Source organism: Psittacula echo (assembly GCF_963264785.1).
Source record: "Psittacula echo genome assembly, chromosome: 12".
Classification (NCBI taxonomy): domain Eukaryota; kingdom Metazoa; phylum Chordata; class Aves; order Psittaciformes; family Psittacidae; genus Psittacula; species Psittacula echo.
In genome coordinates this window covers 14648250-14717821 of record NC_137747.1, presented here as the reverse complement: position 1 = coordinate 14717821, position 69572 = coordinate 14648250, and positions in this window count along the sequence as shown.

The window sequence follows — 69572 nt, the reverse complement described above, 5'->3', positions numbered from 1 at the left end:
GGAAATGGAGGAGCGACAGCAATGCGGATGGCACTGTTGCAAAGCTGACTTTCTGCAGAAGAGGCACAGCTCATGTTTTTTGCCCTGGCTCTTTGTCTGTGGGAGCAGAGGCCAACCGTTCGTGCTCTACTCCCTGGGATGCGGGGCAGCCGAGCACGGGTGCCAAAGATGTTCCATCGTAATGGACTTTGAGTTGGGAAATGGAGGAGCGACAGCAATGCGGATGGCACCGTTGCAAAGCTGACTTTGTGCAGAAGAGGCACAGCTCAAGTTTTTTGCCCTGGCTCTTTGGCTGTGGGAGCAGAGGCCAGCCGTTCGTGCTCTACTCACTGGGATTCTGGGCAGCCGAGCACGGGTGCCAAAGAGGTTCCATTGTAATGGACTTTGAGTTGGGAAATGGAGGAGCGACAGCAATGTGGATGGCACCGTTGCAAAGCTGACTTTCTGCAGAAGAGGCACAGCTCAAGTTTTTTGCCCTGGCTCTTCGGCTGTGGGAGCAGAGGCCAACCGTTCGTGCTCTACTCCCTGGGATGCTGGGCAGCCGAGAACGGGTGCCAAAGAGGTTCTATTGTAATGGACTTTGAGTTGGGAAATGGAGGAGCGACAGGAATGCGGATGGCACCGTTGCAAAGCTGACTTTCTGCAGAAGAGGCACAGCTCAAGTTTTTTGCCCTGGCTCTTCGGGTGTGGGAGCAGAGGCCAACCACTCGTGCTCTGCTCCCTGGGATGCTGGGCAGCCGAGCACGGGTGTCAAAAATATTCCATCGTAATGGACTTTGAGTTGGGAAATGGAGGAGCGACAGCAATGCGGATGGCACCGTTGCAAAGCTGACTTTCTGCAGAAGAGGCACAGCTCAAGATTTTTGCCCTGGCTCTTCGGCTGTGGGAGCAGAGGCCAACCGTTCGTGCTCTGCTCCCTGGGATGCTGGGTAGCTGAGCACAGGTGCCAAAAAGGTTCCATCGTAATGAACTTTGAGTTGGGAAATGGAGGAGCGACAGCAATGCGGATGGCACCGTTGCAAAGCTGACTTTCTGCAGAAGAGACACAGCTCAAGTTTTTTCCCTGGCTCTTCGGCTGTGGGAGCAGAGGCCAACCGTTGGTGCTCTACTCCCTGGGATGCTGGTCAGCCGAGCTCGCGTGCCAAAGATGTTCCATCGTAATGGACTTTGAGTTGGGAAATGGAGGAGCGACAGCAATGCGGATGGCACCGTTGCAAAGCTTACTTTCTGCAGAAGAGGCACAGCTCAAGTTTTTTGCCCTGGCTCTTTGGCTGTGGGAGCAGAGGCCAACCGCTGGTGCTCTGCTCCCTGGGATGCTGGGCAGCCGATCACTGGTGCCAAAGAGGTTCCATTGTAATGGACTTTGAGTTGGGAAATGGAGGAGCGACAGCAATGCGGATGGCACCGTTGCAAAGCTGACTTTCTGCAGAAGAGGCACAGCTCAGGTTTTTTGCCCTGGCTCTTCAGCTGTGGGAGCAGAGGCCAACCGTTCGTGCTCTACTCCCTGGGATGCTGGGCAGCCGAGCACGGGTGCCAAAGAGGTTCCATTGTAATGGACTTTGAGTTGGGAAATGGAGGAGCGAGAGCAATGCGGATGGCACCGTTGCAAAGCTGACTTTCTGCAGAAGAGGCACAGCTCAAGTTTTTTGCCCTGGATGTTCGGCTGTGGGAGCAGAGGCCAACCGTTCGTGCTCTACTCCCTGGGATACTGGGCAGCCGAGCACGGGTGCCAAAGAGGTTCCATTGTAATGGACTTTGAGTTGGGAAATGGAGGAGCGAGAGCAATGCGGATGGCACCGTTGCAAAGCTGACTTTCTGCAGAAGAGGCACAGCTCAGGTTTTTTGCCCTGGCTCTTCGGCTGTGGGAGCAGAGGCCAACCGTTCGTGCTCTACTCCCTGGGATGCTGGGCAGCCGAGAATGGGTGCCAAAGAGGTTCCATTGTAATGGACTTTGAGTTGGGAAATGGAGGATCGAGAGCAATGCGGATGGCACCGTTGCAAAGCTGACTTTCTGCAGAAGAGGCACAGCTCAAGTTTTTTGCCCTGGCTCTTCAGCTGTTGGAGCAGAGGCCAACCGTTCGTCCTCTACTCCCTGGGATGCTGGGCAGCCGAGCACAGGTGCCAAAGAGGTTCCATTGTAATGGACTTTGAGTTGGGAAATGGAGGAGCGAGAGCAATGCGGATGGCACCGTTGCAAAGCTGACTTTCTGCAGAAGAGGCACAGCTCAAGTTTTTTGCCCTGGCTCTTCGGCTGTGGGAGCAGAGGCCAACCGTTCGTGCTCTACTCGCTGGGATGCTGGGCAGCCGAGCACGGGTGCCAAAGAGGTTCCATTGTAATGGACTTTGAGTTGGGAAATGGAGGAGCGAGAGCAATGCGGATGGCACCGTTGCAAAGCTGACTTTCTGCAGAAGAGGCACAGCTCAAGTTTTTTGCCCTGGCTCTTTGGCTGTGGGAGCAGAGGCCAACCGTTCGTCCTCTACTCCCTGGGATGCTGGGCAGCCGAGCACGGGTGCCAAAGAGGTTCCATTGTAATGGACTTTGAGCTGGGAAATGGAGGAGCGACAGCAATGCGGATGGCACCATTGCAAAGCTGACTTTGTGCAGAAGAGGCACAGCTCAAGTTTTTTGCCCTGGCTCTTCGGCTGTGGGAGCAGAGGCCAACCGTTCGTGCTCTACTCCCTGGGATGCTGGGCAGCCGAGCACGGGTGCCAAAGAGGTTCCATTGTAATGGACTTTGAGTTGGGAAATGGAGGAGCGACAGCAATGCGGATGGCACTGTTGCAAAGCTGACTTTCTGCAGAAGAGGCACAGCTCATGTTTTTTGCCCTGGCTCTTTGTCTGTGGGAGCAGAGGCCAACCGTTCGTGCTCTACTCCCTGGGATGCGGGGCAGCCGAGCACGGGTGCCAAAGATGTTCCATCGTAATGGACTTTGAGTTGGGAAATGGAGGAGCGACAGCAATGCGGATGGCACCGTTGCAAAGCTGACTTTCTGCAGAAGAGGCACAGCTCAAGTTTTTTGCCCTGGCTCTTTGGCTGTTGGAGCAGAGGCCAGCCGTTCGTGCTCTACTCACTGGGATTCTGGGCAGCCGAGAACGGGTGCCAAAGAGGTTCCATTGTAATGGACTTTGAGTTGGGAAATGGAGGAGCGACAGCAATGTGGATGGCACCGTTGCAAAGCTGACTTTCTGCAGAAGAGGCACAGCTCAAGTTTTTTGCCCTGGCTCTTCGGCTGTGGGAGCAGAGGCCAACCGTTCGTGCTCTACTCCCTGGGATGCTGGGCAGCCGAGAACGGGTGCCAAAGAGGTTCTATTGTAATGGACTTTGAGTTGGGAAATGGAGGAGCGACAGGAATGCGGATGGCACCGTTGCAAAGCTGACTTTCTGCAGAAGAGGCACAGCTCAAGTTTTTTGCCCTGGCTCTTCGGGTGTGGGAGCAGAGGCCAACCACTCGTGCTCTGCTCCCTGGGATGCTGGGCAGCCGAGCACGGGTGTCAAAAATATTCCATCGTAATGGACTTTGAGTTGGGAAATGGAGGAGCGACAGCAATGCGGATGGCACCGTTGCAAAGCTGACTTTCTGCAGAAGAGGCACAGCTCAAGATTTTTGCCCTGGCTCTTCGGCTGTGGGAGCAGAGGCCAACCGTTCGTGCTCTGCTCCCTGGGATGCTGGGCAGCCGAGCACGGGTGCCAAAGAGGTTCCATTGTAATGGACTTTGAGTTGGGAAATGGAGGAGCAACAGCAATGCGGATGGCACCGTTGCAAAGCTGACTTTGTGCAGAAGAGGCACAGCTCAAGTTTTTTGCCCTGGCTCTTCAGCTGTTGGAGCAGAGGCCAAACGTTCGTGCTCTACTCCCTGGGATGCTGGGCAGGCGAGCACGGGTGCCAAAGAGGTTCCATTGTAATGGACTTTGAGTTGGGAAATGGAGGAGCGACAGCAATGCAGATGGCACCGTTGCAAAGCTGACTTTCTGCAGAAGAGGCACAGCTCATGTTTTTTGCCCTGGCTCTTTGGCTGTGGGAGCAGAGGCCAACCGTTCGTGCTCTACTCCCTGGGATGCTGGGCAGCCGAGCACGGGTGCCAAAGAGGTTCCATTGTAATGGACTTTGAGTTGGGAAATGGAAGAGCGACAGCAATGCGGATGGCAGCGTTGCAAAGCTGACTTTCTGCAGAAGAGGCACAGCTCAAGTTTTTTGCCCTGGCTCTTCGGCTATGTTAGCAGAGGCCAACCATTCGTGCTCCACTCCCTGGGATGCTGGGCAACCGAGCACGGGTGCCAAAGAGGTTCCATTGTAATGGACTTTGAGTTGGGAAATGGAGGAGCGACAGCAATGCGGATGGCACCGTTGCAAAGCTGACTTTCTGCAGAAGAGGCACAGCTCAAGTTTTTTGCCCTGGCTCTTCAGCTGTTGGAGCAGAGGGCAAACGTTCGTCCTCTACTCCCTGGGATGCTGGGCAGCTGAGCACGGGTGCCAAAGAAGTTCCATCGTAATGGACTTTGAGTTGGGAAATGGAGGAGCGACAGCAATGCGGATGGCACCGTTGCAAAGCTGACTTTCTGCAGAAGAGGCACAGCTCAAGTTTTTTGCCCTGGCTCTTTGGCTGTGGGAGCAGAGGCCAACCGTTTGTGCTCTACTCCCTGGGATGCTGGGCAGCCGAGCACGGGTGCCAAAGAGGTTCCATTGTAATGGACTTTGAGTTGGGAAATGGAGGAGCGAGAGCAATGCGGATGGCACCGTTGCAAAGCTGACTTTCTGCAGAAGAGGCACAGCTCAAGTTTTTTGCCCTGGCTCTTCGGCTGTGGGAGCAGAGGCCAACCGTTCGTGCTCTACTCGCTGGGATGCTGGGCAGCCGAGCACGGGTGCCAAAGAGGTTCCATTGTAATGGACTTTGAGTTGGGAAATGGAGGAGCGAGAGCAATGCGGATGGCACCGTTGCAAAGCTGACTTTCTGCAGAAGAGGCACAGCTCAAGTTTTTTGCCCTGGCTCTTTGGCTGTTGGAGCAGAGGCCAACCGTTCGTCCTCTACTCCCTGGGATGCTGGGCAGCCGAGCACGGGTGCCAAAGAGGTTCCATTGTAATGGACTTTGAGTTGGGAAATGGAGGAGCGAGAGCAATGCGGATGGCACCGTTGCAAAGCTGACTTTCTGCAGAAGAGGCACAGCTCAAGTTTTTTGCCCTGGCTCTTTGGCTGTGGGCGCAGAGGCCAACCGTTCGTGCTCTACTCCCTGGGATACTGGGCAGCCGAGCACGGGTGCCAAAGAGGTTCCATTGTAATGGACTTTGAGTTGGGAAATGGAGGAGCGAGAGCAATGCGGATGGCACCGTTGGAAAGCTGACTTTCTGCAGAAGAGGCACAGCTCAGGTTTTTTGCCCTGGCTCTTCAGCTGTGGGAGCAGAGGCCAACCGTTCGTGCTCTACTCCCTGGGATGCTGGGCAGCCGAGAATGCGTGCCAAAGAGGTTCCATTTTAATGGACTTTGAGTTGGGAAATGGAGGATCGAGAGCAATGCGGATGGCACCGTTGCAAAGCTGACTTTCTGCAGAAGAGGCACAGCTCAAGTTTTTTGCCCTGGCTCTTTGGCTGTGGGAGCAGAGGCCAACCGTTCGTGCTCTACTCCCTGGGATGCTGGGCAGCCTAGAACGGGTGCCAAAGAGGTTCCATTGTAATGGACTTTGAGTTGGAAAATCGAGGAGCGACAGCAATGCGGATGGCACCGTTGCAAAGCTGACTTTCTGCAGAAGAGGCACAACTGAAGATTTTTGCCCCGGCTCTTCGGCGGTGGGAGCAGAGGCCAACCGTTCGTGCTCTACTCCCTGGGATGCTGGGCAGCCGAGCACGGGTGCCAAAGAGGTTCCATTGTAATGGACTTTGAGTTGGGAAATGGAGGAGCGACAGCAATGCGGATGGCACCATTGCAAAGCTGACTTTGTGCAGAAGAGGCACAGCTCAAGTTTTTTGCCCTGGCTCTTCGGCTGTGGGAGCAGAGGCCAACCGTTCGTGCTCTACTCCCTGGGATGCTGGGCAGCCGAGCACGGGTGCCAAAGAGGTTCCATTGTAATGGACTTTGAGTTGGGAAATGGAGGAGCGACAGCAATGCGGATGGCACTGTTGCAAAGCTGACTTTCTGCAGAAGAGGCACAGCTCATGTTTTTTGCCCTGGCTCTTTGTCTGTGGGAGCAGAGGCCAACCGTTCGTGCTCTACTCCCTGGGATGCGGGGCAGCCGAGCACGGGTGCCAAAGATGTTCCATCGTAATGGACTTTGAGTTGGGAAATGGAGGAGCGACAGCAATGCGGATGGCACCGTTGCAAAGCTGACTTTGTGCAGAAGAGGCACAGCTCAAGTTTTTTGCCCTGGCTCTTTGGCTGTGGGAGCAGAGGCCAGCCGTTCGTGCTCTACTCACTGGGATTCTGGGCAGCCGAGCACGGGTGCCAAAGAGGTTCCATTGTAATGGACTTTGAGTTGGGAAATGGAGGAGCGACAGCAATGTGGATGGCACCGTTGCAAAGCTGACTTTCTGCAGAAGAGGCACAGCTCAAGTTTTTTGCCCTGGCTCTTCGGCTGTGGGAGCAGAGGCCAACCGTTCGTGCTCTACTCCCTGGGATGCTGGGCAGCCGAGAACGGGTGCCAAAGAGGTTCTATTGTAATGGACTTTGAGTTGGGAAATGGAGGAGCGACAGGAATGCGGATGGCACCGTTGCAAAGCTGACTTTCTGCAGAAGAGGCACAGCTCAAGTTTTTTGCCCTGGCTCTTCGGGTGTGGGAGCAGAGGCCAACCACTCGTGCTCTGCTCCCTGGGATGCTGGGCAGCCGAGCACGGGTGTCAAAAATATTCCATCGTAATGGACTTTGAGTTGGGAAATGGAGGAGCGACAGCAATGCGGATGGCACCGTTGCAAAGCTGACTTTCTGCAGAAGAGGCACAGCTCAAGATTTTTGCCCTGGCTCTTCGGCTGTGGGAGCAGAGGCCAACCGTTCGTGCTCTGCTCCCTGGGATGCTGGGCAGCCGAGCACGGGTGTCAAAAAGGTTCCATCGTAATGGACTTTGAGTTGGGAAATGGAGGAGCGACAGCAATGCGGATGGCACCGTTGCAAAGCTGACTTTCTGCAGAAGAGACACAGCTCAAGTTTTTTCCCTGGCTCTTCGGCTGTGGGAGCAGAGGCCAACCGTTGGTGCTCTACTCCCTGGGATGCTGGTCAGCCGAGCTCGCGTGCCAAAGATGTTCCATCGTAATGGACTTTGAGTTGGGAAATGGAGGAGCGACAGCAATGCGGATGGCACCGTTGCAAAGCTTACTTTCTGCAGAAGAGGCACAGCTCAAGTTTTTTGCCCCGGCTCTTTGGCTGTGGGAGCAGAGGCCAACCGCTGGTGCTCTGCTCCCTGGGATGCTGGGCAGCCGATCACTGGTGCCAAAGAGGTTCCATTGTAATGGACTTTGAGTTGGGAAATGGAGGAGCGACAGCAATGCGGATGGCACCGTTGCAAAGCTGACTTTCTGCAGAAGAGGCACAGCTCAGGTTTTTTGCCCTGGCTCTTCAGCTGTGGGAGCAGAGGCCAACCGTTCGTGCTCTACTCCCTGGGATGCTGGGCAGCCGAGCACGGGTGCCAAAGAGGTTCCATTGTAATGGACTTTGAGTTGGGAAATGGAAGAGCGACAGCAATGCGGATGGCACCGTTGCAAAGCTGACTTTCTGCAGAAGAGGCACAACTGAAGATTTTTGCCCCGGCTCTTCGGCTGTGGGAGCAGAGGCCAACCGTTGGTGCTCTACTCCCTGGGATGCTGGGCAGCCGAGAACGGGTGCCTAAGAGGTTCCATTGTAATGAACATTGAGGTGGGAAATGGAGGAGCGACAGCAATGCGGATGGCACCGTTGCAAAGCTGACTTTCTGCAGAAGAGGCACAGCTCAAGTTTTTTGCCCTGGCTCTTTGGCTGTGGGAGCAGAGGCCAACCGTTCGTGCTCTACTCCCTGGGATGCTGGGCAGCCGAGCACGGGTGCCAAAGAGGTTCCATTGTAATGGACTTTGAGTTGGGAAATGGAGGAGCGAGAGCAATGCGGATGGCACCGTTGCAAAGCTGACTTTCTGCAGAAGAGGCACAGCTCAAGTTTTTTGCCCTGGATGTTCGGCTGTGGGAGCAGAGGCCAACCGTTCGTGCTCTACTCCCTGGGATGCTGGGCAGCTGAGCACGGGTGCCAAAGAGGTTCCATTGTAATGGACTTTGAGTTGGGAAATGGAGGAGCGAGAGCAATGCGGATGACACTGTTGCAAAGCTGACTTTCTGCAGAAGAGGCACAGCTCAAGTTTTTTGCCCTGGCTCTTTGGCTGTGGGAGCAGAGGCCAACCGTTCGTGCTCTACTCCCTGGGATGCTGGGCAGCCGAGCACGGGTGCCAAAGAGGTTCCATTGTAATGGACTTTGAGTTGGGAAATGGAGGAGCGACAGCAATGCGGAGGGCACCGTTGCAAAGCTGACTTTGTGCAGAAGAGGCACAGCTCAAGTTTTTTGCCCTGGCTCTTCGGGTGTGGGAGCAGAGGCCAACCGTTGGTGCTCTACTCCCTGGGATGCTGGGCAGCCGAGCACGGGTGCCAAAGAGGTTCCATTGTAATGGACTTTGAGTTGGGAAATGGAGGAGCGACAGCAATGCGGATGGCACTGTTGCAAAGCTGACTTTCTGCAGAAGAGGCACAGCTCATGTTTTTTGCCCTGGCTCTTTGTCTGTGGGAGCAGAGGCCAACCGTTCGTGCTCTATTCCCTGGGATGCGGGGCAGCCGAGCACGGGTGCCAAACATGTTCCATCGTAATGGACTTTGAGTTGGGAAATGGAGGAGCGACAGTAATGCGGATGGCACCGTTGCAAAGCTGACTTTCTGCAGAAGAGGCACAGCTCAAGTTTTTTGCCCTGGCTCTTCGGCTGTGGGAGCAGAGGCCAACCGTTCGTGCTCTACTACCTGGGATGCTGGGCAGCCGAGAACGGGTGCCAAAGAGGTTCCATTGTAATGGACTTTGAGTTGGGAAATGGAGGAGCGACAGCAATGCGGATGGCACTGTTGCAAAGCTGACTTTGTGCAGAAGAGGCACAGCTCAAGTTTTTTGCCCTGGCTCTTCAGCTGTGGGAGCAGAGCCCAACCGTTTGTGCTCTACTCCCTGGGATGCTGGGCAGCCGAGCACGGGTGTCAAAGAGGTTCCATTGTAATGGACTTTGAGTTGGGAAATGGAGGAGCGAGAGCAATGCGGATGGCACCGTTGCAAAGCTGACTTTCTGCAGAAGAGGCACAGCTCAAGATTTTTGCCCTGGCTCTTCGGCGGTGGGAGCAGAGGCCAACCGTTGGTGCTCTACTCCCTGGGATGCTGGGCAGCCGAGCACGGGTGCCAAAGAGGTTCCATTGTAATGGACTTTGAGTTGGGAAATGGAGGAGCAACAGCAATGCGAATGGCACCGTTGGAAAGCTGACTTTCTGCAGAAGAGGCACAGCTCAGGTTTTTTGCCCTGGCTCTTCAGCTGTGGGAGCAGAGGCCAACCGTTCGTGCTCTACTCCCTGGGATGCTGGGCAGCCGAGAATGGGTGCCAAAGAGGTTCCATTGTAATGGACTTTGAGTTGGGAAATGGAGGATCGAGAGCAATGCGGATGGCACCGTTGCAAAGCTGACTTTCTGCAGAAGAGGCACAGCTCAAGTTTTTTGCCCTGGCTCTTTGGCTGTGGGAGCAGAGGCCAACCGTTGGTGCTCTACTCCCTGGGATGCTGGGCAGCCTAGAACGGGTGCCAAAGAGGTTCCATTGTAATGGACTTTGAGTTGGGAAATGGAGGAGCGACAGCAATGCGGATGGCACCGTTGCAAAGCTGACTTTCTGCAGAAGAGACACAACTGAAGATTTTTGCCCCGGCTCTTTGTCTGTGGGAGCAGAGGCCAACCGTTCGTGCTCTACTCCCTGGGATGCTGGGCAGCCGAGCACGGGTGCCAAAGAGGTTCCATTGTAATGGACTTTGAGTTGGGAAATGGAGGAGCGACAGCAATGCGGATGGCACTGTTGCAAAGCTGACTTTCTGCAGAAGAGGCACAGCTCATGTTTTTTGCCCTGGCTCTTTGTCTGTGGGAGCAGAGGCCAACCGTTCGTGCTCTACTCCCTGTGATGCGGGGCAGTCGAGCACGGGTGCCAAAGATGTTCCATCGTAATGGACTTTGAGTTGGGAAATGGAGGAGCGACAGTAATGCGGATGGCACCGTTGCAAAGCTGACTTTGTGCAGAAGAGGCACAGCTCAAGTTTTTTGCCCTGGATGTTCGGCGGTGGGAGCAGAGGCCAACCGTTCGTGCTCTACTCCCTGGGATGCTGGGCAGCTGAGCACGGGTGCCAAAGAGGTTCCATTGTAATGGACTTTGAGTTGGGAAATGGAGGAGCGAGAGCAATGCGGATGGCAGCGTTGCAAAGCTTACTTTCTGCAGAAGAGGCACAGCTCAAGTTTTTTGCCCTGGCTCTTTGGCTGTGGGAGCAGAGGCCAACCGTTCGTCCTCTACTCCCTGGGATGCTGGGCAGCCGAGCACGGGTGCCAAAGAGGTTCCATTGTAATGGACTTTGAGTTGGGAAATGGAGGAGCGAGAGCAATGCGGATGGCAGCGTTGCAAAGCTTACTTTCTGCAGAAGAGGCACAGGTCAAGTTTTTTGCCCTGGCTCTTTGGCTGTGGGAGCAGAGGCCAACCGTTCGTCCTCTACTCCCTGGGATGCTGGGCAGCCGAGCACGGGTGCCAAAGAGGTTCCATTGTAATGGACTTTGAGTTGGGAAATGGAGGAGCGACAGCAATGCGGATGGCAGCGTTGCAAAGCTTACTTTCTGCAGAAGAGGCACAGCTCCAGTTTTTTGCCCTGGCTCTTCGGCTGTGGGAGCAGAGGCCAACCGCTGGTGCTCTGCTCCCTGGGATGCTGGGCAGCCGATCACTGGTGCCAAAGAGGTTCCATTGTAATGGACTTTGAGTTGGGAAATGGAGGAGCGAGAGCAATGCGGATGGCACCGTTGCAAAGCTGACTTTCTGCAGAAGAGGCACAGCTCAGGTTTTTTGCCCTGGCTCTTCAGCTGTGGGAGCAGAGGCCAACCGTTCGTGCTCTACTCCCTGGGATGCTGGGCAACCGAGCACGGGTGCCAAAGAGGTTCCATTGTAATGGACTTTGAGTTGGGAAATGGAGGAGCGACAGCAATGCGGATGGCACCGTTGCAAAGCTGACTTTCTGCAGAAGAGGCACAACTGAAGATTTTTGCCCCGGCTCTTCGGCGGTGGGAGCAGAGGCCAACCGTTCGTGCTCTACTCCCTGGGATGCTGGGCAGCCGAGAACGGGTGCCAAAGAGGTTCCATTGTAATGAACATTGAGGTGGGAAATGGAGGAGCGACAGCAATGCGGATGGCACCGTTGCAAAGCTGACTTTGTGCAGAAGAGGCACAGCTCAAGTTTTTTGCCCTGGCTCTTTGGCTGTGGGAGCAGAGGCCAACCGTTCGTGCTCTACTCCCTGGGATGCTGGGCAGCCGAGCACGGGTGCCAAAGAGGTTCCATTGTAATGGACTTTGAGTTGGGAAATGGAGGAGCGAGAGCAATGCGGATGGCACCGTTGCAAAGCTGACTTTCTGCAGAAGAGGCACAGCTCAAGGTTTTTGCCCTGGATGTTCGGCTGTGGGAGCAGAGGCCAACCGTTGGTGCTCTACTCCCTGGGATGCTGGGCAGCTGAGCACGGGTGCCAAAGAGGTTCCATTGTAATGGACTTTGAGTTGGGAAATGGAGGAGCGAGAGCAATGCGGATGACACTGTTGCAAAGCTGACTTTCTGCAGAAGAGGCACAGCTCAAGTTTTTTGCCCTGGCTCTTTGGCTGTGGGAGCAGAGGCCAACCGTTCGTGCTCTACTCCCTGGGATGCTGGGCAGCCGAGCACGGATGCCAAAGAGGTTCCATTGTAATGGACTTTGAGTTGGGAAATGGAGGAGCGACAGCAATGCGGAGGGCACCGTTGCAAAGCTGACTTTCTGCAGAAGAGGCACAGCTCAAGTTTTTTGCCCTGGCTCTTTGGCTGTGGGAGCAGAGGCCAACCGTTGGTGCTCTACTCCCTGGGATGCTGGGCAGCCGAGCACGGGTGCCAAAGAGGTTCCATTATAATGGACTTTGAGTTGGGAAATGGAGGAGCGACAGCAATGCGGATGGCACCGTTGCAAAGCTGACTTTCTGCAGAAGAGGCACAGCTTAAGTTTTTTGCCCTGGCTCTTCAGCTGTGGGAGCAGAGGCCAACCGTTGGTGCTCTACTCCCTGGGATGCTGGGCAGCCGAGCACGGATGCCAAAGAGGTTCCATTGTAATGGACTTTGAGTTGGGAAATGGAGGAGCGACAGCAATGCGGATGGCACTGTTGCAAAGCTGACTTTCTGCAGAAGAGGCACAGCTCAAGTTTTTTGCCCTGGCTCTTCGGCTGTGGGAGCAGAGCCCAACCGTTTGTGCTCTACTCCCTGGGATGCTGGGCAGCCGAGCACGGGTGTCAAAGAGGTTCCATTGTAATGGACTTTGAGTTGGGAAATGGAGGAGCGAGAGCAATGCGGATGGCACCGTTGCAAAGCTGACTTTCTGCAGAAGAGGCACAGCTCAAGATTTTTGCCCTGGCTCTTCGGCGGTGGGAGCAGAGGCCAACCGTTCGTGCTCTACTCCCTGGGATGCTGGGCAGCCGATCACAGGTGCCAAAGAGGTTCCATTGTAATGGACTTTGAGTTGGGAAATGGAGGAGCAACAGCAATGCGAATGGCACCGTTGGAAAGCTGACTTTGTGCAGAAGAGGCACAGCTCAAGTTTTTTGCCCTGGCTCTTCGGCTGTGGGAGCAGAGGCCAACCGTTCGTGCTCTACTCCCTGGGATGCTGGGCAGCCGAGAATGGGTGCCAAAGAGGTTCCATTGTAATGGACTTTGAGTTGGGAAATGGAGGATCGAGAGCAATGCGGATGGCACCGTTGCAAAGCTGACTTTCTGCAGAAGAGGCACAGCTCAAGTTTTTTGCCCTGGCTCTTTGGCTGTGGGAGCAGAGGCCAACCGTTCGTGCTCTACTCCCTGGGATGCTGGGCAGCCTAGAACGGGTGCCAAAGAGGTTCCATTGTAATGGACTTTGAGTTGGAAAATCGAGGAGCGACAGCAATGCGGATGGCACCGTTGCAAAGCTGACTTTCTGCAGAAGAGGCACAACTGAAGATTTTTGCCCCGGCTCTTCGGCGGTGGGAGCAGAGGCCAACCGTTCGTGCTCTACTCCCTGGGATGCTGGGCAGCCGAGCACGGGTGCCAAAGATGTTCCATTGTAATGGACTTTGAGTTGGGAAATGGAGGAGCGACAGCAATGCGGATGGCAGCGTTGCAAAGCTTACTTTCTGCAGAAGAGGCACAGCTCAAGTTTTTTGCCCTGGCTCTTCGGCTGTGGGAGCAGAGGCCAACCGCTGGTGCTCTGCTCCCTGGGATGCTGGGCAGCCGATCACTGGTGCCAAAGAGGTTCCATTGTAATGGACTTTGAGTTGGGAAATGGAGGAGCGACAGCAATGCGGATGGCACTGTTGCAAAGCTGACTTTCTGCAGAAGAGGCACAGCTCATGTTTTTTGCCCTGGCTCTTTGTCTGTGGGAGCAGAGGCCAACCGTTTGTGCTCTACTCCCTGGGATGCAGGGCAGCCGAGCACGGGTGCCAAAGATGTTCCATCGTAATGGACTTTGAGTTGGGAAATGGAGGAGCGACAGTAATGCGGATGGCACCGTTGCAAAGCTGACTTTCTGCAGAAGAGGCACAGCTCAAGTTTTTTGCCCTGGCTCTTTGGCTGTGGGAGCAGAGGCCAGCCGTTCGTGCTCTACTCCCTGGGATGCTGGGCAGCCGAGAACGGGTGCCAAAGAGGTTCCATTGTAATGGACTTTGAGTTGGGAAATGGAGGAGCGACAGCAATGTGGATGGCACCGTTGCAAAGCTGACTTTCTGCAGAAGAGGCACAGCTGAAGATTTTTGCCCTGGCTCTTCGGCTGTGGGAGCAGAGGCCAACCGTTCGTCCTCTACTCCCTGGGATGCTGGGCAGCCGAGAACGGGTGCCAAAGAGGTTCTATTGTAATGGACTTTGAGTTGGGAAATGGAGGAGCGACAGGAATGCGGATGGCACCGTTGCAAAGCTGACTTTCTGCAGAAGAGGCACAGCTCAAGTTTTTTGCCCTGGCTCTTCGGCTGTGGGAGCAGAGGCCAACCACTCGTGCTCTGCTCCCTGGGATGCTGGGCAGCCGAGCACGGGTGTCAAAAATGTTCCATCGTAATGGACTTTGAGTTGGGAAATGGAGGAGCGACAGCAATGCGGATGGCACCGTTGCAAAGCTGACTTTCTGCAGAAGAGGCACAGCTCAAGATTTTTGCCCTGGCTCTTTGGCTGTGGGAGCAGAGGCCAACCGTTCGTGCTCTACTCCCTGGGATGCTGGGCAGCCGAGCACCGGTGCCAAAGAGGTTCCATTGTAATGGACTTTGAGTTGGGAAATGGAGGAGCGAGAGCAATGCGGATGGCAGCGTTGCAAAGCTTACTTTCTGCAGAAGAGGCACAGCTCAAGTTTTTTGCCCTGGCTCTTTGGCTGTGGGAGCAGAGGCCAACCGTTCGTGCTCTACTCCCTGGGATGCTGGGCAGCCGAGCACGGGTGCCAAAGAGGTTCCATTGTAATGGACTTTGAGTTGGGAAATGGAGGAGCGACAGCAATGCGGATGGCAGCGTTGCAAAGCTTACTTTCTGCAGAATAGGCACAGCTCCAGTTTTTTGCCCTGGCTCTTTGGCTGTGGGAGCAGAGGCCAACCGCTGGTGCTCTGCTCCCTGGGATGCTGGGCAGCCGATCACTGGTGCCAAAGAGGTTCCATTGTAATGGACTTTGAGTTGGGAAATGGAGGAGCGACAGCAATGCGGATGGCACCGTTGCAAAGCTGACTTTCTGCAGAAGAGGCACAGCTCAGGTTTTTTGCCCTGGCTCTTCAGCTGTGGGAGCAGAGGCCAACCGTTCGTGCTCTACTCCCTGGGATGCTGGGCAACCGAGCACGGGTGCCAAAGAGGTTCCATTGTAATGGACTTTGAGTTGGGAAATGGAGGAGCGAGAGCAATGCGGATGGCACCGTTGCAAAGCTGACTTTCTGCAGAAGAGGCACAACTGAAGATTTTTGCCCCGGCTCTTCGGCGGTGGGAGCAGAGGCCAACCGTTGGTGCTCTACTCCCTGGGATGCTGGGCAGCCGAGCACGGGTGCCAAAGAGGTTCCATTGTAATGGACTTTGAGTTGGGAAATGGAGGAGCGAGAGCAATGCGGATGGCACCGTTGCAAAGCTGACTTTCTGCAGAAGAGGCACAGCTCAAGTTTTTTGCCCTGGCTCTTCGGCTGTGGGAGCAGAGGCCAACCGTTCGTGCTCTACTCCCTGGGATGCTGGGCAGCCGAGCACGGGTGCCAAAGAGGTTCCATTGTAATGGACTTTGAGTTGGGAAATGGAGGAGCGACAGCAATGCGGATGGCACTGTTGCAAAGCTGACTTTCTGCAGAAGAGGCACAGCTCATGTTTTTTGCCCTGGCTCTTTGTCTGTGGGAGCAGAGGCCAACCGTTCGTGCTCTACTCCCTGGGATGCTGGGCAGCCGAGCACGGGTGCCAAAGATGTTCCATCATAATGGACTTTGAGTTGGGAAATGGAAGAGCGACAGTAATGCGGAGGGCACCGTTGCAAAGCTGACTTTCTGCAGAAGAGGCACAGCTTAATTTTTGCCCTGGCTCTTCGGCGGTGGGAGCAGAGGCCAACCGTTCGTCCTCTACTCCCTGGGATGCTGGGCAGCCGAGAACGGGTGCCAAAGAGGTTCCATTGTAATGGACTTTGAGTTGGGAAATGGAGGAGCGACAGGAATGCGGATGGCACCGTTGCAAAGCTGACTTTCTGCAGAAGAGGCACAGCTCAAGTTTTTTGCCCTGGCTCTTCGGCTGTGGGAGCAGAGGCCAACCGTTCGTGCTCTACTCCCTGGGATGCTGGGCAGCCGAGCACGGGTGCCAAAGAGGTTCCATTGTAATGGACATTGAGGTGGGAAATCGAGGAGCGACAGCAATGCGGATGGCACCGTTGCAAAGCTGACTTTGTGCAGAAGAGGCACAGCTCAAGTTTTTTGCCCTGGCTCTTTGGCTGTGGGAGCAGAGGCCAACCGTTCGTGCTCTACTCCCTGGGATGCTGGGCAGCCCAGCACGGGTGCCAAAGAGGTTCCATTGTAATGGACTTTGAGTTGGGAAATGGAGGAGCGACAGCAATGCGGATGGCACCGTTGCAAAGCTGACTTTGTGCAGAAGAGGCACAGCTCAAGTTTTTTGCCCTGGCTCTTCAGCTGTGGGAGCAGAGGCCAACCGTTCGTGCTCTACTCCCTGGGATTCTGGACAACCGAGCACGGGTGCCAAAGAGGTTCCATTGTAATGGACTTTGAGTTGGGAAATGGAGGAGCGAGAGCAATGCGGATGACACTGTTGCAAAACTGACTTTGTGCAGAAGAGGCACAGCTCAAGTTTTTTTCCCTGGCTCTTTGGCTGTGGGAGCAGAGGCCAACCGTTTGTGCTCTACTCCCTGGGATGCTGGGCAGCCGAGCACGGGTGCCAAAGAGGTTCCATTGTAATGGACTTTGAGTTGGGAAATGGAGGAGTGACAGCAATGCGGATGGCAGCGTTGCAAAGCTGACTTTCTGCAGAAGAGGCACAGCTCAAGTTTTCTTCCCTGGCTCTTTGGCTGTGGGAGCAGAGGCCAACCGCTGGTGCTCTGTTCCCTGGGATGCTGGGCAGCCGATCACGGGTGCCAAAGAGGTTCCATTGTAATGGACTTTGAGTTGGGAAATGGAGGAGCGACAGCAATGCGGATGGCACCGTTGCAAAGCTGACTTTCTGCAGAAGAGGCACAGCTCAGGTTTTTTGCCCTGGCTCTTCAGCTGTGGGATCAGAGGCCAACCGTTCGTGCTCTACTCCCTGGGATGCTGGGCAGCCGAGAATGGGTGCCAAAGAGGTTCCATTGTAATGGACTTTGAGTTGGGAAATGGAGGATCGAGAGCAATGCGGATGGCACCGTTGCAAAGGTGACTTTCTGCAGAAGAGGCACAGCTCAAGTTTTTTGCCCTGGCTCTTTGGCTGTGGGAGCAGAGGCCAGCCGTTCGTGCTCTACTCGCTGGGATTCTGGGCATCCGATCACGGGTGCCAAAGAGGTTCCATTGTAATGGACTTTGAGTTGGGAAATGGAGGAGCGACAGCAATGTGGAGGGCACCGTTGCAAAGCTGACTTTCTGCAGAAGAGGCACAGCTCAGGTTTTTTGCCCTGGCTCTTCAGCTGTGGGAGCAGAGGCCAACTGTTCGTGCTCTACTCCCTGGGATGCTGGGCAGCCGAGCACGGGTGCCAAAGATGTTCCATCGTAATGGACTTTGAGTTGGGAAATCTGTGAGCGACAGTAATGCGGATGGCACCGTTGCAAAGCTGACTTTCTGCAGAAGAGGCACAGCTCAAGTTTTTTGCCCTGGCTCTTCGGCTGTGGGAGCAGAGGCCAGCCGTTCGTGCTCTACTCGCTGGGATTCTGGGCAGCCGAGAACGGGTGCCAAAGAGGTTCCATTGTAATGGACTTTGAGTTGGGAAATGGAGGAGCGACAGCAATGCGGAGGGCACCGTTGCAAAGCTGACTTTCTGCAGAAGAGGCACAGCTTAATTTTTGCCCTGGCTCTTCGGCTGTGGGAGCAGAGGCCAACCGGTCGTGCTCTACTCCCTGGGATGCTGGGCAGCCGAGCACGGGTGTCAAAAAGGTTCCATCGTAATGGACTTTGAGTTGGGAAATGGAGGAGCGACAGCAATGCGGATGGCACCGTTGCAAAGCTGACTTTCTGCAGAAGAGGCACAGCTCAAGTTTTTTGCCCTGGCTCTTCGGCTGTGGGAGCAGAGGCCAACCGTTCGTGCTCTGCTCCCTGGGATGCTGGGCAGCTGAGCACGGGTGTCAAAAAGGTTCCATCGTAATGGACTTTGAGTTGGGAAATGGAGGAGCGACAGCAATGCGGATGGCACCGTTGCAAAGCTGACTTTCTGCAGAAGAGGCACAGCTCAAGTTTTTTGCCCTGGCTCTTCGGCTGTGGGAGCAGAGGCCAACCGTTCGTGCTCTACTCCCTGGGATGCTGGGCAGCCGAGCACGGGTGCCAAAGAGGTTGCATTGTAATGGACATTGAGGTGGGAAATCGAGGAGCGACAGCAATGCGGATGGCACCGTTGCAAAGCTGAGTTTCTGCAGAAGAGGCACAGCTCAAGTTTTTTTCCCTGGCTCTTTGGCTGTGGGAGCAGAGGCCAACCGTTCGTCCTCTACTCCCTGGGATGCTGGGCAGCCGAGCACGCGTGCCAAAGAGGTTCCATTGTAATGGACTTTGAGCTGGGAAATGGAGGAGCGAGAGCAATGCGGATGGCACCGTTGCAAAGCTGACTTTCTGCAGAAGAGGCACAGCTCAAGTTTTTTGCCCTGGCTCTTCGGCTGTGGGAGCAGAGGCCAACAGTTCGTGCTCTACTCCCTGGGATGCTGGGCAGCCGAGCACGGGTGCCAAAGAGGTTCCATTGTAATGGACTTTGAGTTGGGAAATCGAGGAGCGACAGCAATGCGGATGACACTGTTGCAAAGCTGACTTTGTGCAGAAGAGGCACAGCTCAAGTTTTTTGCCCTGGCTCTTTGGCTGTGGGAGCAGAGGCCAACCGTTCGTGCTCTACTCCCTGGGATGCTGGGCAGCCGAGCACGGGTGCCAAAGAGGTTCCATTGTAATGGACTTTGAGTTGGGAAATGGAGGAGCGACAGCAATGCGGATGGCACCGTTGCAAAGCTGACTTTCTGCAGAAGAGGCACAGCTCAAGTTTTCTTCCCTGGCTCTTTGGCTGTGGGAGCAGAGGCCAACCGCTGGTGCTCTGCTCCCTGGGATGCTGGGCAGCCGATCACGGGTGCCAAAGAGGTTCCATTGTAATGGACTTTGAGTTGGGAAATGGAGGAGCGACAGCAATGCGGATGGCACCGTTGCAAAGCTGACTTTCTGCAGAAGAGGCACAGCTCAAGTTTTTTGCCCTGGCTCTTCAGCTGGGGGAGCAGAGGCCAACCGTTCGTGCTCTACTCCCTGGGATGCTGGGCAGCCGAGAATGGGTGCCAAAGAGGTTCCATTGTAATGGACTTTGAGTTGGGAAATGGAGGAGCGACAGCAATGCGGATGGCACCGTTGCAAAGCTGACTTTCTGCAGAAGAGGCACAGCTCAAGTTTTTTGCCCTGGCTCTTTGGCTGTGGGAGCAGAGGCCAACCGTTCGTGCTCTACTCCCTGGGATGCTGGGCAGCCGAGCACGGGTGCCAAAGAGGTTCCATTGTAATGGACTTTGAGTTGGAAAATCGAGGAGCGACAGCAATGCGGATGGCACCGTTGCAAAGCTGACTTTCTGCAGAAGAGGCACAACTGAATATTTTTGCCCTGGCTCTTTGTCTGTGGGAGCAGAGGCCAACCGTTCGTGCTCTACTCCCTGGGATGCTGGGCAGCCGAGCACGGGTGCCAAAGAGGTTCCATTGTAATGGACTTTGAGTTGGGAAATGGAGGAGCGACAGCAATGCGGATGGCACCGTTGCAAAGCTGACTTTCTGCAGAAGAGGCACAGCTCAAGTTTTTTGCCCTGGCTCTTCGGCTGTGGGAGCAGAGGCCAACCGTTCGTCCTCTACTCCCTGGGATGCTGGGCAGCCGAGCACGGGTGCTGAGGAGTTTCCATTTTAATGGACTTTGAGTTGGGAAATGGAGGAGCGACAGCAATGCGGATGGCACCGTTGCAAAGCTGACTTTCTGCAGAAGAGGCACAGCTCAAGTTTTTTGCCCTGGCTCTTCGGCTGTGGGAGCAGAGGCTAACCGTTCGTGCTCTGCTCTCTGGGATGCTGGGCAGGCGAGCACGGGTGTCAAAAAGTTTCCATCGTAATGGACTTTGAGTTGGGAAATGGAGGAGCGAGAGCAATGCGGATGGCACCGTTGCAAAGCTGACTTTCTGCAGAAGAGACACAGCTCAAGTTTTTTCCCTGGCTCTTCGGCTGTGGGAGCAGAGGCCAAACGTTCGTGCTCTACTCCCTGGGATGCTGGGCAGCCGAGCTCGGGTGCCAAAGATGTTCCATCGTAATGGACTTTGAGTTGGGAAATGGAGGAGCGACAGCAATGCGGATGGCACCGTTGCAAAGATGACTTTCTGCAGAAGAGGCACAGCTCAAGTTTTTTGCCCTGGCTCTTCGGCTGTGGGAGCAGAGGCCAACCGTTGGTGCTCTACTCCCTGGGATGCTGGGCAGCCGAGCACGGGTGCCAAAGAGGTTCCATTGTAATGGACATTGAGGTGGGAAATCGAGGAGCGACAGCAATGCGGATGGCACCGTTGCAAAGCTGACTTTGTGCAGAAGAGGCACAGCTCAAGTTTTTTGCCCTGGCTCTTTGGCTGTGGGAGCAGAGGCCAACCGTTCGTCCTCTACTCCCTGAGATGCTGGGCAGCCGATCACTGGTGCCAAAGAGGTTCCATTGTAATGGACTTTGAGTTGGGAAATGGAGGAGCGAGAGCAATGCGGATGGCACCGTTGCAAAGCTGACTTTCTGCAGAAGAGGCACAGCTCAAGTTTTTTGCCCTGGCTCTTCGGCTGTGGGAGCAGAGGCCAACCGTTCGTGCTCTACTCCCTGGGATGCTGGGCAGCCGAGCACGGGTGCCAAAGAGGTTCCATTGTAATGGACTTTGAGTTGGAAAATCGAGGAGCGACAGCAATGCGGATGGCACCGTTGCAAAGCTGACTTTCTGCAGAAGAGGCACAACTGAATATTTTTGCCCCAGCTCTTCGGCGGTGGGAGCAGAGGCCAACCGTTCGTGCTCTACTCCCTGGGATGCTGGGCAGCCGAGCACGGGTGCCAAAGAGGTTCCATTGTAATGGACTTTGAGTTGGGAAATGGAGGAGCGACAGCAATGCGGATGGCACCGTTGCAAAGCTGACTTTGTGCAGAAGAGGCACAGCTCAAGTTTTTTGCCCTGGCTCTTCGGCTGTGGGAGCAGAGGCGAACCGTTCGTGCTCTACTCCCTGGGATGCTGGGCAGCCGAGCACGGGTGCCAAAGAGGTTCCATTGTAATGGACTTTGAGTTGGGAAATGGAGGAGCGACAGCAATGCGGATGGCACCGTTGCAAAGCTGACTTTGTGCAGAAGAGGCACAGCTCAAGTTTTTTGCCCTGGCTCTTCGGCTGTGGGAGCAGAGGCCAACCGTTCGTCCTCTACTCCCTGGGATGCTGGGCAGCCGAGCACGGGTTTCAAAAAGGTTCCATCGTAATGGACTTTGAGTTGGGAAATGGAGGAGCGACAGCAATGCGGATGGCACCGTTGCAAAGCTGACTTTCTGCAGAAGAGGCACAGCTCAAGTTTTTTGCCCTGGCTCTTCGGCTGTGGGAGCAGAGTCTAACCGTTCGTGCTCTGCTCTCTGGGATGCTGGGCAGCCGAGCACGGGTGTCAAAATGTTCCATCGTAATGGACTTTGAGTTGGGAAATGGAGGAGCGACAGCAATGCGGATGGCACCGTTGCAAAGCTGACTTTCTGCAGAAGAGACACAGCTCAAGTTTTTTCCCTGGCTCTTCGGCTGTGGGAGCAGAGGCCAACCGTTCGTGCTCTACTCCCTGGGATGCTGGGCAGCCGAGCTCGGGTGCCAAAGATGTTCCATCGTAATGGACTTTGAGTTGGGAAATGGAGGAGCGACAGCAATGCGGATGGCACCGTTGCAAAGCTGACTTTCTGCAGAAGAGGCACAGCTCAAGTTTTTTGCCCTGGCTCTTCGGCTGTGGGAGCAGAGGCCAACCGTTGGTGCTCTACTCCCTGGGATGCTGGGCAGCCGAGCACGGGTGCCAAAGAGGTTGCATTGTAATGGACATTGAGGTGGGAAATGGAGGAGCGAGAGCAATGCGGATGGCACCGTTGCAAAGCTGACTTTCTGCAGAAGAGGCACAGCTCAAGTTTTTTGCCCTGGCTCTTCGGCTGTGGGAGCAGAGGCCAACCGTTCGTGCTCTACTCCCTGGGATGCTGGGCAGCCGAGCACGGGTGCCAAAGAGGTTCCATTGTAATGGACTTTGAGTTGGGAAATGGAGGAGCGAGAGCAATGCGGATGACACTGTTGCAAAGCTGACTTTCTGCAGAAGAGGCACAGCTCAAGTTTTTTGCCCTGGCTCTTTGGCTGTGGGAGCAGGGGCCAACCGTTCGTGCTCTACTCCCTGGGATGCTGGGCAGCCCAGCACGGGTGCCAAAGAGGTTCCATTGTAATGGACTTTGAGTTGGGAAATGGAGGAGCGACAGCAATGCGGATGGCACCGTTGCAAAGCTGACTTTCTGCAGAAGAGGCACAGCTCAAGTTTTCTTCCCTGGCTCTTTGGCTGTGGGAGCAGAGGCCAACCGCTGGTGCTCTGCTCTCTGGGATGCTGGGCAGCCGATCACGGGTGCCAAAGAGGTTCCATTGTAATGGACTTTGAGTTGGGAAATGGAGGAGCGACAGCAATGCGAATGGCACCGTTGCAAAGCTGACTTTCTGCAGAAGAGGCACAGCTCAGGTTTTTTGCCCTGGCTCTTCAGCTGTGGGAGCAGAGGCCAACAGTTCGTGCTCTACTCCCTGGGATGCTGGGCATCCCACCACAGGTGCCAAAGAGGTTCCATTGTAATGGACTTTGAGTTGGGAAATGGAGGATCGAGAGCAATGCGGATGGCACCGTTGCAAAGATGACTTTCTGCAGAAGAGGCACAGCTCAAGTTTTTTGCCCTGGCTCTTCGGCTGTCGGAGCAGAGGCCAACCGTTCGTGCTCTACTCCCTGGGATGCTGGGCAGCCGAGCACGGGTGCCAAAGAGGTTCCATTGTAATGGACTTTGAGTTGGGAAATGGAGGAGCGACAGGAATGCGGATGGCACCGTTGCAAAGCTGACTTTGTGCAGAAGAGGCACAGCTCAAGTTTTTTGCCCTGGCTCTTCGGCTGTGGGAGCAGAGGCCAACCGTTCGTGCTCTACTCCCTGGGATGCTGGGCAGCCGAGCACGCGTGCCAAAGAGGTTCCATTGTAATGGACTTTGAGTTGGGAAATGGAGGAGCGACAGCAATGCGGATGGCACTGTTGCAAAGCTGACTTTCTGCAGAAGAGGCACAGCTCATGTATTTTGCCCTGGCTCTTTGTCTGTGGGAGCAGAGGCCAACCGTTCGTGCTCTACTCCCTGGGATGCGGGGCAGCCGAGCACGGGTGCCAAAGATGTTCTATCGTAATGGACTTTGAGTTGGGAAATGGAGGAGCGACAGTAATGCGGATGGCACCGTTGCAAAGCTGACTTTCTGCAGAAGAGGCACAGCTCAAGTTTTTTGCCCTGGCTCTTCGGGTGTGGGAGCAGAGGCCAACCGTTCGTGCTCTGCTCCCTGGGATGCTGGGCAGCTGAGCACGGGTTCCAAAGTGGTTCCATTGTAATGGACTTTGAGTTGGGAAATGGAGGAGCGACAGCAATGCGGATGGCACTGTTGCAAAGCTGACTTTCTGCAGAAGAGGCACAGCTCAAGTTTTTTGCCCTGGCTCTTTGGCTGTGGGAGCAGAGGCCAACCGTTTGTGCTCTACTACCTGGGATGCTGGGCATCTGAGCTCTGCTGCCAAAGATGTTCCATTGTAATGGACTTTGAGTTGGGAAATGGAGGAGCGACAGCAATGCGGATGGCACAGTTGCAAAGCTGACTTTCTGCAGAAGAGGCACAGCTCAAGTTTTTTGCCCTGGCTCTTCGGCTGTGGGGGCAGAGGCCAACCGTTCATACTCTCCTCCCTGGTATGCTGGGCAGCCGAGAACGGGTGCCAAAGAAGTTCCATTGTAATGGACTTTGAGTTGGGAAATGGAGGAGCGACGGCAATGCAGATGGCACAGTTGCAAAGCTGACTTTCTGCAGAAGAGGCACAGCTCAAGTTTTTTCCCTGGCTCTTCGGGTGTGGGAGCAGAGGCCAACCATTCGTGCTCTACGCCCTGGGATCCTCGGCAGCCGAGCACTGGTGCCAAAGATGTTCCATTGTAATGGACTTTGAGGTCGGAAATGGAGGAGCAACAGGAATGCGGCTGGCACCGTTGCAAAGCTGACTTTCTGCAGAAGAGGCACAGCTCAAGTTTTTTGCCCTGGCTCTTCGGCTGAGGAAGCAGAGGCCAACCGTTGGTGCTCTACTCCCTGGGTTGCTGATGAGCCGAGCACAGGTGCCAAAGAGGTTCCATTGTAATGGACTTTGAGTTGGGAAATGGAGGAGCGACAGCAATGCGGATGGCACCGTTGCAAAGCTGACTTTCTGCAGAAGAGGCACAGCTCAAGTTTTTTGCCCTGGCTCTTCGGCTGTGGGAGCAGAGGCCAACCGTTCGTGCTCTACTCCCTGGGATACGGGCCGCTGAACACAGGTGCCAAATATGTTCCATTGTAATGGACTTTGAGTTGGGAAATGGAGGAGCGACAGCAATGCGGATGGCACCGTTGCAAAGATGACTTTCTGCGGAAGAGGTACAGATCAATTTTTTTGCCCTGGCTCTTCGGCTGTGGGAGCAGAGGCCAACCGTTCGTGCTCTACTCCCTGGGATGCTGGGCAACCGAGCACGGGTGCCAAAGAGGTTCCATTGTAATGGACTTTGAGTTGGGAAATGGAGGAGCGACAACAATGCAGATGGCACCGTTGCAAAGATGACTTTCTGCAGAAGAGGGACAGATCAAGTTTTTTGCCCTGGCTCTTCGGCTGTGGGAGCAGAGGCCAACCGTTCGTCCTCTGCTCCCTGGGATGCTGGGCAGCTGAGCACGGGTGCCAAAGTGGTTCCATTGTAATGGACTTTGAGTTGGGAAATGGAGGAGCGACAGCAATGCGGATGGCACTGTTGCAAAGCTGACTTTCTGCAGAAGAGGCACAGCTCAAGTTTTTTGCTCTGGCTCTTTGGCTGTGGGAGCAGAGTCCAACCGTTTGTGCTCTACTCCCTGGGATGCTGGGCAGCTGAGCCCTGCTGCCAAAGATGTTCCATTTTAATGGACTTTGAGTTGGGAAATGGAGGAGCGACAGCAATGCGGATGGCACCGTTGCAAAGCTGACTTTCTGCAGAAGAGGCACAGCTCAAGTTTTTTGCCCTGGCTCTTCGGCTGTGGGGGCAGAGGCCAACCGTTCATGCTCTCCTCCCTGGTATGCTGGGCAGCCGAGAACGGGTGCCAAAGAATTTCCATTGTAATGGACTTTGAGTTGGGAAATGGAGGAGCGACGGCAACGCAGATGGCACCGTTGCAAAGCTGACTTTCTGCAGAAGAGGCACAGCTCAAGTTTTTTGCCCTGGCTCTTCGGCTGTGGGAGCAGAGGCCAACCGTTCGTGCTCTTCTCCCTGGGATGCTGGGCAGCCGAGAACGCGTGCCAAAGAGGTTCCATTGTAATGGACTTTGAGTTGGGAAATGGAGGAGCGACAGCAATGCGGATGGCACGGTTGCAAAGCTGACTTTCTGCAGAAGAGGCACAGCTCAAGTTTTTTGCTCTGGCTCTTTGGCTGTGGGAGCAGAGTCCAACCGTTTGTGCTCTACTCCCTGGGATGCTGGGCAGCTGAGCCCTGCTGCCAAAGATGTTCCATTTTAATGGACTTTGAGTTGGGAAATGGAGGAGCGACAGCAATGCGGATGGCACCGTTGCAAAGCTGACTTTCTGCAGAAGAGGCACAGCTCAAGTTTTTTGCCCTGGCTCTTCGGCTGTGGGGGCAGAGGCCAACCATTCATGCTCTCCTCCCTGGTATGCTGGGCAGCCGAGAACGGGTGCCAAAGAAGTTCCATTGTAATGGACTTTGAGTTGGGAAATGGAGGAGCGACGGCAATGCAGATGGCACCGTTGCAAAGCTGACTTTCTGCAGAAGAGGCACAGCTCAAGTTTTTTCCCTGGCTCTTCGGGTGTGGGAGCAGAGGCCAACCATTCGTGCTCTACGCCGTGGGATCCTCGGCAGCCGAGCACGGGTGCCAAAGATGTTCCATTGTAATGGACTTTGTGGTCGGAAATGGAGGAGCAACAGGAATGCGGCTGGCACCGTTGCAAAGCTGACTCTCTGCAGAAGAGGCACAGCTCAAGTTTTTTGCCCTGGCTCTTCGGCTGAGGAAGCAGAGGCCAACCGTTGGTGCTCTACTCCCTGGGTTGCTGATCAGCCGAGCACGGGTGCCAAGGAGGTTCCATTGTAATGGACTTTGAGTTGGGAAATGGAGGAGCGACAGCAATGCGGATGGCACCGTTGCAAAGCTGACTTTCTGCAGAAGAGGCACAGCTCAAGTTTTTTGCCCTGGCTCTTCGGCTGTGGGAGCAGAGGCCAACCGTTCGTGCTCTACTCCCTGGGATGCTGGGCAGCCGAGCACGGATGCCAAAGATGTTCCATTGTAATGGACTTTGAGTTGGGAAATGGAGGAGAGACAGCAATGCGGATGGCACCGTTGCAAAGCTGACTTTCTGCAGAAGAGGCACAGCTCAAGTTTTTTGCCCTGGCTCTTCGGGTGTGGGAGCAGAGGCCAAGCATTCGTGCTCTACTCCCTGGGATGCTGGGCAGCCGAGCACGGGTGCCAAAGAGTTTCCATTGTAATGGACTTTGAGGTCGGAAATGGAGGAGCAACAGGAATGCGGCTGGCACCGTTGCAAAGCTGACTTTCTGCAGAAGAGGCACAGCTCAAGTTTTTTGCCCTGGCTCTTCGGCTGTGGGCGCAGAGGCCAACCGTTGGTGCTCTACTCCCTGGGTTGCTGATCAGCCGAGCACAGGTGCCAAAGAGGTTCCATTGTAATGGACTTTGAGTTGGGAAATGGAGGAGCGACAGCAATGCGGATGGCACCGTTGCAAAGCTGACTTTCTGCAGAAGAGGCACAGCTCAAGTTTTTTGCCCTGGCTCTTCGGCTGTGGGAGCAGAGGCCAACCGTTCGTGCTCTACTCCCTGGGATGCTGGGCAGCCGAGCACGGGTGCCAAAGATGTTCCATTGTAATGGATTTTGAGTTGGGAAATGGAGGATCGACAGCAATGCGGATGGCACTGTTGCAAAGATGACTTTCTGCAGAAGAGGGACAGATCAAGTTTTTTGCCCTGGCTCTTCGGCTGTGTGAGCAGAGGCCAACCGTTCGTGCTCTACTCCCTGGGATGCTGGGCACCTGAACATGGGTGCCAAAGAGGTTCCATTGTAATGGACTTTGAGTTGGGAAATGGAGGAGCGACAGCAATGCGGATGGCACCGTTTCAAAGCTGACTTTCTGCAGAAGAGGCACAGCTCAAGTTTTTTGCCCTGGCTCTTCGGGTGTGGGAGCAGAGGCCAACCGTTCGTGCTCTACTCCCTGGGATGCTGGGCAGCCGAGCACGGGTGCCAAAGAGGTTCCATTGTAATTGATTTTGAGTTGGGAAATGGAGGAGCGACAGCAATGCGGATGGCACTGTTGCAAAGATGACTTTCTGCAGAAGAGGGACAGATCAAGTTTTTGCCCTGGCTCTTCGGCTGTGGGAGCAGAGGCCAACCGTTCGTGCTCTACTCCCTGGGATGCTGGGCAGCCGAGCACGGGTGCCAAAGAGGTTCCATTGTAATGGACTTTGAGTTGGGAAATGGAGGAGCGACAGCAATGCGGATGGCACCGTTGCAAAGCTGACTTTCTGCAGAAGAGGCACAGCTCAAGTTTTTTGCCCTGGCTCTTCGGGTGTGGGAGCAGAGGCCAATCGTTCGTGCTCTGCTCCCTGGGATGCTGGGCAGCTGAGCACAGGTGTCCAAGTGGTTCCATTGTAATGGACTTTGAGTTGGGAAATGGAGGAGCGACAGCAATGCGGATGGCACTGTTGCAAATCTGACTTTCTGCAGAAGAGGCACAGCTCAAGTTTTTTGCCCTGGCTCTTCGGCTGTGGGAGCAGAGGCCAACCGTTTGTGCTCTACTCCCTGGGATGCTGGGCAGCTGAGCCCTGCTTGCAAAGATGTTCCATTTTAATGGACTTTGAGTTGGGAAATGGAGGAGCGACAGCAATGCGGATGGCACAGTTGCAAAGCTGACTTTCTGCAGAAGAGGCACAGCTCAAGTTTTTTGCCCCGGCTCTTCGGCTGTGGGGGCAGAGGCCAACCGTTCATGCTCTCCTCCCTGGTATGCTGGGCAGCCGAGAACGGGTGCCAAAGAAGTTCCATTGTAATGGACTTTGAGTTGGGAAATGGAGGAGCGACGGCAATGCAGATGGCACCGTTGCAAAGCTGACTTTCTGCAGAAGAGGCACAGCTCAAGTTTTTTCCCTGGCTCTTCGGGTGTGGGAGCAGAGGCCAACCATTCGTGCTCTACGCCGTGGGATCCTCGGCAGCCGAGCACGGGTGCCAAAGATGTTCCATTGTAATGGACTTTGAGGTCGGAAATGGAGGAGCAACAGGAATGCGGCTGGCACCGTTGCAAAGCTGACTTTCTGCAGAAGAGGCACAGCTCAAGTTTTTTGCCCTGGCTCTTCGGCTGAGGAAGCAGAGGCCAACCGTTGGTGCTCTACTCCCTGGGTTGCTGATCAGCCGAGCACGGGTGCCAAAGAGGTTCCATTGTAATGGACTTTGAGTTGGGAAATGGAGGAGCGACAGCAATGCGGATGGCACTGTTGCAAAGATGACTTTCTGCGGAAGAGGTACAGATCAATTTTTTTGCCCTGGCTCTTCGGCTGTGGGAGCAGAGGCCAACCGTTGGTGCTCTACTCCCTGGGATGCTGGGCAGCCGAGCACGGGTGCCAAAGAGGTTCCATTGTAATGGACTTTGAGTTGGGAAATGGAGGAGCGACAGCAATGCGGATGGCACCGTTGCAAAGCTGACTTTCTGCAGAAGAGGCACTGCTCAAGTTTTTTGTCCTGGCTCTTTGGCTGTCGGAGCAGAGGCCAACCGTTCATGCTCTCCTCCCTGGGATGCTGGGCAGCCGAGCACGCGTGCCAAAGAGGTTCCATTGTAATGGACTTTGAGTTGGGAAATGGAGGAGCGACAGCAATGCGGATGGCACTGTTGCAAAGCTGTCTTTCTGCAGAAGAGGCACAGCTCAAGTTTTTTGCCCTGGCTCTTCGGCTGTGGGAGCAGAGGCCAAACGTTCGTGCTCTACTCCCTGGGATGCTGGGCAGCCGAGCACGGGTGCCAAAGAGGTTCCATTGTAATGGACTTTGAGTTGGGAAATGGAGGAGCGACAGCAATGCGGATGGCACCGTTGCAAAGCTGACTTTCTGCAGAAGAGGCACAGCTCAAGTTTTTTGTCCTGGCTCTTCGGCTGTGGGAGCAGAGGCCAACCCTTCGTGCTCTACTCCCTGGGACGCTGGGCAGCCGAGAACGGGTGCCAAGGAGGTTCCATTGTAATGGACTTTGAGTTGGGAAATGGAGGAGCGACAGCAATGCGGATGGCACCGTTGCAAAGCTGACTTTCTGCAGAAGAGGCACAGCTCAAGTTTTTTGCCCTGGCTCTTTGGCTGTGGGAGCAGAGGCCAACCGATCGTGCTCTACTCCCTGGGATGCTGGGCAGCCGAGCACGGATGCCAAAGATGTTCCATTGTAATGGACTTTGAGTTGGGAAATGGAGGAGAGACAGCAATGCGGATGGCACCGTTGCAAAGCTGACTTTCTGCAGAAGAGGCACAGCTCAAGTTTTTTGCCCTGGCTCTTCGGCTGTGGGAGCAGAGGCCAACAGTTGGTGCTCTACTCCCTGGGATGCTGGGCAGCCGAGCACGGGTGCCAAAGAGCTTCCATTGTAATGGACTTTGAGTTGGGAAATGGAGGAGCGACAGCAATGCGGATGGCACCGTTGCAAAGCTGACTTTCTGCAGAAGAGGCACAGCTCAAGTTTTTTGCCCTGGCTCTTCGGCTGTGGGAGCAGAGGCCAACCGTTGGTGCTCTACTCCCTGGGATGCTGGGCAGCTGAGAACGCGTGCCAAAGAGGTTCCATTGTAATGGACTTTGAGTTGGGAAATGGAGGAGCGACAGCAATGCGGATGGCACCGTTGCAAAGCTGACTTTCTGCAGAAGAGGCACAGCTCAAGTTTTTTGCCCTGGCTCTTTGGCTGTGGGAGCAGAGGCCAACCGTTCGTGCTCTACTCCCTGGGATGCTGGGCAGCCGAGCACGGATGCCAAAGAGGTTCCATTGTAATGGACTTTGAGTTGGGAAATGGAGGAGAGACAGCAATGCGGATGGCACCGTTGCAAAGCTGACTTTCTGCAGAAGAGGCACAGCTCAAGTTTTTTGCCCTGGCTCTTCGGGTGTGGGAGCAGAGGCCAACCGTTGGTGCTCTACTCCCTGGGATGCTGGGCAGCAGAGCACGGGTGCCAAAGAGGTTCCATTGTAATGGACTTTGAGTTGGGAAATGGAGGAGCGACAGCAATGCGGATGGCACCGTTGCAAAGCTGACTTTCTGCAGAAGAGGCACAGCTCAAGTTTTTTGCCCTGGCTCTTCGGCTGTGGGAGCAGAGGCCAACCGTTCGTGCTCTACTCCCTGGGATGCTGGGCAGCCGAGCACGGGTGCCAAAGAGGTTCCATTGTAATGGACTTTGTGTTGGGAAATGGAGGAGCGACAGCAATGCGGATGGCACCGTTGCAAAGCTGACTTTCTGCAGAAGAGGCACAGCTCAAGTTTTTTGCCCTGGCTCTTCGGCTGTGGGAGCAGAGGCCAACCGTTCGTGCTCTACTCCCTGGGATGCTGGGCAGCCGAGCACGGGTGCCCAAGATGTTCCATTGTAATGGACTTTGAGTTGGGAAATCTGTGAGCGACAGCAATGCGGATGGCACCGTTGCAAAGCTGACTTTCTGCAGAAGAGGCACAGCTCAAGTTTTTTGCCCTGGCTCTTCAGCTGGGGGAGCACAGGCCAACCGTTCGTGCTCTACTCCCTGGGATGCTGGGCAGCCGAGCACGGGTGCCAAAGAGGTTCCATTGTAATGGACTTTGAGTTGGGAAATGGAGGAGCGACAGCAATGTGGATGGCACCGTTGCAAAGCTGACTTTCTGCAGAAGAGGCACAGCTCAAGTTTTTTGCCCTGGCTCTTCGGCTGTGGGAGCAGAGGCCAACCGTTGGTGCTCTACTCCCTGGGATGCTGGGCAGCAGAGCACGGGTGCCAAAGAGGTTCCATTGTAATGGACTTTGGGTTGGGAAATGGAGGAGCGACAGCAATGCGGATGGCACCGTTGCAAAACTGACTTTCTGCAGAAGAGGCACAGCTCAAGTTTTTTGCCCTGGCTCTTCGGCTGTGGGAGCAGAGGCCAACCGTTTGTGCTCTACTCCCTGGGATGCTGGGCAGCCGAGCACGGGTGCCAAAGAGGTTCCATTGTAATGGACTTTGTGTTGGGAAATGGAGGAGCGACAGCAATGCGGATGGCACCGTTGCAAAGCTGACTTTCTGCAGAAGAGGCACAGCTCAAGTTTTTTGCCCTGGCTCTTCGGCTGTGGGAGCAGAGGCCAACCGTTCGTGCTCTACTCCCTGGGATGCTGGGGAGCCGAGCAAGGGTGCCAAAGATTTTCCATTGTAATGGACTTTGAGTTGGGAAATGGAGGAGCGACGGCAATGAGGATGGCACCGTTGCAAAACTGACTTTCTGCAGAAGAGGCACAGCTCAAGTTTTTTGCCCTGGCTCTTCGGCTGTGTGAGCAGAGGCCAACCGTTCGTGCTCTACTCCCTGGGATGCTGGGCAGCCGAGCACGGGTGCCAAAGAGGTTCCATTGTAATGGACTTTGAGTTGGGAAATGGAGGAGCGACAGCAATGCGGATGGCACCGTTGCAAAGCTGACTTTCTGCAGAAGAGGCACAGCTCAAGTTTTTTGCCCTGGCTCTTCGGCTGTGGGACCAGATGTCAACCGTTTGTGCTCTACTCCCTGGGATGCTGGGCAGCCGAGCACGGGTGCCAAAGAGGTTCCATTGTAATGGACTTTGAGTTGGGAAATCTGTGAGCGAGAACAATGCGGATGGCACCGTTGCAAAGCTGACTTTGTGCAGAAGAGGCACAGCTCAAGTTTTTTGCCCTGGCTCTTTGTCTGTGGGAGCAGAGGCCAACCGTTCGTACTCTACTCCCTGGGATGCTGGGCAGCCGAGCACGGGTGCCAAAGAGGTCCCATTGTAATGGACTTTGTGTTGGGAAATGGAGGAGCGACAGCAATGCGGATGGCACCGTTGCAAAGCTGACTTTCTGCAGAAGAGGCACAGCTCAAGTTTTTTGCCCTGGCTCTTCGGCTGTGGGCGCAGAGGCCAACCGTTCGTGCTCTACTCCCTGGGATGCTGGGCAGCCGAGCACGCGTGCCGAAGAGTTTCCATTGTAATGGACTTTGAGTTGGGAAATCTGTGAGCGACAGCAATGCGGATGGCACCGTTGCAAAGCTGACTTTGTGCAGAAGAGGCACAGCTCAAGTTTTTTGCCCTGGCTCTTCAGCTGTGGGAGCAGAGGCCAACCGTTCGTGCTCTACTCCCTGGGATGCTGGGTAGCTGAGCACGGGTGCCAAAGAAGTTCCATTGTAATGGACTTTGAGTTGGGAAATGGAAGAGTGACAGCAATGCGGATGGCACCGTTGCAAAGCTGACTTTCTGCAGAAGAGGCACAGCTCAAGTTTTTTGCCCTGGCTCTTCGGCTGTGGGAGCAGAGGCCAACCGTTGGTGCTCTACTCCCTGGGATGCTGGGCAGCCGAGCACGGGTGCCAAAGAGTTTCCATTGTAATGGACTTTGAGTTGGGAAATGGAGGAGCGACAGCAATGCGGATGGCACCGTTGCAAAGCTGACTTTGTGCAGAAGAGGCACAGCTCAAGTTTTTTGCCCTGGCTCTTCGGCTGTGGGAGCAGAGGCCAACCGGTCGTGCTCTACTCCCTGGGATGCTGGGCAGCCGAGCACTCGTGCCAAAGAGGTTCCATTGTAATGGACTTTGAGTTGGGAAATGGAGGAGCGACAGCAATGCGGATGGCACCGTTGCAAAGCTGACTTTCTGCAGAAGAGGCACAGCTCAAGTTTTTTGCCCTGGCTCTTCGGCTGTGGGAGCAGAGGCCAAACGTTCGTACTCTACTCCCTGGTATGCTGGGCAGCCGAGAACGCGTGCCAAAGATGTTCCATTGTAATGGACTTTGAGTTGGGAAATGGAGGAGCGACAGCAATGCGGATGGCACCGTTTCAAAGCTGACTTTGTGCAGAAGAGGCACAGCTCAAGTTTTTTGCCCTGGCTCTTCGGCTGTGGGAGCAGAGGCCAACCGTTCGTGCTCTACTCCCTGGGATGCTGGGCAGCCGAGAACGGGTGCCAAAGAGTTTCCATTGTAATGGACTTTGAGTTGGGAAATGGAGGAGCGACAGCAATGCGGATGGCAGCGTTGCAAAGCTGACTTTCTGCAGAAGAGGCACAGCTCAAGTTTTTTGCCCTGGCTCTTCGGCTGTGGGCGCAGAGGCCAACCGTTCGTGCTCTACTCCCTGGGATGCTGGGCAGCCGAGCACGCGTGCCAAAGAGGTTCCATTGTAATGGACTTTGAGTTGGGAAATCGAGGAGCGACAGCAATGCGGATGGCACCGTTGCAAAGCTGACTTTCTGCAGAAGAGGCACAGCTCAAGTTTTTTGCCCTGGCTCTTCAGCTGTGGGAGCAGAGGCCAACCGTTCGTGCTCTACTCCCTGGGATGCTGGGTAGCTGAGCACAGGTGCCAAAGAAGTTCCATTGTAATGGACTTTGAGTTGGGAAATGGAAGAGCGACAGCAATGCGGATGGCACCGTTGCAAAGCTGACTTTCTGCAGAAGAGGCACAGCTCAAGTTTTTTGCCCTGGCTCTTCGGCTGTGGGAGCAGAGGCCAACCGTTCGTACTCTACTCCCTGGGATGCTCGGCAGCCGAGAACGCGTGCCAAAGATGTTCCATTGTAATGGACTTTGAGTTGGGAAATGGAGGAGCGACAGCAATGCGGATGGCACCGTTGCAAAGCTGACTTTCTGCAGAAGAGGCACAGCTCAAGTTTTTTGTCCTGGCTCTTCGGCTGTGGGAGCAGAGGCCAACCGTTCGTGCTCTACTCCCTGGGATGCTGGGCAGCCGAGCACGGGTGCCGAGGAGTTTCCATTTTAATGGACTTTGAGTTGGGAAATGGAGGAGCGACAGCAATGCGGATGGCACCGTTTCAAAGCTGACTTTCTGCAGAAGAGGCACAGCTCAAGTTTTTTGCCCTGGCTCTTCGGCTGTGGGAGCAGAGGCCAACGGTTCGTGCTCTACTCCCTGGGATGCTGGGCAGCCGAGCACGGGTGCCAAAGAGGTTCCATTGTAATGGACTTTGAGCTGGGAAATGGAGGAGCGAGAGCAATGCGGATGGCACCGTTGCAAAGCTGACTTTGTGCAGAAGAGGCACAGCTCAAGTTATTTGCCCTGGCTCTTCGGCTGTGGGAGCAGAGGCCAACCGGTCGTGCTCTACTCCCTGGGATGCTGGGCAGCCGAGCACGCGTGCCAAAGAGGTTCCATTGTAATGGACTTTGAGTTGGGAAATGGAGGAGCGACAGCAATGCGGATGGCACCGTTGCAAAGCTGACTTTCTGCAGAAGAGGCACAGCTCAAGTTTTTTGCCCTGGCTCTTCGGCTGTGGGAGCAGAGGCCAACCGTTGGTGCTCTACTCCCTGGGATGCTGGGCAGCCGAGCACGGGTGCCAAAGAGGTTCCATTGTAATGGATTTTGAGTTGGGAAATGGAGGAGCGACAGCAACATAGTAGGCACCGTTGCAAAGCTGACTTTCTGCAGAAGAGGCACAGCTCAAGTTTTTTGCCCTGGCTCTTCGGCTGTGGGAGCAGAGGCCAAACGTTCGTACTCTACTCCCTGGGATGCTGGGCAGCCGAGCACTGGTGCCAAAGATGTTCCATTGTAACGGACTTTGAGTTGGGAAATGGAGGAGCGACAGCAATGCGGATGGCACCGTTGCAAAGCTGACTTTCTGCAGAAGAGGCACAGCTCAAGTTTTTTGCCCTGGCTCTTCGGCTGTGGGAGCAGAGGCCAACGGTTCGTGCTCTACTCCCTGGGATGCTGGGCAGCCGAGCACGGGTGCCAAAGAGGTTCCATTGTGATAGACTTTGAGTTGGGAAATGGAGGATCGACAGCAATGCGGATGGCACCGTTTCAAAGCTGACTTTGTGCAGAAGAGGCACAGCTCAAGTTTTTTGCCCTGGCCCTTTGGCTGTGGGAGCAGAGGCCAACCGTTGGTGCTCTACTCCCTGGGATGCTGGGCAGCCGAGCACGTGTGCCAAAGATTTTCCATTGTAATGGACTTTGAGTTGGGAAATCTGTGAGCGACAGCAATGCGGATGGCACCGTTGCAAAGCTGACTTTCTGCAGAAGAGGCACAGCTCAAGTTTTTTGCCCTGGCTCTTCGGCTGTGGGAGCAGAGGCCAACCGTTGGTGCTCTACTCCCTGGGATGCTGGGCAGCCGAGAACGGGTGCCAAAGAGGTTCCATTGTAATGGACTTTGTGTTGGGAAATGGAGGTGCGAGAGCAATGCGGATGGCACCGTTGCAAAGCTGACTTTTTGCAGAAGAGGCACAGCTCAAGTTTTTTGCCCTGGCTCTTCGGCTGTGGGAGCAGAGGCCAACCGTTCGTGTTCTACTCCCTGGGATGCTGGGCAGCCGAGCACGGGTGCCAAAGAGGTTCCATTGTAATGGACTTTGGGTTGGGAAATGGAGGAGCGACAGCAATGCGGATGGCACCGTTGCAAAACTGACTTTCTGCAGAAGAGGCACAGCTCAAGTTTTTTGCCCTGGCTCTTCGGCTGTGGGAGCAGAGGCCAACCGGTCGTGCTCTACTCCCTGGGATGCTGGGCAGCCGAGCACTCGTGCCAAAGAGGTTCCATTGTAATGGACTTTGAGTTGGGAAATGGAGGAGCGACAGCAATGCGGATGGCACCGTTGCAAAGCTGACTTTCTGCAGAAGAGGCACAGCTCAAGTTTTTTGCCCTGGCTCTTCGGCTGTGGGAGCAGAGGCCAAACGTTCGTACTCTACTCCCTGGTATGCTGGGCAGCCGAGAACGCGTGCCAAAGATGTTCCATTGTAATGGACTTTGAGTTGGGAAATGGAGGAGCGACAGCAATGCGGATGGCACCGTTTCAAAGCTGACTTTGTGCAGAAGAGGCACAGCTCAAGTTTTTTGCCCTGGCTCTTCGGCTGTGGGAGCAGAGGCCAACCGTTCGTGCTCTACTCCCTGGGATGCTGGGCAGCCGAGAACGGGTGCCAAAGAGTTTCCATTGTAATGGACTTTGAGTTGGGAAATGGAGGAGCGACAGCAATGCGGATGGCAGCGTTGCAAAGCTGACTTTCTGCAGAAGAGGCACAGCTCAAGTTTTTTGCCCTGGCTCTTCGGCTGTGGGCGCAGAGGCCAACCGTTCGTGCTCTACTCCCTGGGATGCTGGGCAGCCGAGCACGCGTGCCAAAGAGGTTCCATTGTAATGGACTTTGAGTTGGGAAATCGAGGAGCGACAGCAATGCGGATGGCACCGTTGCAAAGCTGACTTTCTGCAGAAGAGGCACAGCTCAAGTTTTTTGCCCTGGCTCTTCAGCTGTGGGAGCAGAGGCCAACCGTTCGTGCTCTACTCCCTGGGATGCTGGGTAGCTGAGCACAGGTGCCAAAGAAGTTCCATTGTAATGGACTTTGAGTTGGGAAATGGAAGAGCGACAGCAATGCGGATGGCACCGTTGCAAAGCTGACTTTCTGCAGAAGAGGCACAGCTCAAGTTTTTTGCCCTGGCTCTTCGGCTGTGGGAGCAGAGGCCAACCGTTCGTACTCTACTCCCTGGGATGCTCGGCAGCCGAGAACGCGTGCCAAAGATGTTCCATTGTAATGGACTTTGAGTTGGGAAATGGAGGAGCGACAGCAATGCGGATGGCACCGTTGCAAAGCTGACTTTCTGCAGAAGAGGCACAGCTCAAGTTTTTTGTCCTGGCTCTTCGGCGGTGGGAGCAGAGGCCAACCGTTCGTGCTCTACTCCCTGGGATGCTGGGCAGCCGAGCACGGGTGCCGAGGAGTTTCCATTTTAATGGACTTTGAGTTGGGAAATGGAGGAGCGACAGCAATGCGGATGGCACCGTTTCAAAGCTGACTTTCTGCAGAAGAGGCACAGCTCAAGTTTTTTGCCCTGGCTCTTCGGCTGTGGGAGCAGAGGCCAACGGTTCGTGCTCTACTCCCTGGGATGCTGGGCAGCCGAGCACGGGTGCCAAAGAGGTTCCATTGTAATGGACTTTGAGCTGGGAAATGGAGGAGCGAGAGCAATGCGGATGGCACCGTTGCAAAGCTGACTTTGTGCAGAAGAGGCACAGCTCAAGTTTTTTGCCCTGGCTCTTCGGCTGTGGGAGCAGAGGCCAACCGGTCGTGCTCTACTCCCTGGGATGCTGGGCAGCCGAGCACGCGTGCCAAAGAGGTTCCATTGTAATGGACTTTGAGTTGGGAAATGGAGGAGCGACAGCAATGCGGATGGCACCGTTGCAAAGCTGACTTTCTGCAGAAGAGGCCCAGCTCAAGTTTTTTGCCCTGGCTCTTCGGCTGTGGGAGCAGAGGCCAACCGTTGGTGCTCTACTCCCTGGGATGCTGGGCAGCCGAGCACGGGTGCCAAAGAGGTTCCATTGTAATGGATTTTGAGTTGGGAAATGGAGGAGCGACAGCAACATAGTAGGCACCGTTGCAAAGCTGACTTTCTGCAGAAGAGGCACAGCTCAAGTTTTTTGCCCTGGCTCTTCGGCTGTGGGAGCAGAGGCCAAACGTTCGTACTCTACTCCCTGGGATGCTGGGCAGCCGAGCACTGGTGCCAAAGATGTTCCATTGTAACGGACTTTGAGTTGGGAAATGGAGGAGCGACAGCAATGCGGATGGCACCGTTGCAAAGCTGACTTTCTGCAGAAGAGGCACAGCTCAAGTTTTTTGCCCTGGCTCTTCGGCTGTGGGAGCAGAGGCCAACGGTTCGTGCTCTACTCCCTGGGATGCTGGGCAGCCGAGCACGGGTGCCAAAGAGGTTCCATTGTGATAGACTTTGAGTTGGGAAATGGAGGATCGACAGCAATGCGGATGGCACCGTTTCAAAGCTGACTTTGTGCAGAAGAGGCACAGCTCAAGTTTTTTGCCCTGGCCCTTTGGCTGTGGGAGCAGAGGCCAACCGTTGGTGCTCTACTCCCTGGGATGCTGGGCAGCCGAGCACGTGTGCCAAAGATTTTCCATTGTAATGGACTTTGAGTTGGGAAATCTGTGAGCGACAGCAATGCGGATGGCACCGTTGCAAAGCTGACTTTCTGCAGAAGAGGCACAGCTCAAGTTTTTTGCCCTGGCTCTTCGGCTGTGGGAGCAGAGGCCAACCGTTGGTGCTCTACTCCCTGGGATGCTGGGCAGCCGAGCACGGGTGCCAAAGAGGTTCCATTGTAATGGACTTTGTGTTGGGAAATGGAGGTGCGAGAGCAATGCGGATGGCACCGTTGCAAAGCTGACTTTTTGCAGAAGAGGCACAGCTCAAGTTTTTTGCCCTGGCTCTTCGGCTGTGGGAGCAGAGGCCAACCGTTCGTGCTCTACTCCCTGGGATGCTGGGCAGCCGAGAACGGGTGCCAAAGAGGTTCCATTGAAATGGACTTTGAGTTGGGAAATGGAGGAGCGACAGCAATGCGGATGGCACCGTTGCAAAGCTGACTTTCTGCAGAAGAGGCACAGCTCAAGTTTTTTGCCCTGGCTCTTCGGCTGTGGGACCAGATGTCAACCGTTTGTGCTCTACTCCCTGGGATGCTGGGCAACCGAGCACGGGTGCCAAAGAGGTTCCATTGTAATGGACTTTGAGTTGGGAAATCTGTGAGCGAGAACAATGCGGATGGCACCGTTGCAAAGCTGACTTTGTGCAGAAGAGGCACAGCTCAAGTTTTTTGCCCTGGCTCTTTGTCTGTGGGAGCAGAGGCCAACCGTTCGTACTCTACTCCCTGGGATGCTGGGCAGCCGAGCACGGGTGCCAAAGAGGTCCCATTGTAATGGACTTTGTGTTGGGAAATGGAGGAGCGACAGCAATGCGGATGGCACCGTTGCAAAGCTGACTTTCTGCAGAAGAGGCACAGCTCAACTTTTTTGCCCTGGCTCTTCGGCTGTGGGCGCAGAGGCCAACCGTTCGTGCTCTACTCCCTGGGATGCTGGGCAGCCCAGCACGCGTGCCGAAGAGTTTCCATTGTAATGGACTTTGAGTTGGGAAATCTGTGAGCGACAGCAATGCGGATGGCACCGTTGCAAAGCTGACTTTGTGCAGAAGAGGCACAGCTCAAGTTTTTTGCCCTGGCTCTTCAGCTGTGGGAGCAGAGGCCAACCGTTCGTGCTCTACTCCCTGGGATGCTGGGTAGCTGAGCACGGGTGCCAAAGAAGTTCCATTGTAATGGACTTTGAGTTGGGAAATGGAAGAGTGACAGCAATGCGGATGGCACCGTTGCAAAGCTGACTTTCTGCAGAAGAGGCACAGCTCAAGTTTTTTGCCCTGGCTCTTCGGCTGTGGGAGCAGAGGCCAACCGTTGGTGCTCTACTCCCTGGGATGCTGGGCAGCCGAGCACGGGTGCCAAAGAGTTTCCATTGTAATGGACTTTGAGTTGGGAAATGGAGGAGCGACAGCAATGCGGATGGCACCGTTGCAAAGCTGACTTTGTGCAGAAGAGGCACAGCTCAAGTTTTTTGCCCTGGCTCTTCGGCTGTGGGAGCAGAGGCCAATGGTTCGTGCTCTACTCCCTGGGATGCTGGGCAGCCGAGCACGGGTGCCAAAGAGGTTCCATTGTAATGGACTTTGAGCTGGGAAATGGAGGAGCGAAAGCCATGCGGATGGCACCGTTGCAAAGCTGACTTTCTGCAGAAGAGGCACAGCTCAAGTTTTTTGCCCTGGCTCTTCGGCTGTGGGAGCAGAGGCCAACCGGTCGTGCTCTACTCCCTGGGATGCTGGGCAGTCGAGCACGCGTGCCAAAGAGGTTCCATTGTAATGGACTTTGAGTTGGGAAATGGAGGAGCGACAGCAATGCGGATGGCACCGTTGCAAAGCTGACTTTCTGCAGAAGAGGCACAGCTCAAGTTTTTTGCCCTGGCTCTTCGGCTGTGGGAGCAGAGGCCAAACGTTCGTACTCTACTCCCTGGTATGCTGGGCAGCCGAGAACGCGTGCCAAAGATGTTCCATTGTAATGGACTTTGAGTTGGGAAATGGAGGAGCGACAGCAATGCGGATGGCACCGTTTCAAAGCTGACTTTGTGCAGAAGAGGCACAGCTCAAGTTTTTTGCCCTGGCTCTTCGGCTGTGGGAGCAGAGGCCAACCGTTCGTGCTCTACTCCCTGGGATGCTGGGCAGCCGAGAACGGGTGCCAAAGAGTTTCCATTGTAATGGACTTTGAGTTGGGAAATGGAGGAGCGACAGCAATGCGGATGGCAGCGTTGCAAAGCTGACTTTCTGCAGAAGAGGCACAGCTCAAGTTTTTTGCCCTGGCTCTTCGGCTGTGGGCGCAGAGGCCAACCGTTCGTGCTCTACTCCCTGGGATGCTGGGCAGCCGAGCACGCGTGCCAAAGAGGTTCCATTGTAATGGACTTTGAGTTGGGAAATCGAGGAGCGACAGCAATGCGGATGGCACCGTTGCAAAGCTGACTTTCTGCAGAAGAGGCACAGCTCAAGTTTTTTGCCCTGGCTCTTCAGCTGTGGGAGCAGAGGCCAACCGTTCGTGCTCTACTCCCTGGGATGCTGGGTAGCTGAGCACAGGTGCCAAAGAAGTTCCATTGTAATGGACTTTGAGTTGGGAAATGGAAGAGCGACAGCAATGCGGATGGCACCGTTGCAAAGCTGACTTTCTGCAGAAGAGGCACAGCTCAAGTTTTTTGCCCTGGCTCTTCGGCTGTGGGAGCAGAGGCCAACCGTTCGTACTCTACTCCCTGGGATGCTCGGCAGCCGAGAACGCGTGCCAAAGATGTTCCATTGTAATGGACTTTGAGTTGGGAAATGGAGGAGCGACAGCAATGCGGATGGCACCGTTGCAAAGCTGACTTTCTGCAGAAGAGGCACAGCTCAAGTTTTTTGCCCTGGCTCTTCGGCTGTGGGAGCAGAGGCCAACCGTTCGTGCTCTACTCCCTGGGATGCTGGGCAGCCGAGCACGGGTGCCGAGGAGTTTCCATTTTAATGGACTTTGAGTTGGGAAATGGAGGAGCGACAGCAATGCGGATGGCACCGTTGCAAAGCTGACTTTCTGCAGAAGAGGCACAGCTCAAGTTTTTTGCCCTGGCTCTTCGGCTGTGGGAGCAGAGGCCAACCGTTGGTGCTCTACTCCCTGGGATGCTGGGCAGCCGAGCACGCGTGCCAAAGAGGTTCCATTGTAATGGACTTTGAGTTGGGAAATGGAGGAGCGACAGCAATGCGGATGGCACCGTTGCAAAGCTGACTTTCTGCAGAAGAGGCACAGCTCAAGTTTTTTGCCCTGGCTATTCGGCTGTCGGAGCAGAGGCCAACCGTTGGTGCTCTACTCCCTGGGATGCTGGGCAGCCGAGCACGGGTGCCAAAGAGGTTCCATTGTAATGGATTTTGAGTTGGGAAATGGAGGAGCGACAGCAACATAGTAGGCACCGTTGCAAAGCTGACTTTCTGCAGAAGAGGCACAGCTCAAGTTTTTTGCCCTGGCTCTTCGGCTGTGGGAGCAGAGGCCAAACGTTCGTACTCTACTCCCTGGGATGCTGGGCAGCCGAGAACGCGTGCCAAAGATGTTCCATTGTAATGGACTTTGAGTTGGGAAATGGAGGAGCGACAGCAATGCGGATGGCACCGTTTCAAAGCTGACTTTGTGCAGAAGAGGCACAGCTCAAGTTTTTTGCCCTGGCTCTTCGGCTGTGGGAGCAGAGGCCAACCGTTCGTGCTCTACTCCCTGGGATGCTGGGCAGCCGAGAACGGGTGCCAAAGAGTTTTCATTGTAATGGACTTTGAGTTGGGAAATGGAGGAGCGACAGCAATGCGGATGGCACCGTTTCAAAGCTGAGTTTGTGCAGAAGAGGCACAGCTCAAGATTTTTGCCCTGGCTCTTCGGCTGTGGGAGCAGAGGCCAACCGTTGGTGCTCTACTCCCTGGGATGCTGGGCAGCCGAGCACGGGTGCCAAAGAGGTTCCATTGTAATGGACTTTGAGTTGGGAAATGGAGGAGCGACAGCAATGCGGATGGCACCGTTGCAAAGCTGACTTTCTGCAGAAGAGGCACAGCTCAAGTTTTTTGCCCTGGCTCTTCGGCTGTGGGAGCAGAGGCCAACCGTTGGGTGCTCTACTCCCTGGGATGCTGGGCAGCCGAGCACGGGTGCCAAAGTGTTTCCATTTTAATGGACTTTGATTTGGGAAATGGAGGAGCGACAGCAATGCGGATGGCACCGTTGCAAAGCTGACTTTCTGCAGAAGAGGCACAGCTCAAGTTTTTTGCCCTGGCTCTTCGGCTGTCGGAGCAGAGGCCAACCGTTCGTGCTCTACTCCCTGGGATGCTGGGCAGCCGAGCACGGGTGCCAAAGAGGTTCCATTGTAATGGACTTTGAGTTGGGAAATGGAGGAGCGACAGCAATGCGGATGGCACCGTTGCAAAGCTGACTTTCTGCAGAAGAGGCACAGCTCAAGTTTTTTGCCCTGGCTCTTCGGCTGTGGGAGCAGAGGCCAACCGTTCGTGCTCTACTCCCTGGGATGCTGGGCAGCCGAGCACGCGTGCCAAAGAGGTTCCATTGTAATGGACTTTGAGTTGGGAAATGGAGGAGCGACAGCAATGCGGATGGCACCGTTGCAAAGCTGACTTTCTGCAGAAGAGGCACAGCTCAAGTTTTTTGCCCTGGCTCTTCGGCTGTGGGAGCAGAGGCCAACCGTTGGTGCTCTACTCCCTGGGATGCTGGGCAGCCGAGCACGGGTGCCAAAGAGGTTCCATTGTAATGGATTTTGAGTTGGGAAATGGAGGAGCGACAGCAACATAGTAGGCACCGTTGCAAAGCTGACTTTCTGCAGAAGAGGCACAGCTCAAGTTTTTTGCCCTGGCTCTTCGGCTGTGGGAGCAGAGGCCAAACGTTCGTACTCTACTCCCTGGGATGCTGGGCAGCCGAGAACGCGTGCCAAAGAGGTTCCATTGTAATGGACTTTGAGTTGGGAAATGGAGGAGCGACAGCAATGCGGATGGCACCGTTGCAAAGCTGACTTTCTGCAGAAGAGGCACAGCTCAAGTTTTTTGCCCTGGCTCTTCGGCTGTGGGAGCAGAGGCCAACCGTTCGTGCTCTACTCCCTGGGATGCTGGGCAGCCGAGAACGGGTGCCAAAGAGTTTCCATTGTAATGGACTTTGTGTTGGGAAATGGAGGAGCGACAGCAATGCGGATGGCACCGTTGCAAAGCTGACTTTCTGCAGAAGAGGCACAGCTCAAGTTTTTTGCCCTGGCTCTTCGGCTGTGGGAGCAGAGGCCAACCGTTCGTGCTCTACTCCCTGGGATGCTGGGCAGCCGAGAACGGGTGCCAAAGAGTTTCCATTGTAATGGACTTTGAGTTGGGAAATGGAGGAGCGACAGCAATGCGGATGGCAGCGTTGCAAAGCTGACTTTCTGCAGAAGAGGCACAGCTCAAGTTTTTTACCCTGGCTCTTCGGCTGTGGGCGCAGAGGCCAACCGTTCGTGCTCTACTCCCTGGGATGCTGGGCAGCCGAGCACGCGTGCCAAAGAGGTTCCATTGTAATGGACTTTGAGTTGGGAAATCGAGGAGCGACAGCAATGCGGATGGCACCGTTGCAAAGCTGACTTTCTGCAGAAGAGGCACAGCTCAAGTTTTTTGCCCTGGCTCTTCAGCTGTGGGAGCAGAGGCCAACCGTTCGTGCTCTACTCCCTGGGATGCTGGGTAGCTGAGCACAGGTGCCAAAGAAGTTCCATTGTAATGGACTTTGAGTTGGGAAATGGAAGAGCGACAGCAATGCGGATGGCACCGTTGCAAAGCTGACTTTCTGCAGAAGAGGCACAGCTCAAGTTTTTTGCCCTGGCTCTTCGGCTGTGGGAGCAGAGGCCAACCGTTCGTACTCTACTCCCTGGGATGCTCGGCAGCCGAGAACGCGTGCCAAAGATGTTCCATTGTAATGGACTTTGAGTTGGGAAATGGAGGAGCGACAGCAATGCGGATGGCACCGTTGCAAAGCTGACTTTCTGCAGAAGAGGCACAGCTCAAGTTTTTTGCCCTGGCTCTTCGGCTGTTGGAGCAGAGGCCAACCGTTCGTGCTCTACTCCCTGGGATGCTGGGCAGCCGAGCACGGGTGCCGAGGAGTTTCCATTTTAATGGACTTTGAGTTGGGAAATGGAGGAGCGACAGCAATGCGGATGGCACCGTTGCAAAGCTGACTTTCTGCAGAAGAGGCACAGCTCAAGTTTTTTGCCCTGGCTCTTCGGCTGTGGGAGCAGAGGCCAACGGTTCGTGCTCTACTCCCTGGGATGCTGGGCAGCCGAGCACGGGTGCCAAAGAGGTTCCATTGTAATGGACTTTGAGCTGGGAAATGGAGGAGCGACAGCAATGCGGATGGCACCGTTGCAAAGCTGACTTTCTGCAGAAGAGGCACAGCTCAAGTTTTTTGCCCTGGCTCTTCGGCTGTGGGAGCAGAGGCCAACCGTTGGTGCTCTACTCCCTGGGATGCTGGGCAGCCGAGCACGCGTGCCAAAGAGGTTCCATTGTAATGGACTTTGAGTTGGGAAATGGAGGAGCGACAGCAATGCGGATGGCACCGTTGCAAAGCTGACTTTCTGCAGAAGAGGCACAGCTCAAGTTTTTTGCCCTGGCTCTTCGGCTGTGGGAGCAGAGGCCAACCGTTGGTGCTCTACTCCCTGGGATGCTGGGCAGCCGAGCACGGGTGCCAAAGAGGTTCCATTGTAATGGATTTTGAGTTGGGAAATGGAGGAGCGACAGCAACATAGTAGGCACCGTTGCAAAGCTGACTTTCTGCAGAAGAGGCACAGCTCAAGTTTTTTGCCCTGGCTCTTCGGCTGTGGGAGCAGAGGCCAAACGTTCGTACTCTACTCCCTGGGATGCTGGGCAGCCGAGAACGCGTGCCAAAGATGTTCCATTGTAATGGACTTTGAGTTGGGAAATGGAGGAGCGACAGCAATGCGGATGGCACCGTTTCAAAGCTGACTTTGTGCAGAAGAGGCACAGCTCAAGTTTTTTGCCCTGGCTCTTCGGCTGTGGGAGCAGAGGCCAACCGTTCGTGCTCTACTCCCTGGGATGCTGGGCAGCCGAGAACGGGTGCCAAAGAGTTTTCATTGTAATGGACTTTGAGTTGGGAAATGGAGGAGCGACAGCAATGCGGATGGCACCGTTTCAAAGCTGAGTTTGTGCAGAAGAGGCACAGCTCAAGATTTTTGCCCTGGCTCTTCGGCTGTGGGAGCAGAGGCCAACCGTTGGTGCTCTACTCCCTGGGATGCTGGGCAGCCGAGCACGGGTGCCAAAGAGGTTCCATTGTAATGGACTTTGAGTTGGGAAATGGAGGAGCGACAGCAATGCGGATGGCACCGTTGCAAAGCTGACTTTCTGCAGAAGAGGCACAGCTCAAGTTTTTTGCCCTGGCTCTTCGGCTGTGGGAGCAGAGGCCAACCGTTGGGTGCTCTACTCCCTGGGATGCTGGGCAGCCGAGCACGGGTGCCAAAGTGTTTCCATTGTAATGGACTTTGATTTGGGAAATGGAGGAGCGACAGCAATGCGGATGGCACCGTTGCAAAGCTGACTTTCTGCAGAAGAGGCACAGCTCAAGTTTTTTGCCCTGGCTCTTCGGCTGTGGGAGCAGAGGCCAACGGTTCGTGCTCTACTCCCTGGGATGCTGGGCAGCCGAGCACGGGTGCCAAAGAGGTTCCATTGTAATGGACTTTGAGCTGGGAAATGGAGGAGCGAGAGCAATGCGGATGGCACCGTTGCAAAGCTGACTTTCTGCAGAAGAGGCACAGCTCAAGTTTTTTGCCCTGGCTCTTCGGCTGTGGGAGCAGAGGCCAACCGGTCGTGCTCTACTCCCTGGGATGCTGGGCAGCCGAGCACGCGTGCCAAAGAGGTTCCATTGTAATGGACTTTGAGTTGGGAAATGGAGGAGCGAGAGCAATGCGGATGGCACCGTTGCAAAGCTGACTTTCTGCAGAAGAGGCACAGCTCAAGTTTTTTGCCCTGGCTCTTCGGCTGTGGGAGCAGAGGCCAACCGTTGGTGCTCTACTCCCTGGGATGCTGGGCAGTCGAGCACGGGTGCCAAAGAGGTTCCATTGTAATGGATTTTGAGTTGGGAAATGGAGGAGCGACAGCAACATAGTAGGCACCGTTGCAAAGCTGACTTTCTGCAGAAGAGGCACAGCTCAAGTTTTTTGCCCTGGCTCTTCGGCTGTGGGAGCAGAGGCCAAACGTTCGTACTGTACTCCCTGGGATGCTGGGCAGCCGAGAACGCGTGCCAAAGAGGTTCCATTGTAATGGACTTTGAGTTGGGAAATGGAGGAGCGACAGCAATGCGGATGGCACCGTTGCAAAGCTGACTTTCTGCAGAAGAGGCACAGCTCAAGTTTTTTGCCCTGGCTCTTCGGCTGTGGGAGCAGAGGCCAACCGTTCGTGCTCTACTCCCTGGGATGCTGGGCAGCCGAGAACGGGTGCCAAAGAGTTTCCATTGTAATGGACTTTGTGTTGGGAAATCTGTGAGCGACAGCAATGCGGATGGCACCGTTGCAAAGCTGACTTTCTGCAGAAGAGGCACAGCTCAAGTTTTTTGCCCTGGCTCTTTGGCTGTGGGCGCAGAGGCCAACCGTTGGTCCTCTACTCCCTGGGATGCTGGGCAGCTGAGCACGGGTGCCAAAGAGGTTCCATTGTAATGGACTTTGAGTTGGGAAATGGAGGAGCGACAGCAATGCGGATGGCAGCGTTGCAAAGCTGAATTTCTGCAGAAGAGGCACAGCTCAAGTTTTTTGCCCTGGCTCTTCGGCTGTGGGAGCAGAGGCCAAACGTTGGTGCTTTACTCCCTTGGGTTGCTGGGCAGCCGAGCACGGGTGCCAAAGATGTTCCATTGTAATGGACTTTGAGTTGGGAAATGGAAGAGCGACAGCAATGCGGATGGCACCGTTGCAAAGCTGACTTTCTGCAGAAGAGGCACAGCTCAAGTTTTTTGCCCTGGCTCTTCGGCTGTGGGAGCAGAGGCCAACCGTTCGTACTCTACTCCCTGGGATGCTCGGCAGCCGAGAACGCGTGCCAAAGATGTTCCATTGTAATGGACTTTGAGTTGGGAAATGGAGGAGCGACAGCAATGCGGATGGCACCGTTGCAAAGCTGACTTTCTGCAGAAGAGGCACAGCTCAAGTTTTTTGCCCTGGCTCTTTGGCTGTGGGAGCAGAGGCCAACCGTTCGTGCTCTACTCCCTGGGATGCTGGGCAGCCGAGCACGGGTACCGAGGAGTTTCCATTTTAATGGACTTTGAGTTGGGAAATGGAGGAGCGACAGCAATGCGGATGGCACCGTTGCAAAGCTGACTTTCTGCAGAAGAGGCACAGCTCAAGTTTTTTGCCCTGGCTCTTCGGCTGTGGGAGCAGAGGCCAACGGTTCGTGCTCTACTCCCTGGGATGCTGGGCAGCCGAGCACGGGTGCCAAAGAGGTTCCATTGTAATGGACTTTGAGCTGGGAAATGGAGGAGCGACAGCAATGCGGATGGCAGCGTTGCAAAGCTGACTTTGTGCAGAAGAGGCACAGCTCAAGTTTTTTGCCCTGGCTCTTCGGCTGTGGGAGCAGAGGCCAACCGGTCGTGCTCTACTCCCTGGGATGCTGGGCAGCCGAGCACGCGTGCCAAAGAGGTTCCATTGTAATGGACTTTGAGTTGGGAAATGGAGGAGCGACAGCAATGCGGATGGCACCGTTGCAAAGCTGACTTTCTGCAGAAGAGGCACAGCTCAAGTTTTTTGCCCTGGCTCTTCGGCTGTGGGAGCAGAGGCCAACCGTTGGTGCTCTACTCCCTGGGATGCTGGGCAGCCGAGCACGGGTGCCAAAGAGGTTCCATTGTAATGGATTTTGAGTTGGGAAATGGAGGAGCGACAGCAACATAGTAGGCACCGTTGCAATGCTGACTTTCTGCAGAAGAGGCACAGCTCAAGTTTTTTGCCCTGGCTCTTTGGCTGTGGGAGCAGAGGCCAAACGTTCGTACTCTACTCCCTGGGATGCTGGGCAGCCGAGAACGCGTGCCAAAGATGTTCCATTGTAATGGACTTTGAGTTGGGAAATGGAGGAGCGACAGCAATGCGGATGGCACCGTTGCAAAGCTGACTTTGTGCAGAAGAGGCACAGCTCAAGTTTTTTGCCCTGGCTCTTCGGCTGTGGGAGCAGAGGCCAACCGTTGGTGCTCTACTCCCTGGGATGCTGGGCAGCCGAGAACGGGTGCCAAAGAGTTTTCATTGTAATGGACTTTGAGTTGGGAAATGGAGGAGCGACAGCAATGCGGATGGCACCGTTTCAAAGCTGACTTTGTGCAGAAGAGGCACAGCTGAAGATTTTTGCCCTGGCTCTTCGGCTGTGGGAGCAGAGGCCAACCGTTCGTGCTCTACTCCCTGGGATGCTGGGCAGCCGAGAACGGGTGCCAAAGAGGTTCCATTGTAATGGACTTTGAGTTGGGAAATGGAGGAGCGACAGCAATGCGGATGGCACCATTGCAAAGCTGACTTTCTGCAGAAGAGGCACAGCTCAAGTTTTTTGCCCTGGCTCTTCGGCTGTGGGAGCAGAGGCCAACCGTTCGTGCTCTACTCCCTGGGATGCTGGGCAGCCGAGCACGGGTGCCAAAGAGTTTCCATTGTAATGGACTTTGAGTTGGGAAATGGAGGAGCGACAGCAATGCGGATGGCACCGTTGCAAAGCTGACTTTGTGCAGAAGAGGCACAGCTCAAGTTTTTTGCCCTGGCTCTTCGGCTGTGGGAGCAGAGGCCAATGGTTCGTGCTCTACTCCCTGGGATGCTGGGCAGCCGAGCACGGGTGCCAAAGAGGTTCCATTGTAATGGACTTTGAGCTGGGAAATGGAGGAGCGAAAGCCATGCGGATGGCACCGTTGCAAAGCTGACTTTCTGCAGAAGAGGCACAGCTCAAGTTTTTTGCCCTGGCTCTTCGGCTGTGGGAGCAGAGGCCAACCGGTCGTGCTCTACTCCCTGGGATGCTGGGCAGCCGAGCACGCGTGCCAAAGATGTTCCATTGTAATGGACTTTGAGTTGGGAAATGGAAGAGCGACAGCAATGCGGATGGCACCGTTGCAAAGCTGACTTTCTGCAGAAGAGGCACAGCTCAAGTTTTTTGCCCTGGCTCTTCGGCTGTGGGAGCAGAGGCCAACCGTTCGTACTCTACTCCCTGGGATGCTCGGCAGCCGAGAACGCGTGCCAAAGATGTTCCATTGTAATGGACTTTGAGTTGGGAAATGGAGGAGCGACAGCAATGCGGATGGCACCGTTGCAAAGCTGACTTTCTGCAGAAGAGGCACAGCTCAAGTTTTTTGCCCTGGCTCTTCGGCTGTGGGAGCAGAGGCCAACCGTTCGTGCTCTACTCCCTGGGATGCTGGGCAGCCGAGCACGGGTGCCGAGGAGTTTCCATTTTAATGGACTTTGAGTTGGGAAATGGAGGAGCGACAGCAATGCGGATGGCACCGTTGCAAAGCTGACTTTCTGCAGAAGAGGCACAGCTCAAGTTTTTTGCCCTGGCTCTTCGGCTGTCGGAGCAGAGGCCAACCGTTCGTGCTCTACTCCCTGGGATGCTGGGCAGCCGAGCACGGGTGCCAAAGAGGTTCCATTGTAATGGACTTTGAGCTGGGAAATGGAGGAGCGACAGCAATGCGGATGGCACCGTTGCAAAGCTGACTTTGTGCAGAAGAGGCACAGCTCAAGTTTTTTGCCCTGGCTCTTCGGCTGTGGGAGCAGAGGCCAACCGGTCGTGCTCTACTCCCTGGGATGCTGGGCAGCCGAGCACGCGTGCCAAAGAGGTTCCATTGTAATGGACTTTGAGTTGGGAAATGGAGGAGCGACAGCAATGCGGATGGCACCGTTGCAAAGCTGACTTTCTGCAGAAGAGGCACAGCTCAAGTTTTTTGCCCTGGCTCTTCGGCTGTGGGAGCAGAGGCCAACCGTTGGTGCTCTACTCCCTGGGATGCTGGGCAGCCGAGCACGGGTGCCAAAGAGGTTCCATTGTAATGGATTTTGAGTTGGGAAATGGAGGAGCGACAGCAACATAGTAGGCACCGTTGCAAAGCTGACTTTCTGCAGAAGAGGCACAGCTCAAGTTTTTTGCCCTGGCTCTTCGGCTGTGGGAGCAGAGGCCAAACGTTCGTACTCTACTCCCTGGGATGCTGGGCAGCCGAGAACGCGTGCCAAAGATGTTCCATTGTAATGGACTTTGAGTTGGGAAATGGAGGAGCGACAGCAATGCGGATGGCACCGTTTCAAAGCTGACTTTGTGCAGAAGAGGCACAGCTCAAGTTTTTTGCCCTGGCTCTTCGGCTGTGGGAGCAGAGGCCAACCGTTCGTGCTCTACTCCCTGGGATGCTGGGCAGCCGAGAACGGGTGCCAAAGAGTTTTCATTGTAATGGACTTTGAGTTGGGAAATCGAGGAGCGACAGCAATGCGGATGGCACCGTTGCAAAGCTGACTTTCTGCAGAAGAGGCACAGCTCAAGATTTTTGCCCTGGCTCTTCGGCTGTGGGAGCAGAGGCCAACCGTTCGTGCTCTACTCCCTGGGATGCTGGGCAGCCGAGAACGCGTGCCAAAGAGGTTCCATTGTAATGGACTTTGAGTTGGGAAATGGAGGAGCGACAGCAATGCGGATGGCACCGTTGCAAAGCTGACTTTCTGCAGAAGAGGCACAGCTCAAGTTTTTTGCCCTGGCTCTTCGGCTGTGGGAGCAGAGGCCAACCGTTCGTGCTCTACTCCCTGGGATGCTGGGCAGCCGAGCACGGGTGCCAAAGTGTTTCCATTTTAATGGACTTTGATTTGGGAAATGGAGGAGCGACAGCAATGCGGATGGCACCGTTGCAAAGCTGACTTTCTGCAGAAGAGGCACAGCTCAAGTTTTTTGCCCTGGCTCTTCGGCTGTCGGAGCAGAGGCCAACCGTTGGTGCTCTACTCCCTGGGATGCTGGGCAGCCGAGCACGGGTGCCAAAGAGGTTCCATTGTAATGGACTTTGAGCTGGGAAATGGAGGAGCGACAGCAATGCGGATGGCACCGTTGCAAAGCTGACTTTCTGCAGAAGAGGCACAGCTCAAGTTTTTTGCCCTGGCTCTTCGGCTGTGGGAGCAGAGGCCAACCGGTCGTGCTCTACTCCCTGGGATGCTGGGCAGCCGAGCACGCGTGCCAAAGAGGTTCCATTGTAATGGACTTTGAGTTGGGAAATGGAGGAGCGACAGCAATGCGGATGGCACCGTTGCAAAGCTGACTTTCTGCAGAAGAGGCACAGCTCAAGTTTTTTGCCCTGGCTCTTCGGCTGTGGGAGCAGAGGCCAACCGTTGGTGCTCTACTCCCTGGGATGCTGGGCAGCCGAGCACGGGTGCCAAAGAGGTTCCATTGTAATGGATTTTGAGTTGGGAAATGGAGGAGCGACAGCAACATAGTAGGCACCGTTGCAAAGCTGACTTTCTGCAGAAGAGGCACAGCTCAAGTTTTTTGCCCTGGCTCTTCGGCTGTGGGAGCAGAGGCCAAACGTTCGTACTCTACTCCCTGGGATGCTGGGCAGCCGAGAACGCGTGCCAAAGAGGTTCCATTGTAATGGACTTTGAGTTGGGAAATGGAGGAGCGACAGCAATGCGGATGGCACCGTTGCAAAGCTGACTTTCTGCAGAAGAGGCACAGCTCAAGTTTTTTGCCCTGGCTCTTCGGCTGTGGGAGCAGAGGCCAACCGTTCGTGCTCTACTCCCTGGGATGCTGGGCAGCCGAGAACGGGTGCCAAAGAGTTTCCATTGTAATGGACTTTGTGTTGGGAAATCTGTGAGCGACAGCAATGCGGATGGCACCGTTGCAAAGCTGACTTTCTGCAGAAGAGGCACAGCTCCAGTTTTTTGCCCTGGCTCTTCGGCTGTGGGAGCAGAGGCCAACCGTTCGTGCTCTACTCCCTGGGATGCTGGGCAGCCGAGAACGGGTGCCAAAGAGTTTCCATTGTAATGGACTTTGAGTTGGGAAATGGAGGAGCGACAGCAATGCGGATGGCAGCGTTGCAAAGCTGACTTTCTGCAGAAGAGGCACAGCTCAAGTTTTTTGCCCTGGCTCTTCGGCTGTGGGCGCAGAGGCCAACCGTTCGTGCTCTACTCCCTGGGATGCTGGGCAGCCGAGCACGCGTGCCAAAGAGGTTCCATTGTAATGGACTTTGAGTTGGGAAATCGAGGAGCGACAGCAATGCGGATGGCACCGTTGCAAAGCTGACTTTCTGCAGAAGAGGCACAGCTCAAGTTTTTTGCCCTGGCTCTTCAGCTGTGGGAGCAGAGGCCAACCGTTCGTGCTCTACTCCCTGGGATGCTGGGTAGCTGAGCACAGGTGCCAAAGAAGTTCCATTGTAATGGACTTTGAGTTGGGAAATGGAAGAGCGACAGCAATGCGGATGGCACCGTTGCAAAGCTGACTTTCTGCAGAAGAGGCACAGCTCAAGTTTTTTGCCCTGGCTCTTCGGCTGTGGGAGCAGAGGCCAACCGTTCGTACTCTACTCCCTGGGATGCTCGGCAGCCGAGAACGCGTGCCAAAGATGTTCCATTGTAATGGACTTTGAGTTGGGAAATGGAGGAGCGACAGCAATGCGGATGGCACCGTTGCAAAGCTGACTTTCTGCAGAAGAGGCACAGCTCAAGTTTTTTGCCCTGGCTCTTCGGCTGTGGGAGCAGAGGCCAACCGTTCGTGCTCTACTCCCTGGGATGCTGGGCAGCCGAGCACGGGTACCGAGGAGTTTCCATTTTAATGGACTTTGAGTTGGGAAATGGAGGAGCGACAGCAATGCGGATGGCACCGTTGCAAAGCTGACTTTCTGCAGAAGAGGCACAGCTCAAGTTTTTTGCCCTGGCTCTTCGGCTGTGGGAGCAGAGGCCAACGGTTCGTGCTCTACTCCCTGGGATGCTGGGCAGCCGAGCTCGGGTGCCAAAGAGGTTCCATTGTAATGGACTTTGAGTTGGGAAATGGAGGAGCGACAGCAATGCGGATGGCAGCGTTGCAAAGCTGACTTTGTGCAGAAGAGGCACAGCTCAAGTTTTTTGCCCTGGCTCTTCGGCTGTGGGAGCAGAGGCCAACCGGTCGTGCTCTACTCCCTGGGATGCTGGGCAGCCGAGCACGCGTGCCAAAGAGGTTCCATTGTAATGGACTTTGAGTTGGGAAATGGAGGAGCGACAGCAATGCGGATGGCACCGTTGCAAAGCTGACTTTCTGCAGAAGAGGCACAGCTCAAGTTTTTTGCCCTGGCTCTTCGGCTGTGGGAGCAGAGGCCAACCGTTGGTGCTCTACTCCCTGGGATGCTGGGCAGCCGAGCACGGGTGCCAAAGAGGTTCCATTGTAATGGATTTTGAGTTGGGAAATGGAGGAGCGACAGCAACATAGTAGGCACCGTTGCAAAGCTGACTTTCTGCAGAAGAGGCACAGCTCAAGTTTTTTGCCCTGGCTCTTCGGCTGTGGGAGCAGAGGCCAAACGTTCGTACTCTACTCCCTGGGATGCTGGGCAGCCGAGAACGCGTGCCAAAGATGTTCCATTGTAATGGACTTTGAGTTGGGAAATGGAGGAGCGACAGCAATGCGGATGGCACCGTTTCAAAGCTGACTTTGTGCAGAAGAGGCACAGCTCAAGTTTTTTGCCCTGGCTCTTCGGCTGTGGGAGCAGAGGCCAACCGTTCGTGCTCTACTCCCTGGGATGCTGGGCAGCCGAGAACGGGTGCCAAAGAGTTTTCATTGTAATGGACTTTGAGTTGGGAAATGGAGGAGCGACAGCAATGCGGATGGCACCGTTTCAAAGCTGAGTTTGTGCAGAAGAGGCACAGCTCAAGATTTTTGCCCTGGCTCTTCGGCTGTGGGAGCAGAGGCCAACCGTTGGTGCTCTACTCCCTGGGATGCTGGGCAGCCGAGCACGGGTGCCAAAGAGGTTCCATTGTAATGGACTTTGAGTTGGGAAATGGAGGAGCGACAGCAATGCGGATGGCACCGTTGCAAAGCTGACTTTCTGCAGAAGAGGCACAGCTCAAGTTTTTTGCCCTGGCTCTTCGGCTGTGGGAGCAGAGGCCAACCGTTGGGTGCTCTACTCCCTGGGATGCTGGGCAGCCGAGCACGGGTGCCAAAGTGTTTCCATTTTAATGGACTTTGATTTGGGAAATGGAGGAGCGACAGCAATGCGGATGGCACCGTTGCAAAGCTGACTTTCTGCAGAAGAGGCACAGCTCAAGTTTTTTGCCCTGGCTCTTCGGCTGTCGGAGCAGAGGCCAACCGTTCGTGCTCTACTCCCTGGGATGCTGGGCAGCCGAGCACGGGTGCCAAAGAGGTTCCATTGTAATGGACTTTGAGCTGGGAAATGGAGGAGCGACAGCAATGCGGATGGCACCGTTGCAAAGCTGACTTTCTGCAGAAGAGGCACAGCTCAAGTTTTTTGCCCTGGCTCTTCGGCTGTGGGAGCAGAGGCCAACCGGTCGTGCTCTACTCCCTGGGATGCTGGGCAGCCGAGCACGCGTGCCAAAGAGGTTCCATTGTAATGGACTTTGAGTTGGGAAATGGAGGAGCAACAGCAATGCGGATGGCACCGTTGCAAAGCTGACTTTCTGCAGAAGAGGCACAGCTCAAGTTTTTTGCCCTGGCTCTTCGGCTGTGGGAGCAGAGGCCAACCGTTGGTGCTCTACTCCCTGGGATGCTGGGCAGCCGAGCACGGGTGCCAAAGAGGTTCCATTGTAATGGATTTTGAGTTGGGAAATGGAGGAGCGACAGCAACATAGTAGGCACCGTTGCAAAGCTGACTTTCTGCAGAAGAGGCACAGCTCAAGTTTTTTGCCCTGGCTCTTCGGCTGTGGGAGCAGAGGCCAAACGTTCGTACTCTATTCCCTGGGATGCTGGGCAGCCGAGAACGCGTGCCAAAGAGGTTCCATTGTAATGGACTTTGAGTTGGGAAATGGAGGAGCGACAGCAATGCGGATGGCACCGTTGCAAAGCTGACTTTCTGCAGAAGAGGCACAGCTCAAGTTTTTTGCCCTGGCTCTTCGGCTGTGGGAGCAGAGGCCAACCGTTCGTGCTCTACTCCCTGGGATGCTGGGCAGCCGAGAACGGGTGCCAAAGAGTTTCCATTGTAATGGACTTTGTGTTGGGAAATCTGTGAGCGACAGCAATGCGGATGGCACCGTTGCAAAGCTGACTTTCTGCAGAAGAGGCACAGCTCAAGTTTTTTGCCCTGGCTCTTTGGCTGTGGGCGCAGAGGCCAACCGTTGGTCCTCTACTCCCTGGGATGCTGGGCAGCTGAGCACGGGTGCCAAAGAGGTTCCATTGTAATGGACTTTGAGTTGGGAAATGGAGGAGCGACAGCAATGCGGATGGCAGCGTTGCAAAGCTGAATTTCTGCAGAAGAGGCACAGCTCAAGTTTTTTGCCCTGGCTCTTCGGCTGTGGGAGCAGAGGCCAAACGTTGGTGCTTTACTCCCTTGGGTTGCTGGGCAGCCGAGCACGGGTGCCAAAGATGTTCCATTGTAATGGACTTTGAGTTGGGAAATGGAAGAGCGACAGCAATGCGGATGGCACCGTTGCAAAGCTGACTTTCTGCAGAAGAGGCACAGCTCAAGTTTTTTGCCCTGGCTCTTCGGCTGTGGGAGCAGAGGCCAACCGTTCGTACTCTACTCCCTGGGATGCTCGGCAGCCGAGAACGCGTGCCAAAGATGTTCCATTGTAATGGACTTTGAGTTGGGAAATGGAGGAGCGACAGCAATGCGGATGGCACCGTTGCAAAGCTGACTTTCTGCAGAAGAGGCACAGCTCAAGTTTTTTGCCCTGGCTCTTTGGCTGTGGGAGCAGAGGCCAACCGTTCGTGCTCTACTCCCTGGGATGCTGGGCAGCCGAGCACGGGTACCGAGGAGTTTCCATTTTAATGGACTTTGAGTTGGGAAATGGAGGAGCGACAGCAATGCGGATGGCACCGTTGCAAAGCTGACTTTCTGCAGAAGAGGCACAGCTCAAGTTTTTTGCCCTGGCTCTTCGGCTGTGGGAGCAGAGGCCAACGGTTCGTGCTCTACTCCCTGGGATGCTGGGCAGGCGAGCACGGGTGCCAAAGAGGTTCCATTGTAATGGACTTTGAGCTGGGAAATGGAGGAGCGACAGCAATGCGGATGGCAGCGTTGCAAAGCTGACTTTGTGCAGAAGAGGCACAGCTCAAGTTTTTTGCCCTGGCTCTTCGGCTGTGGGAGCAGAGGCCAACCGGTCGTGCTCTACTCCCTGGGATGCTGGGCAGCCGAGCACGCGTGCCAAAGAGGTTCCATTGTAATGAACTTTGAGTTGGGAAATGGAGGAGCGACAGCAATGCGGATGGCACCGTTGCAAAGCTGACTTTCTGCAGAAGAGGCACAGCTCAAGTTTTTTGCCCTGGCTCTTCGGCTGTGGGAGCAGAGGCCAACCGTTGGTGCTCTACTCCCTGGGATGCTGGGCAGCCGAGCACGGGTGCCAAAGAGGTTCCATTGTAATGGATTTTGAGTTGGGAAATGGAGGAGCGACAGCAACATAGTAGGCACCGTTGCAATGCTGACTTTCTGCAGAAGAGGCACAGCTCAAGTTTTTTGCCCTGGCTCTTTGGCTGTGGGAGCAGAGGCCAAACGTTCGTACTCTACTCCCTGGGATGCTGGGCAGCCGAGAACGCGTGCCAAAGATGTTCCATTGTAATGGACTTTGAGTTGGGAAATGGAGGAGCGACAGCAATGCGGATGGCACCGTTTCAAAGCTGACTTTGTGCAGAAGAGGCACAGCTCAAGTTTTTTGCCCTGGCTCTTCGGCTGTGGGAGCAGAGGCCAACCGTTGGTGCTCTACTCCCTGGGATGCTGGGCAGCCGAGAACGGGTGCCAAAGAGTTTTCATTGTAATGGACTTTGAGTTGGGAAATGGAGGAGCGACAGCAATGCGGATGGCACCGTTTCAAAGCTGACTTTGTGCAGAAGAGGCACAGCTGAAGATTTTTGCCCTGGCTCTTCGGCTGTGGGAGCAGAGGCCAACCGTTCGTGCTCTACTCCCTGGGATGCTGGGCAGCCGAGAACGGGTGCCAAAGAGGTTCCATTGTAATGGACTTTGAGTTGGGAAATGGAGGAGCGACAGCAATGCGGATGGCACCATTGCAAAGCTGACTTTCTGCAGAAGAGGCACAGCTCAAGTTTTTTGCCCTGGCTCTTCGGCTGTGGGAGCAGAGGCCAACCGTTGGTGCTCTACTCCCTGGGATGCTGGGCAGCCGAGCACGGGTGCCAAAGAGTTTCCATTGTAATGGACTTTGAGTTGGGAAATGGAGGAGCGACAGCAATGCGGATGGCACCGTTGCAAAGCTGACTTTGTGCAGAAGAGGCACAGCTCAAGTTTTTTGCCCTGGCTCTTCGGCTGTGGGAGCAGAGGCCAATGGTTCGTGCTCTACTCCCTGGGATGCTGGGCAGCCGAGCACGGGTGCCAAAGAGGTTCCATTGTAATGGACTTTGAGCTGGGAAATGGAGGAGCGAAAGCCATGCGGATGGCAGCGTTGCAAAGCTGACTTTCTGCAGAAGAGGCACAGCTCAAGTTTTTTGCCCTGGCTCTTCGGCTGTGGGAGCAGAGGCCAACCGGTCGTGCTCTACTCCCTGGGATGCTGGGCAGCCGAGCACGGGTGCCAAAGAGGTTCCATTGTAATGGACTTTGAGTTGGGAAATGGAGGAGCGACAGCAATGCGGATGGCACCGTTGCAAAGCTGACTTTCTGCAGAAGAGGCACAGCTCAAGTTTTTTGCCCTGGCTCTTCGGCTGTGGGAGCAGAGGCCAAACGTTCGTACTCTACTCCCTGGTATGCTGGGCAGCCGAGAACGCGTGCCAAAGATGTTCCATTGTAATGGACTTTGAGTTGGGAAATGGAGGAGCGACAGCAATGCGGATGGCACCGTTTCAAAGCTGACTTTGTGCAGAAGAGGCACAGCTCAAGTTTTTTGCCCTGGCTCTTCGGCTGTGGGAGCAGAGGCCAACCGTTCGTGCTCTACTCCCTGGGATGCTGGGCAGCCGAGAACGGGTGCCAAAGAGTTTCCATTGTAATGGACTTTGAGTTGGGAAATGGAGGAGCGACAGCAATGCGGATGGCAGCGTTGCAAAGCTGACTTTCTGCAGAAGAGGCACAGCTCAAGTTTTTTGCCCTGGCTCTTCGGCTGTGGGCGCAGAGGCCAACCGTTCGTGCTCTACTCCCTGGGATGCTGGGCAGCCGAGCACGCGTGCCAAAGAGGTTCCATTGTAATGGACTTTGAGTTGGGAAATCGAGGAGCGACAGCAATGCGGATGGCACCGTTGCAAAGCTGACTTTCTGCAGAAGAGGCACAGCTCAAGTTTTTTGCCCTGGCTCTTCGGCTGTGGGAGCAGAGGCCAACCGTTCGTGCTCTACTCCCTGGGATGCTGGGTAGCTGAGCACAGGTGCCAAAGAAGTTCCATTGTAATGGACTTTGAGTTGGGAAATGGAAGAGCGACAGCAATGCGGATGGCACCGTTGCAAAGCTGACTTTCTGCAGAAGAGGCACAGCTCAAGTTTTTTGCCCTGGCTCTTCGGCTGTGGGAGCAGAGGCCAACCGTTCGTACTCTACTCCCTGGGATGCTCGGCAGCCGAGAACGCGTGCCAAAGATGTTCCATTGTAATGGACTTTGAGTTGGGAAATGGAGGAGCGACAGCAATGCGGATGGCACCGTTGCAAAGCTGACTTTGTGCAGAAGAGGCACAGCTCAAGTTTTTTGCCCTGGCTCTTCGGCTGTGGGCGCAGAGGCCAACCGTTCGTGCTCTACTCCCTGGGATGCTGGGCAGCCGAGCACGGGTGCCGAGGAGTTTCCATTTTAATGGACTTTGAGTTGGGAAATGGAGGAGCGACAGCAATGCGGATGGCACCGTTGCAAAGCTGACTTTCTGCAGAAGAGGCACAGCTCAAGTTTTTTGCCCTGGCTCTTCGGCTGTGGGAGCAGAGGCCAACGGTTCGTGCTCTACTCCCTGGGATGCTGGGCAGCCGAGAACGGGTGCCAAAGAGGTTCCATTGTAATGGACTTTGAGCTGGGAAATGGAGGAGCGACAGCAATGCGGATGGCACCGTTGCAAAGCTGACTTTGTGCAGAAGAGGCACAGCTCAAGTTTTTTGCCCTGGCTCTTCGGCTGTGGGAGCAGAGGCCAACCGGTCGTGCTCTACTCCCTGGGATGCTGGGCAGCCGAGCACGCGTGCCAAAGAGGTTCCATTGTAATGGACTTTGAGTTGGGAAATGGAGGAGCGACAGCAATGCGGATGGCACCGTTGCAAAGCTGACTTTCTGCAGAAGAGGCACAGCTCAAGTTTTTTGCCCTGGCTCTTCGGCTGTGGGAGCAGAGGCCAACCGTTGGTGCTCTACTCCCTGGGATGCTGGGCAGCCGAGCACGGGTGCCAAAGAGGTTCCATTGTAATGGATTTTGAGTTGGGAAATGGAGGAGCGACAGCAACATAGTAGGCACCGTTGCAAAGCTGACTTTCTGCAGAAGAGGCACAGCTCAAGTTTTTTGCCCTGGCTCTTCGGCTGTGGGAGCAGAGGCCAAACGTTCGTACTCTACTCCCTGGGATGCTGGGCAGCCGAGAACGCGTGCCAAAGATGTTCCATTGTAATGGACTTTGAGTTGGGAAATGGAGGAGCGACAGCAATGCGGATGGCACCGTTGCAAAGCTGACTTTCTGCAGAAGAGGCACAGCTCAAGTTTTTTGCCCTGGCTCTTCGGCTGTGGGAGCAGAGGCCAACCGTTCGTGCTCTACTCCCTGGGATGCTGGGCAGCCGAGAACGGGTGCCAAAGAGTTTTCATTGTAATGGACTTTGAGTTGGGAAATGGAGGAGCGACAGCAATGCGGATGGCACCGTTTCAAAGCTGAGTTTGTGCAGAAGAGGCACAGCTCAAGATTTTTGCCCTGGCTCTTCGGCTGTGGGAGCAGAGGCCAACCGTTGGTGCTCTACTCCCTGGGATGCTGGGCAGCCGAGCACGGGTGCCAAAGAGGTTCCATTGTAATGGACTTTGAGTTGGGAAATGGAGGAGCGACAGCAATGCGGATGGCACCGTTGCAAAGCTGACTTTCTGCAGAAGAGGCACAGCTCAAGTTTTTTGCCCTGGCTCTTCGGCTGTGGGAGCAGAGGCCAACCGTTGGGTGCTCTACTCCCTGGGATGCTGGGCAGCCGAGCACGGGTGCCAAAGTGTTTCCATTTTAATGGACTTTGATTTGGGAAATGGAGGAGCGACAGCAATGCGGATGGCACCGTTGCAAAGCTGACTTTCTGCAGAAGAGGCACAGCTCAAGTTTTTTGCCCTGGCTCTTCGGCTGTCGGAGCAGAGGCCAACCGTTCGTGCTCTACTCCCTGGGATGCTGGGCAGCCGAGCACGGGTGCCAAAGAGGTTCCATTGTAATGGACTTTGAGTTGGGAAATGGAGGAGCGACAGCAATGCGGATGGCACCGTTGCAAAGCTGACTTTGTGCAGAAGAGGCACAGCTCAAGTTTTTTGCCCTGGCTCTTCGGCTGTGGGAGCAGAGGCCAACCGGTCGTGCTCTACTCCCTGGGATGCTGGGCAGCCGAGCACGCGTGCCAAAGAGGTTCCATTGTAATGGACTTTGAGTTGGGAAATGGAGGAGCGACAGCAATGCGGATGGCACCGTTGCAAAGCTGACTTTCTGCAGAAGAGGCACAGCTCAAGTTTTTTGCCCTGGCTCTTCGGCTGTGGGAGCAGAGGCCAACCGTTGGTGCTCTACTCCCTGGGATGCTGGGCAGCCGAGCACGGGTGCCAAAGAGGTTCCATTGTAATGGATTTTGAGTTGGGAAATGGAGGAGCGAGAGCAACATAGTAGGCACCGTTGCAAAGCTGACTTTCTGCAGAAGAGGCACAGCTCAAGTTTTTTGCCCTGGCTCTTCGGCTGTGGGAGCAGAGGCCAACCGTTCGTACTCTACTCCCTGGGATGCTGGGCAGCCGAGCACGGGTGCCAAAGAGGTTCCATTGTAATGGACTTTGAGTTGGGAAATGGAGGAGCGACAGCAATGCGGATGGCACCGTTGCAAAGCTGACTTTCTGCAGAAGAGGCACAGCTCAAGTTTTTTGCCCTGGCTCTTCGGCTGTGGGAGCAGAGGCCAACCGTTCGTGCTCTACTCCCTGGGATGCTGGGCAGCCGAGAACGGGTGCCAAAGAGTTTCCATTGTAATGGACTTTGTGTTGGGAAATCTGTGAGCGACAGCAATGCGGATGGCACCGTTGCAAAGCTGACTTTCTGCAGAAGAGGCACAGCTCAAGTTTTTTGCCCTGGCTCTTTGGCTGTGGGCGCAGAGGCCAACCGTTGGTCCTCTACTCCCTGGGATGCTGGGCAGCTGAGCACGGGTGCCAAAGAGGTTCCATTGTAATGGACTTTGAGTTGGGAAATGGAGGAGCGACAGCAATGCGGATGGCAGCGTTGCAAAGCTGAATTTCTGCAGAAGAGGCACAGCTCAAGTTTTTTGCCCTGGCTCTTCGGCTGTGGGAGCAGAGGCCAAACGTTGGTGCTTTACTCCCTTGGGTTGCTGGGCAGCCGAGCACGGGTGCCAAAGATGTTCCATTGTAATGGACTTTGAGTTGGGAAATGGAAGAGCGACAGCAATGCGGATGGCACCGTTGCAAAGCTGACTTTCTGCAGAAGAGGCACAGCTCAAGTTTTTTGCCCTGGCTCTTCGGCTGTGGGAGCAGAGGCCAACCGTTCGTACTCTACTCCCTGGGATGCTCGGCAGCCGAGAACGCGTGCCAAAGATGTTCCATTGTAATGGACTTTGAGTTGGGAAATGGAGGAGCGACAGCAATGCGGATGGCACCGTTGCAAAGCTGACTTTCTGCAGAAGAGGCACAGCTCAAGTTTTTTGCCCTGGCTCTTTGGCTGTGGGAGCAGAGGCCAACCGTTCGTGCTCTACTCCCTGGGATGCTGGGCAGCCGAGCACGGGTACCGAGGAGTTTCCATTTTAATGGACTTTGAGTTGGGAAATGGAGGAGCGACAGCAATGCGGATGGCACCGTTGCAAAGCTGACTTTCTGCAGAAGAGGCACAGCTCAAGTTTTTTGCCCTGGCTCTTCGGCTGTGGGAGCAGAGGCCAACGGTTCGTGCTCTACTCCCTGGGATGCTGGGCAGCCGAGCACGGGTGCCAAAGAGGTTCCATTGTAATGGACTTTGAGCTGGGAAATGGAGGAGCGACAGCAATGTGGATGGCAGCGTTGCAAAGCTGACTTTGTGCAGAAGAGGCACAGCTCAAGTTTTTTGCCCTGGCTCTTCGGCTGTGGGAGCAGAGGCCAACCGGTCGTGCTCTACTCCCTGGGATGCTGGGCAGCCGAGAACGCGTGCCAAAGAGGTTCCATTGTAATGGACTTTGAGTTGGGAAATGGAGGAGCGACAGCAATGCGGATGGCACCGTTGCAAAGCTGACTTTCTGCAGAAGAGGCACAGCTCAAGTTTTTTGCCCTGGCTCTTCGGCTGTGGGAGCAGAGGCCAACCGTTGGTGCTCTACTCCCTGGGATGCTGGGCAGCCGAGCACGGGTGCCAAAGAGGTTCCATTGTAATGGATTTTGAGTTGGGAAATGGAGGAGCGACAGCAACATAGTAGGCACCGTTGCAATGCTGACTTTCTGCAGAAGAGGCACAGCTCAAGTTTTTTGCCCTGGCTCTTTGGCTGTGGGAGCAGAGGCCAAACGTTCGTACTCTACTCCCTGGGATGCTGGGCAGCCGAGCACGGGTGCCAAAGAGGTTCCATTGTAATGGACTTTGAGTTGGGAAATGGAGGAGCGACAGCAATGCGGATGGCACCGTTGCAAAGCTGACTTTGTGCAGAAGAGGCACAGCTCAAGTTTTTTGCCCTGGCTCTTCGGCTGTGGGAGCAGAGGCCAACCGTTGGTGCTCTACTCCCTGGGATGCTGGGCAGCCGAGAACGGGTGCCAAAGAGTTTTCATTGTAATGGACTTTGAGTTGGGAAATGGAGGAGCGACAGCAATGCGGATGGCACCGTTTCAAAGCTGACTTTGTGCAGAAGAGGCACAGCTGAAGATTTTTGCCCTGGCTCTTCGGCTGTGGGAGCAGAGGCCAACCGTTCGTGCTCTACTCCCTGGGATGCTGGGCAGCCGAGAACGGGTGCCAAAGAGGTTCCATTGTAATGGACTTTGAGTTGGGAAATGGAGGAGCGACAGGAATGCGGATGGCACCGTTGCAAAGCTGACTTTCTGCAGAAGAGGCACAGCTCAAGTTTTTTGCCCTGGCTCTTCGGCTGTGGGAGCAGAGGCCAACCGTTGGGTGCTCTACTCCCTGGGATGCTGGGCAGTCGAGCACGGGTGCCAAAGTGTTTCCATTTTAATGGACTTTGATTTGGGAAATGGAGGAGCGACAGCAATGCGGATGGCACCGTTGCAAAGCTGACTTTCTGCAGAAGAGGCACAGCTCAAGTTTTTTGCCCTGGCTCTTCGGCTGTCGGAGCAGAGGCCAACCGTTCGTGCTCTACTCCCTGGGATGCTGGGCAGCCGAGCACGGGTGCCAAAGAGGTTCCATTGTAATGGACTTTGAGCTGGGAAATGGAGGAGCGACAGCAATGCGGATGGCACCGTTGCAAAGCTGACTTTCTGCAGAAGAGGCACAGCTCAAGTTTTTTGCCCTGGCTCTTCGGCTGTGGGAGCCGAGGCCAACCGGTCGTGCTCTACTCCCTGGGATGCTGGGCAGCCGAGCACGCGTGCCAAAGAGGTTCCATTGTAATGGACTTTGAGTTGGGAAATGGAGGAGCGACAGCAATGCGGATGGCACCGTTGCAAAGCTGACTTTCTGCAGAAGAGGCACAGCTCAAGTTTTTTGCCCTGGCTCTTCGGCTGTGGGAGCAGAGGCCAACCGTTGGTGCTCTACTCCCTGGGATGCTGGGCAGCCGAGCACGGGTGCCAAAGAGGTTCCATTGTAATGGATTTTGAGTTGGGAAATGGAGGAGCGACAGCAACATAGTAGGCACCGTTGCAAAGCTGACTTTCTGCAGAAGAGGCACAGCTCAAGTTTTTTGCCCTGGCTCTTTGGCTGTGGGAGCAGAGGCCAAACGTTCGTACTCTACTCCCTGGGATGCTGGGCAGCCGAGAACGCGTGCCAAAGAGGTTCCATTGTAATGGACTTTGAGTTGGGAAATGGAGGAGCGACAGCAATGCGGATGGCACCGTTTCAAAGCTGACTTTCTGCAGAAGAGGCACAGCTCAAGTTTTTTGCCCTGGCTCTTCGGCTGTGGGAGCAGAGGCCAACCGTTCGTGCTCTACTCCCTGGGATGCTGGGCAGCCGAGAACGGGTGCCAAAGAGTTTCCATTGTAATGGACTTTGTGTTGGGAAATCTGTGAGCGACAGCAATGCGGATGGCACCGTTGCAAAGCTGACTTTCTGCAGAAGAGGCACAGCTCAAGTTTTTTGCCCTGGCTCTTTGGCTGTGGGAGCAGAGGCCAACCGTTGGTGCTCTACTCCCTGGGATGCTGGGCAGGCCAGAACGGGTGCCAAAGAGGTTCCATTGTAATGGACTTTGAGTTGGGAAATGGAGGAGCGACAGCAATGCGGATGGCAGCGTTGCAAAGCTGACTTTGTGCAGAAGAGGCACAGCTCAAGTTTTTTGCCCTGGCTCTTCGGCTGTGGGAGCAGAGGCCAAACGTTGGTGCTTTACTCCCTTGGGTTGCTGGGCAGCCGAGCACGGGTGCCAAAGATGTTCCATTGTAATGGACTTTGAGTTGGGAAATGGAGGAGCGACAGCAATGCGGATGGCACCGTTGCAAAGCTGACTTTCTGCAGAAGAGGCACAGCTCAAGTTTTTTGCCCTGGCTCTTTGGCTGTGGGAGCAGAGGCCAACCGTTCGTGCTCTACTCCCTGGGATGCTGGGCAGCCGAGCACGGGTGCCAAAGAGGTTCCATTGTAATGGACTTTGAGTTGGGAAATGGAGGAGCGACAGCAATGCGGATGGCACCGTTGCAAAGCTGACTTTCTGCAGAAGAGGCACAGCTCAAGATTTTTGCCCTGGCTCTTCGGCTGTGGGAGCAGAGGCCAACCGTTGGTGCTCTACTCCCTGGGATGCTGGGCAGCCAGCACGCATGCCAAAGAGGTTCCATTGTAATGGACTTTGAGTTGGGAAATGGAGGAGCGACAGCAATGCGGATGGCACTGTTGCAAAGCTGACTTTGTGCAGAAGAGGCACAGCTCAAGTTTTTTGCCCTGGCTCTTCGGCTGTGGGAGCAGAGGCCAACCGTTCGTGCTCTACTCCCTGGGATGCTGGGCAGCCGAGCACGGGTGCCAAAGATGTTCCATTGTAATGGACTTTGAGTTGGGAAATGGAGGAGCGACAGCAATGCGGATGGCACCGTTGCAAAGCTGACTTTCTGCAGAAGAGGCACAGCTCAAGTTTTTTGCCCTGGCTCTTCGGCTGTGGGAGCAGAGGCCAACCGTTCGTACTCTACTCCCTGGGATGCTGGGCAGCCGAGAACGCGTGCCAAAGATGTTCCATTGTAATGGACTTTGAGTTGGGAAATGGAGGAGCGACAGCAATGCGGATGGCACCGTTGCAAAGCTGACTTTCTGCAGAAGAGGCACAGCTCAAGTTTTTTGCCCTGGCTCTTCGGCTGTGGGAGCAGAGGCCAACCGTTGGTGCTCTACTCCCTGGGATGCTGGGCAGCCGAGCACGGGTGCCAAAGAGGTTCCATTTTAATGGACTTTGAGTTGGGAAATGGAGGAGCGACAGCAATGCGGATGGCACCGTTGCAAAGCTGACTTTCTGCAGAAGAGGCACAGCTCAAGTTTTTTGCCCTGGCTCTTTGGCTGTGGGAGCAGAGGCCAACGGTTCGTGCTCTACTCCCTGGGATGCTGGGCAGCCGAGCACGGGTGCCAAAGATGTTCCATTGTAATGGACTTTGAGTTGGGAAATGGAGGAGCGACAGCAATGCGGATGGCACCGTTGCAAAGCTGACTTTCTGCAGAAGAGGCACAGCTCAAGTTTTTTGCCCTGGCTCTTCGGCTGTGGGAGCAGAGGCCAACCGTTCGTGCTCTACTCCCTGGGATGCTGTGCAGCCGAGCACGCGTGCCAAAGAGGTTCCATTGTAATGGACTTTGAGTTGGGAAATGGAGGATCGACAGCAATGCGGATGGCACCGTTGCAAAGCTGACTTTCTGCAGAAGAGGCACAGCTCAAGTTTTTTGCCCTGGCTCTTCAGCTGTGGGAGCAGAGGCCAACCGGTCGTGCTCTACTCCCTGGGATGCTGGGCAGGCCAGCACGGGTGCCAAAGAGGTTCCATTGTAATGGACTTTGAGTTGGGAAATGGAAGAGCGACAGCAATGCGGATGGCACCGTTGCAAAGCTGACTTTCTGCAGAAGAGGCACAGCTCAAGTTTTTTGCCCTGGCTCTTCGGCTGTGGGCGCAGAGGCCAACCGGTCGTGCTCTACTCCCTGGGATGCTGGCCAGCTGAGCACGGGTGCCAAAGAGGTTCCATTGTAATGGACTTTGAGTTGGGAAATGGAGGAGCGACAGCAATGCGGATGGCAGCGTTGCAAAGCTGACTTTCTGCAGAAGAGGCACAGCTCAAGTTTTTTGCCCTGGCTCTTCGGCTGTGGGCGCAGAGGCCAACCGTTTGTGCTTTACTCCCTGGGATGCTGGGCAGCCGAGCACGGGTGCCAAAGAGGTTCCATTGTAATGGACTTTGAGTTGGGAAATGGAGGAGCGACAGCAATGCGGATGGCACCGTTGCAAAGCTGTCTTTCTGCAGAAGAGGCATAGCTCAAGTTTTTTGCCCTGGCTCTTCGGCTGTGGGCGCAGAGGCCAACCGTTCGTGCTCTACTCCCTGGGATGCTGGGCAGCCGAGCACGGGTGCCAAAGAGGTTCCATTGTAATGGACTTTGAGTTGGGAAATGGAGGAGCGACAGCAATGCGGATGGCACCGTTGCAAAGCTGACTTTCTGCAGAAGAGGCACAGCTCAAGTTTTTTGCCCTGGCTCTTCGGCTGTGGGAGCAGAGGCCAACCGTTCGTGCTCTACTCCCTGGGATGCTGGGCAGCCGAGAACGCGTGCCAAAGATGTTCCATTGTAATGGACTTCGTGTTGGGAAATCTGTGAGCGACAGCAATGCGGATGGCACCGTTGCAAAGCTGACTTTCTGCAGAAGAGGCACAGCTCAAGTTTTTTGCCCTGGCTCTTCGGCTGTGGGAGCAGAGGCCAAACGTTCGTGCTCTACTCCCTGGGATGCTGGGCAGCCGAGCACGGGTGCCAAAGATGTTCCATTGTAATGGACTTTGAGTTGGGAAATGGAGGAGCGACAGCAATGCGGATGGCACCGTTGCAAAGCTGACTTTCTGCAGAAGAGGACAGCTCAAGTTTTTTGCCCTGGCTCTTCGGCTGTGGGAGCAGAGGCCAACCGTTCGTGCTCTACTCCCTGGGATGCTGGGCAGCCGAGCACGCGTGCCGAAGAGTTTCCATTGTAATGGACTTTGAGTTGGGAAATCTGTGAGCAAGAGCAATGCGGATGGCACCGTTGCAAAGCTGACTTTCTGCAGAAGAGGCACAGCTCAAGTTTTTTGCCCTGGCTCTTCGGCTGTGGGAGCAGAGGCCAAACGTTCGTACTCTACTCCCTGGGATGCTGGGCAGCCGAGAACGCGTGCCAAAGATGTTCCATTGTAATGGACTTTGAGTTGGGAAATGGAGGAGCGACAGCAATGCGGATGGCACCGTTTCAAAGCTGACTTTGTGCAGAAGAGGCATAGCTCAAGTTTTTTGCCCTGGCTCTTCGGCTGTGGGAGCAGAGGCCAACCGTTCGTGCTCTACTCCCTGGGATGCTGGGCAGCCGAGAACGGGTGCCAAAGAGTTTCCATTGTAATGGACTTCGTGTTGGGAAATCTGTGAGCGACAGCAATGCGGATGGCACCGTTGCAAAGCTGACTTTCTGCAGATGAGGCACAGCTCAAGTTTTTTGCCCTGGCTCTTCGGCTGTGGGAGCAGAGGCCAACCGTTGGTGCTCTACTCCCTGGGATGCTGGGCAGCCGAGCACGCGTGCCAAAGAGGTTCCATTGTAATGGAGTTTGAGTTGGGAAATGGAGGAGCGACACCAATGCGGATGGCACCGTTGCAAAGCTGACTTTCTGCAGAAGAGGCACAGCTCAAGTTTTTTGCCCTGGCTCTTCGGCTGTGGGAGCAGAGGCCAACCGTTCGTGCTCTACTCCCTGGGATGCTGGGCAGCCGAGCACGCGTGCCGAAGAGTTTCCATTGTAATGGACTTTGAGTTGTGAAATCTGTGAGCAAGAGCAATGCGGATGGCACCGTTGCAAAGCTGACTTTCTGCAGAAGAGGCACAGCTCAAGTTTTTTGCCCTGGCTCTTCGGCTGTGGGAGCAGAGGCCAAACGTTCGTACTCTACTCCCTGGGATGCTGGGCAGCCGAGAACGCGTGCCAAAGATGTTCCATTGTAATGGACTTTGAGTTGGGAAATGGAGGAGCGACAGCAATGCGGATGGCACCGTTGCAAAGCTGACTTTCTGCAGAAGAGGCACAGCTCAAGTTTTTTGCCCTGGCTCTTCGGCTGTGGGAGCAGAGGCCAACCGTTCGTACTCTACTCCCTGGGATGCTGGGCAGCCGAGAACGCGTGCCAAAGATGTTCCATTGTAATGGACTTTGAGTTGGGAAATGGAGGAGCGACAGCAATGCGGATGGCACCGTTGCAAAGCTGACTTTCTGCAGAAGAGGCACAGCTCAAGTTTTTTGCCCTGGCTCTTCGGCTGTGGGAGCAGAGGCCAACCGTTGGTGCTCTACTCCCTGGGATGCTGGGCAGCCGAGCACGGGTGCCAAAGAGGTTCCATTTTAATGGACTTTGAGTTGGGAAATGGAGGAGCGACAGCAATGCGGATGGCACCGTTGCAAAGCTGACTTTCTGCAGAAGAGGCACAGCTCAAGTTTTTTGCCCTGGCTCTTTGGCTGTGGGAGCAGAGGCCAACGGTTCGTGCTCTACTCCCTGGGATGCTGGGCAGCCGAGCACGGGTGCCAAAGATGTTCCATTGTAATGGACTTTGAGTTGGGAAATGGAGGAGCGACAGCAATGCGGATGGCACCGTTGCAAAGCTGACTTTCTGCAGAAGAGGCACAGCTCAAGTTTTTTGCCCTGGCTCTTCGGCTGTGGGAGCAGAGGCCAACCGTTCGTGCTCTACTCCCTGGGATGCTGTGCAGCCGAGCACGCGTGCCAAAGAGGTTCCATTGTAATGGACTTTGAGTTGGGAAATGGAGGATCGACAGCAATGCGGATGGCACCGTTGCAAAGCTGACTTTCTGCAGAAGAGGCACAGCTCAAGTTTTTTGCCCTGGCTCTTCAGCTGTGGGAGCAGAGGCCAACCGTTCGTGCTCTACTCCCTGGGATGCTGGGCAGGCCAGCACGGGTGCCAAAGAGGTTCCATTGTAATGGACTTTGAGTT